This window comes from Somniosus microcephalus, chromosome 3 (assembly GCF_052327205.1).
Source record: "Somniosus microcephalus isolate GS21.2 chromosome 3, FLI_Smic_1.0, whole genome shotgun sequence".
In the NCBI taxonomy this organism is placed as follows: Eukaryota; Metazoa; Chordata; class Chondrichthyes; order Squaliformes; family Somniosidae; genus Somniosus; species Somniosus microcephalus.
In genome coordinates this window covers 123,050,147-123,121,614 of record NC_140989.1, presented here as the reverse complement: position 1 = coordinate 123,121,614, position 71,468 = coordinate 123,050,147, and the positions used below count along the sequence as shown (strand labels likewise).

Sequence of the window (71,468 nt, the reverse complement as noted above, 5' to 3'; positions counted from 1 at the left end):
TGTGCCTGTGTGGATCACAAGCCATTTGGGGCTTCCAAGGGATTCTTTGTTCAGGATCTTCATTGCATGTTCTGTGTTGCTGCACCATTTTTTCAGGACTTGATGACCTGGGAACAGCCTCTGGGGGTCCAGAAACTTTCCGTTGGAGTCGGTCAGCAGGACCGCCTGAGGGGCTGGTTTTTCAGACTGGGTAGCAGTAGTCTGGGCAGGACTCGACTGATGGCTGGTTGTTGGCTGGGTTTCTGGGATATGTTGTGTGGCAGGAGCGGGGTTTGAGGCTTTCGGTGTGTCCTCGTGTGGGGGGGCATCTGACGGGTTCTGCGTCCCTGTGTGTGAGGACTGGGTAGCGGTAGTCTGGGCAGGACTCGACTGAGGGCTGGTTGTTGGCTGGGTTTCTGTGGTGAGCTGTGTGGCAGGAGCGGGGTTTGTGGCTTTCGGTGTGTCCTCGTGTGGGGTGGCATCCGACGGGTTCTGTGTCCTTGTGTGTGTTGTTTTTTGGACCTTAAGAGGTTTGTGTTGCCTGCTGAGCCTTTCTACGGCCTCCGTCATTTTGTTTAGTTGGGTATGGAGTTCTTTGATCTTATTTATTTGTTCCTCTACGGTCTTTCTCAGATTGTGGATGGTGGACTCGTTTTCCATTTTCAGCTGTTTGAGTTCCTCCGTCCAGTTCTTGGTCTGTGTTTCTCTGTATTCGTTGAATTCGAGTTCTAGTTTGGACAGACTCTCTTTCAGCAGTTTGTTTGCGTTGAGAGGTGTGGGGGGGGTGGAGATGGTCAGGGAGGTGTGTGTCTCTGCTGGACTCTCTTCTTCTTCCTCCGCTTGGCTCTCATCATCCTCTGTTCGATTCTCTTTTGCCTCCTGTCCATTGGTCCTATTTGTGTCTGCCTTAGTTTTCAGCTGGGGGAATTCCTTTTCGAAGGAGTCCAGACTTTCTACATTCCCCTGTATCATGATCTTTCCTTTTTTGTTGTAGTAGCTTATGGTTAGCAGGGGGTCATCTTTATCTAGATTTCCATCTTTACATATTTTCAGTCTGCCTCCACTGCCAATACCTTCGCTGGAGACGTATGCGTAGTATTTTTGTAAAGTCTCCTTCCATGAGGGAATGGAGTCGGTGTAGAATATGAGGTTGTTCTTCGTCTTAATCCCTTTGTGTGTGGTATAGTCAACGTAGAGGACCTCTGGGTTACTTTTTAGTGTTATGTCCTTGTGTTTTTCCTTTGCTTTATTTTTTGTGCATTGCTCAGGATATTTCATTTCCCTGCTCATTGTAGTCGTTTGTTTTGTCTCAGGTAGATAACTTTTTTTCTCTTTTTTGTGTCGTGTTCCACCTTATCCCACTTTTAGGTCCAAAATTGAGAGTTTTTCAGGGGTTCATCTTTGATATAGCTGCTCTTAAAAGTTTCTCTCTCTCTCTCTCACAGGTTCCTGGTTCGGGTTGTTTATCGTTTCTCTCTGGTTTCTATTCCTTTTTTTTTCTTTTTTTTTTTTTTTTTCTTTTTTTCTTTTTTTTCTTCGGGTTTGTTGTTCTTTTTCTAGGTTAACTAAATTTAGGTAGATCTAGGTATAGCTTTTTTCCTCCGGACCCGGAGTTTTCCTCTCTCTCCTCGCGTCGGTCTCAGGCTGTTTCTGCTCTGGTCCCAGCCCCTCGGCTCGGCTGTGCAGTCCCGTCCCGGCCCGGTGTTTGTCCGAGTTTCTCCGACCCCGGAGTTTCTCGGGTTTCGGGCCCCGGGCTTGCTCTCTCTCCGGGCTTCTGCCCTGGTCCCAGCCCCTCGGCTCGGCTGTGCAGTCCCCGCCCGGCCCGGTGTTTGTTCGAGTTTCTCCGATCCCGGAGTTTCTCGGTTTTCAGGCCCCGGGCTTGCTCGCTCTCCGGGCCTCTGCCCTGGTCCCAGCCCCTCGGCTCGGCTGTGCAGTCCCGGCCCGGCCGAGTCTCTCCGACCCCGGAGTTTCTCGGATTTCAGGCCCCGGGCTTGCTCGCTGTCCAGGCCCGACCCGATCCGGCACCCCTACCTCTCCACTCGCCTCCCTGACTGGCTCGGGCCGCTCCTCCCGGTCTGGGTCGACCCCTGCTGCCGCTCGCTCTCCCTCTCTCCGGTGCCTCGCTCGGCCCGGTTCCTCGGGCCTTTCTCCGGCTTCAGGCCCCGTGCTCCGGTTGACAGAGTCACACACCGTTCTCTCTGGTTCTCGCGGTCGCTCTCTCTCTCTCTGTCCCCGGGCCTCACTGTGTCTCTGGGCCGGTCTCTCGGTCTCGGTCTCGGTGAGCCGGGCTGTGTCCCGGGTGTCTCCGGGCTCTCGGTGTCCTGGTGACGGGTCGCTCGCTCTCTCTCTCTCTCTCCCCGCTTCTCTCTCTCTCTCCCCGCTTCTCTCTCTCTCCCCGCTTCTCTCTCTCTCTCCCCGCTTCTCTCTCTCTCTCCCCCCGCTTCTCTCTCTCTCTCTCTCTCTCCCCGCTTCTCTCTCTCCCCGCTTCTCTCTCTCTCTCTCCCCGCTTCTCTCTCTCTCTCTCTCCCCGCTTCTCTCTCTCTCTCTCCCCGCTTCTCTCTCTCTCTCTCTCCCCGCTCTCTCTCTCTCTCTCTCCTTCCCTCTCTCTCTCTCTCTCTCCTTCCCCCTCTCTCTCTCTCTCTCTCCTTCCCTCTCTCTCTCTCTCCTTCCCTCTCTCTCTCTCTCCTTCCCTCTCTCTCTCTCTCTCTCCTTCCCTCTCTCTCTCTCTCCTTCCCTCTCTCTCTCTCCTTCCCCCTCTCTCTCTCCTTCCCTCTCTCTCTCTCCTTCCCTCTCTCTCTCTCCTTCCCTCTCTCGCTCTCCTTCCCTCTCTCGCTCTCCTTCCCTCTCTCGCTCTCCTTCCCTCTCTCGCTCTCCTTCCCTCTCTTGCTCTCCTTCCCTCTCTCCTTCCCCCTCTCTCTCTCTCCTTCCCCCTTTCTCTCTCTCTCCTTCCCCCTCTCTCTTTCCCACACAGACAGACAAACTCATTTATATATATAAAAATTATTTGTACTTTTTTCATAACAACATGCCCTCAAAAAAACCCTCAGCACCGCCGGGCACTCCAGCTAGTAAGTTCATATAGCAGTAAGCACACCAATAACTTAATGGAGCAGGTGGCACCAAAAAAATCAATAAATGAATGGAGAGGCATATGCAGCAAATTAATAAATTTTTGGAGTGCTGTGCACAATTGAATTAATAAATTAGTGGTGGAACAGCAGGCGCCAGTGAATTATTGATTTTTTTTGTATTTGTTGTCAGCATATGGGCAATACTGGTAACACCACAATTATTACTAATCCAATTTAGGCTGACACTTTACTGTTATAGAATCATAGAAGGGTTACAGTACGGAAGAAGGCCAATTGGCCCGTCAAGCCTGTGCCGAATCTCAGCTAGTCCCACTCCCCTGCCCTTTCACCGTAGCCCTGAATTTTTTTTCCTTCAGATACTTATCCACCTCCCTTTTGAAAGATAAGCTTGAGTCTGCCTCCACCATCCTTTCAGGCAGTGCATTCCAGATCTTAACCACTGGCTGCGTAAAAACGTTTTTTCTTACGTCGCCTTTGGTTCTTTTGCCAATTACCTTAAATCTCTGTCCTCTGGTTGATATAGATGGACAAGACCAACATGGAAAAGAACACAAAATAACAACAGAAAACGCTGGGAAAACTCAGCAGGCCAGGCAGCATCCGTGGAGAGAGAAACAGAGTTAACATAGAAGATAGGAGCAGGAGTAGGCCATTCAGCCCCTCGAGCCCGCTCCGCCATTTGATGAGATCATGGCTGATCATCCAAATTCAGTACCCTGTCCCTGCTATCTCCGCATATCCCTTGATCCCTTTAGCTGATGATTGCACACTGTTCAGCACCATTCGAGACTCGTCAGATACTGACGCAGTCTGTGTCCATATGCAGCAAGACCTGGACAACATTCAGACTTGGGCTGACAAGTGGCAAGTAACATTCACACCACACAAGTGCCAGGCAATGACCATCTCCAACAAGCGAGACTCTAACCATCTCCCCTTGACATCCAATGGCATTACCATCGCTGAATCCCCCACTATCAACATCCTGGGGGTTACCATTGATCAGAAACTGAACTGGACCAGCCATATAAATACTGTGGCTACAAGAGCAGGCCAGAGGCTGGGAATTCTGCGGCGAGTGTCTCACCTCCTGACTCCCCAAAGCCTTTCCACCATCTACAAGGCACAAGTCAGGAGTGTGATGGAATACTCTCCACTTGCCTGGATGAGTGCAGCTCCAACAACACTCAAGAAGCTCGACACCATTCAGGATAAAGCAGCCCGCTTGATTGGCACTCCATCCACCACCTTCAACATTCACTCCCTCCACCACCGGCGCACTGTGGCTGCAGTGTGTACCATCTACAAGATGCACTGCAGCAACTCGCCAAAGCTCCTTCAACAGCACCTTCCAAACCCGCGACCTCTACCACTTAGAAGGACAAGGGCAGCAGACGCATGGGAACATCACCACCTACAAGTTTCCCTCCAAGCCACACACCACCCTGACTTGGACCTGTATCGCCGTTCCTTCACTGTCGCTGGGCCAAAATCCTGGAACTCCCTTCCTAATAGTATTGTGGGTGTACCTACACCATATGGACTGCAGCGGTTCAAGAAGGCGGCTCAAGGGCAATTAGGGATGGGCACTAAATGCAGACCTAGCTAGCGACGCCCACATCTCATCAATGAATAAAAAAATATATATATATCCAACTCCTTTTTGAATATATTTAATGAATTGGCTTCAACTATCCTGTGTGGTAGAGAATTCCACAGGTTCACCACTCTCTGGGTGAAGAAATTCCTCCTCATCTCAGTCTTAAATGGCTTACCCCTTATCCTTAGACTGTGACCCCTGGTTCTGGACTCTCCCGCCATCAGGAACATCCTTCCTGCATCTAGTCTGTCTAGTCCTGTTAGAATTTTATAAGTTTGAATGAGATCCCCTCTCATTCTTCTAAACTCTAGCGAATACAAGCCGAATCGACCCAATCTCTCCTCATACGTCATTCCTGCCATTCCAGGTATCAGTCTGGTGAATCTTCGCTGCACTCTTTTGATGGCAAGAACATCCTTCCTCAGATAAGGCGACCAAAACTGCACACAATACTCAAGGTGTGGTCTCACCAAGGCCCTGTACAACTGCAGCAAGACATCCTTGCTCCTGTACTCGAATTCTCTCGCTATGAAGGCCAACATACCATTTGCCTTCTTAACCACCTGCTGCACCTGCATGCTTATATTCAGCGAATGGTGCACAAGGACACCCAGGTCTCGTTGCACTTCCCTTTTTCCCAATCTATTGCCGTTCAGATAATTATCTGTCTTCCTGTTTTTGCCACCGATGCGGATAACCACGCATTTATCCACATTATACTGCATTTGCCATGCATCTGCCCAATCACCCAACCTGTCCAAATCAGACTGGAGTTTCTCTGCATCCTCCTCACAGCACACACGCCCACCCAGCTGTGTGTCGTCTGCAAACTTGGAGATATTACATCTAGTTCCCTCGTCTAGATCATTTATATATATTGTGAATAGCTGGGGTCCTAGCACCGATTCCTGCGGTACTCCACTAGTCACTGCCTGCCACTCGGAAAAAGACCCGTTTATTCCAACTCTTTGCTTCCTGTCTGCCAACCAGTTCTCTATCCAAGACAGTACCTTACCACCAATCCCATGTACTTTAACATTGCATGCTAATCTCTTATGCGGGACCTTATCGAAAGCCTTCTGGAAGTCCAAATACACCACATCCACTGGTTCTCCCTTATCTATTCTACCAGTTACATCCTCAAAAAATTCCAGTAGATTAGTCAAGCATGATTTACCTTTTCCAAATCCATGTTGACTTTGTCCGATCCGGTCACTGTTTTCCAAGTGCTCTGCTATTACATCTTTTATAATGGACTCTAGCATTTTCCCCCACTACCGATGTCAGGCTTACCGGTCTATAATTCCCCGTTTTCTCTCTACCACCGTTTTTAAATAGCGGGGTTACATTAGCTATCCTCCAATCCTTGGGAACTGTTCCAGAGTCTATAGAATTTTGGAAGATGACCAGCAATGCATCTACTATTTCTAGGGCCACTTCCTTAAGTACCCTAGGATGTAGATGATCAGGCCCTGGGGATTTATTGGCCTTCAATCCCGTCAATTTCCTTAACACCATTTCCCTACAAATACTGATTTCATTCAATTCCTCCCTCTCATTAGACCCTATGTTCCCTGATAACGTATGTATTTAATTGGTCGGCCATTTCTTTGTTCCCCATTATAAATTCCCCTGATTCTGACTGCAAGGGACCTACGCTTGACTTCACCAATCTTTTTCTCTTCGCATATCTATAGAAGCTTTTACAGTCAGTTTTTATGTTCCCTGCAAGCTTACTCTCATAATCTATTTTCCCCCTCTTAATTAATCCCTTTGTCCTTTGCTGAATCCTAAACTGCCCCCAATGCTCAGGTTTGCTGCTTTTTCTGGCCAAATTATATGTCCTCTCCTTGCACCTTATGTTATCCCTAATTTCCCTTGTTAGCCACGGTTGAGTCATCTTTTTTGTTTTATTTTTATGCCAAACAGGGATGAACAAAGTATGTAGTTCATCCATGCGATCTTTAAATGTTTGCCATTGTCTATCCACCGTCAACCCTTTAAGTAACGTTCCCCAATCCATCCTAGCCAACTCGTACCTCATACCATCATAAGTTTCCTTTATTTAAATTCAGGACCCTAGTCTCTGAGTCAACTACTTCACTCTCCATCTTAATGAAGAATTCTATCATATTATGATCGCTCCGACCCAAGGGGCCTCACACAACAAGATTGCTAATTATTCCTTTCTCATTACATAATACCCAGTCTAAGATGACCTAATCTCTAGTTGGTTCCTCGACATATTGGTCCAGGAAACCATCCCATATACACGCCAGGAATTCCTCCTCCACAGTATTGTTACTAATTTGGTTAGCTATATCTATATGTAGATTAAAGTCACCCATGATAACTGCTGTGCCCTTATTGCACGCATCTCTAATTTCCCATTTAATGCCATCCCCAACCTCAGCATTACTGTTCGGGGGTCTGTATACAACTCCCACTAACGTTTTCTGCCCCATGGTATTTCTCAGCTCTGCCCATACAGATTCCACATCATCAGAGCTAATAGCCTTCCTTACTATTGTGTTAATCTCCTCTTTAACCGGCAATGCTACCCCACCTCCTTTTCCTTTTTTCCTGTCCTTCCTGAATATTGAATACCCCTGGATGTTGAATTCCCAGTCTTGGTCACTCTGGAGCCATTTCTCCGTAATCCCAATTATATCATATCCGTTTACATCTATTTGCGCAGCTAATTCATCCACCTTATTATGAATGCTCCTCGCATTAAGACACAAAGCCTTCAGGCTTGATTTTTTAACACTCCTTCTCCTTTTAGAATTATTATATGTACTGTGGCCCTGTTTGATTTACACCCTTGATTGCTCTGCCTTCCACTTTTGCCTTTCTCCTTCCTGTCTTTTGTTTCTATCCTTGCTTCCCTTTCCTCTGTCTCCCTGCACAGGTAACCAGCCCCCTGCCATTTTAGTTTAAACCCTCCCCAACAGCACTGGCAAACACTCCCCCTAGGACATCAGTTCCTGTCCCGCCCAGGTGCAAACCGTCCAATTTGTACCGGTCCCACCTCCCCCAGAACCGGTTCCAATGTCCCAGGAATTTGAATCCCTCCCCCTTGCACCATTCCTCTAGCCACATATTCATCTGAAATATCCTTCAATTTCTACTCTGACTAGCACGTGGCACTGGTAGCAATCCTGAGATTACTACCTTTGAAGTCCTATTTTTTAATTTACCTCCAAACTCCCTATATTCAGCTTTTAGGACCTCATCCCGTTTTTTACCTATATCGTTGGTACCTATATGCTCTTTAACTCCTCGGTCTCTGCGCTCAGAGTCCACCCAGGGCCGCTCTCTCTGCTGCCGGTGTTAACATTTCAGGTTGATGACCCTTCGTCAGAACTGGAAAAAAGCAGGAAATGGAAAGCAAGTTTAGGGGCTGGGAAATGGGGGAGGGGATGAAAGAACAAAAGGGAAGGTCAGTGTTAGGATAGAAAGCAGGAGAGATTAAGAGACATTGAGAGACATTAAGAGATATTCAAGGCAAGAAGAGGTGGTAATGGGACAGGATAAGGAATAAAGGATGGCTATAGATGAGGTGTGAATTGCGCTGGCAGAATGAAGGGACAGCTGCCATGTGGGATGGAAGAAAAAAGGGCCAAACAAAAAGTTGAACTCTATGTTGAGTCCAGAGGGCTGTAGAGTGCCTAATCGAAAGATGAGGTGCTGTTTCTCGAGCTTACGCTGAGCTTCCGTAGAACAACGCAAGAGGCCGAGGATGGTGAGGTCTGAGTGGGAATGGAGCGGTGAATTAAAGTAACAGCCCACCGGGAGCTCGGGGTCCCCCTTACGGACTGAATGGTGGTGTTCCACAAAGCAGTCACCCAATCAGCATTTAGTCTCCCCAATGCAGAGGAGACCACATCGTGAGCAGTATACTAAATTGCAAGAAGTACAAGTCACCTGGAAGGGGTGTTTGGGGGCCCTGGACAGTGGGAAAGTGTGGTAAACCACTGTTACCGTTCACAACCGTTCACTATTGTTACACTGTTGTTATCACTGTTTACACTGTTGTTATCACTACACAAGGTTACCTCTTGCCACGCACGCTGTTATACCTAGGCATACCTCAGCTGACTCCGCCCATGGCTCCGCCTGCCTGCCCAGGTATAAAAGTGACGCTTGGCTAGTATTCTTCCTTGTTGGAACCGATCACCCACGAGGGTGGGCTCTGTTATTTAGCCAATAAAAACCTATAGTTACTATCTTAACTCGTCGCTTTTCATGGAATGAATTGATAGGTATATCAGAAAGGGGGATGTATAAGGGCATGTGTTGCATCTCCTGCATTTGCACGGGAAGGTGCCGGGCGAAGGGGAAGGGGTGCTGGGGGTGGTAGAGGAGTGGATTAGGGTGTCGCGGAGGGAGCGGTCCCTACGGAATTCTGAAAGGGGAGGTGAGGGGAAGATGCGTTTGGTGGTGGGATCGCGCTGGAGGTGGCGGAAATGGTGGAGGATGATCCGTTGAATGTGGAGGCTGGTGGGGTGAAAGGTGAGGACAAGGGGAACCCTATCGTGGTTCCGGGAGGGAGGGGCAGGGGTGAGGGCAGAAGTACGGGAGATAGAACGGACACGGTCGAGGGCAGTGTCAACCACAGTAGAGGGGAATCCTTGGTTGAGGAAAAAGGAAGACATGTCGGAAGCACTGGTATGGAAGGTGGCATCGTCGGAGCAGATGCGGCGGAGACGGAGAAACTGGGAGAATGGAATAGAGTCCTTACAGGAAGCGGGGTGGGAGGAAGTGTAGTCCAGGTAGCTGTGGGAGTCAGTGGGCTTGTAGTGAATGTTGGTCAATAACCTATCCCCAGAGATGGAGACGGAGAAGTCGAGGAATGGAAGGGAAGAGTCGGAGATGGACCATGTGAAGGTGAAGGGTGGAAATTGGAAGCAAAGTGAATGAAATTTTCTAGTTCCGGGCGAGAGCAGGAGATGGCACCGATAGTCATCAATGTACTGGAAAAAGAGGTGAGGGAGGGGACCCGAGTAGGACTGGAACAAAGGGTGTTCCACATATCCTACGAAAAGGCAGGCATAGCTAGGACCCATGCGGGTACCCATAGCAACACCTTTGATTTGGAGGAAATGAGAGGAGTCAAAGGAGAAGTTGTTCAATGTGAGAACAAGTTCAGCCAGGTGGAGGAGGGTGGTGGTGGATGGGGACTGGTTGGGCCTCTGTTCAAGGAAGAAGCGGAGCGTCCTCAGGCCATCCGGGTGGGGGATGGAGGTGTAGAGGGATTGTACGTCCATAGTGAAAAGGAGGTGGTTGGGGCCGGGAAACTGGAAACTGTTAAAGTGGCGGAGGGCATCGGAAGAGTCACGGATGTAGGTGGAAAGAGACTGGACAAGGCGAGAAAAAATAGAGTCGAGATAGGAAGAGATAAGTTCTGTGGGGCAAGAACAGGCTGAAATGATGGGTCTGCCAGGGCAGTCCTGTTTGTGGACCTTGGGAAGGAGGTAGAAGCGGGCTGTGCGGGGTTGGGGAACTATGAGGTTGGCGGCCGTGGGGGGAAGATCTCCAGAGGAGATGAGGTCAGTGACAGTCTTGGAAACGGTGGCTTGATGTTCGGTAGTGGGGTCATGGTCCAGGTGGAGGTAGGAGGAGGTGTCGGAGAGTTGGCGTTCAGCTTCCGCTAGGTAGAGGTTGGTTCGCCAAACAACAACAGCACCACCCTTGTCAGCAGGTTTAATGACAATGTCGGGGTTGGATCTGAGAGAATGGAGTGCTGCAAGTTCAGAGGGAGGTAGGTTGGAGTGAGTGAGGGGAGCAGAGAAATGGAGACGGCTGATGTCACGGCGGCAGTTTGCAATGAAAAGATCTAGAGAGGGTAAGAGGCCAGAGGGAGGGGTCCAGGTAGAACGGGAATTCAGAAAGTGGGAGAAAGGGTCAGCCTTGCGGGGGGAAGACTCCTGGCTAAAGAAGTGGGCACGGAGGTGAAGGCGGCGGAAAAAGAGCTCTGCATCGTGCCGAGCTCAAAATTCATTGAGGTGGAGGCGTAAGGGGATGAAGCTCAGGCCTTTGCTGAGGACTGATCGTTTGGGGTCAGAGAGGGGAAGGTCGGAAGGGATAGTGAAAACGCGGCAGGGGGTGAGATTGGGAGAAGGGGGTTCAGAGGAAAGTGAAGGGGAAGAAGGTTCCGGAGGGGCGTTGGTGTTCAAGAGTTGTTGAAGCTTGTGATCCTTGACATCAGAAAGGAAGAAAAAAAGTTTTTTGTTGAAGCGTCGGATGGAAAAGAACACACTAGATTGAACACAAAAGCCAATTTTCCAGTAACTATCCCCAAAATATAATTTCAAGAGGAATTTTAACATAATATATTTTCCCATTGAAAATATAACTTAATGTAGAATGTTTAGACTATATTTTAAATTGACAAGTGAACAGCTGAACAAATAGTACAGTAACTTTAGAGAAAAAAGGAAAAAACAGCTGCAATTTTCATCACTAGATTTATGATCAGCTGTCATCTTAGAATTTCACATGCAACATAAATTTTACAAAAATGGAAAGAACTGGTAAAAATGCTGCACTGACCTGCAGCTGAGTTTCTTTTTCTCATCATCATCTTCTTCGCTGAGCTGAGGCTTAACATCTTCGTTTTTATCTTTCTTCAATTTCTTGACAATCTGTTCTTTCATTTTTTCTCACTCTTCAGTGTCAGATTCATCATTTTCCTCCTTGTCAGATCCCCTTTTTGTCTTCAGGGGATTTGAGGAGAAAGTTTTGCACCCAGGGGGTGGTTGAGGGTCTGGAACTCACTGCCTGAAAGGGTGGTTGAGGCAGAAACCCTCATCACATTAAAAAAATACTTGAATATGCACTTGATGTGCCGTAACCCACAAGGCTACGGATCAAGTGCTGGAAAGTGGGATTAGGGTGGATAGCTCTTTTGTCGGCTGGCACGGACAAGATGAGCCGAATGGCCTCCTTCTGTGCTGTAAATTTCTATGATTTCATTGTTGCCAGTTCACTTTCAACAACTGAAACAGAGCTTAGCTGGGAGTCATCCTTCAACAAATCATAACTGTTTTTGCTTTTTCCTTTCATACTCTGGCTAACTCTGTTGTAGTGAAAGAACCAATGTTGGAGGTACTGTCTTTAAATGAGATATTAAACTGAGGCCCTTCTCTTTCTGAGGGAAAGAGAAAGCCTCCGTGTCTGCCAACACGCTGACCAGACTCACTCATGAAGAATGGCCACTGGGGTATTAAAGGACACAGCTGGGAGAGAATGCCTTGCGGAGAGGAGGAAGAAGAAAATAATCACACCAAAAAGGTGAAGATTTATAAATTTGTAATCTAAACTAGGGTTGCCAACTCTGGTTGGATGTAGTCCTGGAGGTTTCATCATATGAAGTACCACCTCCCACTACCCCACCCCATCACTGGCAGTCATGCCAAACCCAACCATCTCAGAAATCATGAGTAAAACTCTTAAAAATCATGAGATTTGGTAAGGAATCATGAGTTACTATTTTTTGGTTTATAAACCTCATTAGTGGCTTTACTTAATCTTTAATAGGTCACAGCTCTTTACAAAAACTATACTATTGCACCTGAAAACGCTTCACAAAAAACTTGCTAAAAATCCTACCCGATATCTCCACCCTTCACCTGGTGCCTAACACAACCACCATGCAATGCAGACCCTGCAGCTGCCAACCAAAGGTAAGTTGGGGAAAAAAATCCAAAGCAGCTTCCCATGAAGACAGCAGTTGCGATCAACCCCAGTAAACATTGATGTGATTGGTGATGTGAAAACTTTTATCTTCCCTTCAGCTGAAAGGTAACCCTACAGGTTTAATTTAATTTAATAGGACAAAGTCAGCATGGTTTTATGAAGGGGAAGTCATGTTTGACAAATTTGCTGGAGTTCTTTGAGGAAGTAACATATAGGGTGGATAAAGGGGAACCAGTGGATGTAGTGTATTTAGGCTTCCAAAAGTCATTTGACAAGGTGCCACACAAAAGATTATTGCTTAAGATAAAAAATCACGGGATTGGGGGTAATATTCTGGCATGGATAGAGGATTGGCTATCTAACAGAAGGCAGAGAGTTGGGATAAATGGTTCATTCTCAGACTGGCAATCAGTAACTAGCGGTGTTCCGCAGGGGTCAGTGCTGGGTCCCCAACTCTTTACAATCTATGTTTACGATTTGGAGGAGGGGACCGAGTGTAACATATCAAAGTTTGCAGATGATACTAAGATGGGAGGGAAAGTAGTGAGTGAGGAGGACATAAAAAACCTGCAAGGGGACATAGACAGGCTAAGTAAGTGGGCAGAGATTTGGCAGATGGAATACAATACTGGAAAGTGTGAGGTTATGCACTTTGGCAGGAAAAATCGTAGAGCAAGTTATTATCTTAATGGCAAGAAACTGGAAAGTACTGAAGTACAAAGGGATCTGGGGGTCCTGATGCACGAAACTCAAAAGGTTAGTATGCAGGTGCAGCAAGTGATTAAGAAGGCCAATGGAATGTTGGCTTTCATTGCTAGGGGGATAGAATATAAAAATAGGAAGGTATTGCTTCAGTTGTACAAGGTATTGGTGAGACCGCACCTGGAATACTGCATACAGTTTTGGTGTCCATACTTAAGAAAAGACATACTTGCTCTCGAGTCAGTACAAAGAAGGTTCACTCGGTTAATCCCGGGGATGAGGGGATGGACATATGAGGAGAGGTTGAGTAGATTGCGACTCTACTCATTGGAGTTCAGAAGAATGAGAGGCGATCTTATTGAAACATATAAGATTGTGAAGGGGTTGGATTGGGTGGATGCGGGGAGGATGTTCCTGATAATGGGTGAAACTAGAACTAGGGGGCATAGTCTTAGAATAAGGGGCTGCTCTTTCAAAACTGAGATGAGGAGGAACTACTTCACTCAGAGGGTGGTAGGTCCATGGAATATGCTGCCCCAAAAAGCTGTAGAAGCTACATCATTACATAAATTTAAAACAGAAATAGACAGTTTCCTAGAAGTAAAGGGAATTAAGGGTTACGGGGAGCGGGCAGGAATTTGGACATGAGTCTAGGTTCGGATCGGACATGGCCCTGTGGGTAGCGGAGCGGGCCCAGGGGCCGTGTAGCCTGATCCTGCTCCTATTTCGTGTGTCTAATTCTGTTAGATTCAGGAGATGGTTCTGTGATAGTAGATTGGCGGTTAGGATCAGATCAGCCATGATCTTATTAAATGGCGGAGCAGGCTCGAGGGGCTGATTGGCCTACTCCTGCTCCTATTTCTTATGTTCTTAGGTTCAGCAACATGCCTGTTGAATACTTTACTATATGACGCCTCCCTGCTTTTCCTGGAGTGGGATTAGGCTCATTGGCTCCTGTTGGAAACACTGACACCGTTTCAGGTGTACTCTTTTGGTTAAGTGATTAAACAAAAAATGTGTAACTTAATAAAACTTTAAAAGAACCGTAACAAATTAAATTAACATTTCGTTGGCCGGGGTGATGATGCACTCCAGTCCCCGCGGCGCCCACCGGTTGCGGAAGGCCTCAAGCGTGCTGGCGGACACCGCGTGCCCGTTTCAGGTGTAACCCTCCACTGCCAGCCTACTCAATGCACAGCTGCTGAGTGTTTCATGTTTCCCCCCCCCCCCCGCCCCCACTCTGCTGTCTGTGTGGACCCCAGTTTGAGAACCACTGGATTATTCTTCCATTATTATCCAAACACATGGGAGGGCTGTTGTCATATCCAATTAGTAAATTACAACAAGTGTTCTGATTGACCTTGGGCAATGCTACATTACCGGATATTGGCATATAAAATCACTTCAGTTAACTGGGCTTGTGGGCTTACCTACAGGAATGATTTTTGTCACTGGGCTCAAGAAAACCATCTGGTGCAGCCTAAAAATTTGAACACCCTCCTCTTTCCTGTGCCCCCCCCCATGCATCTATCATGTTCCTCCCTTCTCCTTTTCTTCTCTTCCCCTCCCCCCTTTGTCTATCTCACTTTTCTTTCTCCCCCTGGCCTCTAGACTTGCTCCCCAACCCTTCTTCCCCCTCCTTGCATTCTCTCTCCCTCACATCTCTCCGTCAATCACTCTCCCTTGTCTGTCTCAGTCTTTTTCCCACTACCTCTCAGTTTCTTTCTCTCATCTCTGTCTCCCCTGATCCTCTTTTCCCTGTATCTCACTATCTCTTGCCCTCAGTGTCTACTCCTCTGTCTACCTGCCAGGTCTCTCTCTTCCTCCCCCAATCTCTGCCACACTCCTCTCCCCCCAGCCATGTCAATCTCTTCCCTTCATGTCTCCATCCCTCTCTCTGCCACCTCCACTAGTCTCGATTTCTTTGCCCCTCCCCTGCCTCTCATCCTCTCTCTATCTCTCACTCCGTATGCTCATCTCTCCCTATCTCTCACATTCCTCTCTCTGTACAAAAGGACATAAGAATTAGGAACACGAGTAGGCCATACAGTAAGCCTTGAGCCTGCTCTGCCATTCAGTAAGATCATGGCTGATCTTCTACCTCAACTTCACTTTCCTGCCTGATCCCCATATCCCTTGATTCCCCTAGAGTCCAAAAATCTATCTATCTCAGTTTTGAATATACCCAATGACTCAGCATCCACAGTCCTTTGGGGCAGAGTATTCCAAAGATTCACAACCCTCTGAGTGAAGAAATTCCTCCTCACCTCAGTCTTAAATGGCCGACCCCTTATCCTAAAACTATGCTCCCTAGTTCTAGAAAAACTCCAGCAAGGGGAAACAATCTCTCAGCATCTATCCTGTCAATCCCCCTCAGAATCTTCTATGTTTCAATGAGATCACCTCTCATTCTTCTAAACTCCAGAGTATAGGCCCATTCTTTGATTTTTGCAGCATTTATCACCTTGTACCTTCAGTAGGTCACTGCTCTCGCCGCATCCTGAGGTCCACGCTCAACACCATGCGGCGCCACATGAACACTCTCGACTTCTATCTTCAGCAGCACCGACGCACTCTATCTCAAAGCTGTCCGGGTCCACAGTTTCACTTCATCCTTCGACTCATCCGACGCTTCAACAAAAAACTTTTTTTCTTCCTTTCCGATGTCAAGGATCGCAAGCTTCATCAACTCTTGGACACCAACACCCCTCCGGAACCTTCTTCCCCTTCACTTTCCTCTGACCCCCCTTCTCCCAATCTCACCCCCTGCCGCGTTTTCACTATCCCCTCTGACCTTCCCCTCTCTGACCCCGAACGATCAGTCCTCAGCAAAGGCCTGAGCTTCATCCCCTTACGCCCCCACCTCAATGAATTTTGAGCTCGGCACGATGTTGAGCTCTTTTTCCGCCGCCTTTGTCTCCGTGCCCACTTCTCTGGCCAGGAGTCTTCCCCCCGCACAACTGACCCTTTCTCCCGCTTGCAGAATTCCCGTTCTACTTGGACCCCTCCCCCTGGCCTCTTACCCTCTCTAGATCTTTTCATCGCTAACTGCCGCCGTGACATCGGCCGTCTCCATTTCTCTGCTCCCCTCACTCACTCCAACCTACCTCCCTCTGAACTTGCAGCACTCCATTCTCTTAGATCCAACCCTGACATTGTCATTAAACCCGCTGACAAGGGTGATGCTGTTGTTGTTTGGTGTACTGACCTCCACCTAGCGGAAGCTGAACGCCAACTCTCCGACACCTCCTCCTACCTCCACCTGGACCATGACCCCACTAGCGAACATCAAACCACCGTTTCCAAGACTGTCAATGACCTCATCTCCTCTGGAGATCTTCCCCCCGCTGCCACCAACCTCATAGTTCCCCAACCCCGCACAGCCCGCTTCTACCTCCTTCCCAAGGTCCACAAACAGGACTGCCCTGGTAGACCCATCGTTTCAGCCTGTTCTTGCCCCACGGAACTTATATCTTCCTATCTTGACTCTATCTTTTCTCCCCTTGTCCAGTCTCTTCCCACCTACATCCGTGACTCTTCGGACGCCCTCCGCCACTTCAACAGTTTCCAGTTTCCTGGCCCCAACCGCTTCCTTTTCACCATGGACGTACAATCCCTCTACACCTCCATCCCCCACCCGGATGGCCTGAGGGCGCTCCGCTTCTTCCTTGAACAGAGGCCCGACCAGTCCCCATCCACCACCACCCTCCTCCGCCTGGCTGAACTTGTTCTCACATTGAACAACTTCTCCTTTAACTCCACTCATTTCCTCCAAATCAAAGGTGTTGCCATGGGTACCCGCATGGGTCCTAGCTATGCCTGCCTTTTCGTGGGCTATGTGGAACAATCTTTGTTCCAGTCCTACTCGGGTCCCCTCCCTCACCTCTTTTTCCGATACATTGATGACTGTATCGGTGCCGTTTCCTGCTCTCGCCCCGAACTTGACAATTTCATTCACTTTGCCTCCAATTTCCACCCTTCCCTCACCTTCACATGGTCCATCTCTGACTCTTCCCTTCCCTTCCTCGACTTCTCCGTCTCCATCTCTGGGGATAGGTTATCGACCAATATTCACTACAAGCCCACTGACTCCCACAGCTACCTGGACTACACTTCCGCCCACCCCGCTTCCTGTAAGGACTCTATTCCATTCTCCCAGTTTCTCCATCTCCGCCGTATCTGCTCCGACGATGCCACCTTCCACACCAGTGCTTCAGGCATGTCTTCCTTTTTCCGCAACCGAGGATTCCCCTCTACCGTGGTTGACACTGCCCTCGACCGTGTCAGTTCCATCTCCCGCACTTCTGCCCTCACCCCTGCCCCTCCCTCCCGGAACCACGATAGGGTTCCCCTTGTCCTCACCTTTCACCCCACCAGCCTCCACATTCAACGGATCATCCTCTGGCATTTCCGCTACCTCCTAAGTGATCCCACCACCAAACGTATCTTCCCCTCCCCTCCCCTTTCAGCATTCCGTAGGGACCGCTCCCTCCGAGACACCCTAGTCCACTTCTCTATCACCCCAAACAGCCCTTCCCCTTCGCCTGGCACCTTCCCGTGCAAGCGGAGGAGATGTAACACCTGCCCCTATTCCTCCCCTCTTCCCACTGTCCAGGGCCCCAAACACCCCTTCCAGGTGAAACAGCGATTTACTTGTACTTCTCGCAATCTAGTATACTGTATTCGCTGCTCACGATGCGGTCTCCTCTACATTGGGGAGACCAAACGCAGATTGGGCGACCGCTTTGCGGAACACCTCCGTTCAGTCCGTAAGGGTGACCCCGAGCTTCCGGTCGCCTGTCATTTTAATTCACCGCTCCATTCCCACTCGGACCTCACCATCCTTGGCCTCTTGTATTGTTCCACGGAAGTGTGGCGTATGTAACCTGTTCCACCTTAAGAGAACTACCTTAAGAGATGTACTACTTTCTCTTGGCTGCGGTATACTGTAATACCAGTGGTGACCACACCGGTATATAAACGTTGTGTAGTGATTTGCTGGGCAGTTCAGCCCTGACCTCCGAATAGTAAAGACCTGTTAAAGTTATTCTTGTTGTCTGTGTCCAGTGATTTATAATAAGCATAACTGGGACACACAGACTCAACAGTGGCGACGAGTCCGATCTTACCCTGCGGCAGTTTTACATCCAAGGCAGCTTCGTCCTCAGAACGGGCGTCGAGAAGAGGCATCCGCCCTCATCATCCTGCTGAGCACCACATCGCACGGGAGGCATCGAGAACCCGGGTTAAAAAGAAAAATTCTGACCACGAAGCCCTCCATCAGCGACAGGCGGTGATCATCCCTTCTACCACGGTAGTGGGTAAGCCGATCAGCGACACGAGCAGAAAGTCGGCCGCGTTGGCTGTGGAGTAGGGATAGGAAAACGGAGGAAAAAGGGCGGAGAACTCGACCGCGGCCGGTGAAAAGGGCCGGGCTGCAATCGGGGCCGAGAGGCGCAGCGACTGGGGCAGCGTTAAGGCCACGAGAACCGCGGAGAACTCAACCGCAGCCGGTGTAAAGGACCGGCCTGCAAGCGGGGCTGAGAGGCGCAACAGCAGGGGAAGCGTGAATGCCCACGGGACCCGCGGGGGAGCAAAAAGCAGCGTCGGAGAATTGAGAACCGCTGGGGAGGCGAGAACGGCAGCAGCACGGCAATCGCCACTGCAGCCAGCGGGGGAAGAAGGCAAACGCGGGAAGCCGCCATTGTAGTCGGCGGGGGAAAAAACCGCCAAGCGCGGGAAGCCGCCATTTTAGTAGGCGGGGGAAGAAGACAAGCGCGGGAAGCCGCCATTTTGGGAAAAAGAAAATTTAAAGAAACTTGCAAGGATGCCTAAACATGGTAACATCAATGCTTTTGATAGCGATGTCGAAGATTGGGCCACGTATGTAGAATGCATGGAAGTTTATTGTAAAGCAAATGAGGTACCAGATGATAAGAAAGCACTAACCTTATTAAACTCAATGGGTGCGAAGACGTACGGGCTATTGAAGCACCTTGTATCACCAGATAAACCGGTGGATCAGACTTTCGCGAATATTGTTACTGTCCTGAAAAATCATTTAAACCCCACGCCGCTGCTGATCGCGGAACGATTTAAATTTTACAGAAGAACGCAGCTGAAAGAAGAAAGCAACGCTGAATTCTTAATTGAACTGCGTAAGCTATCAAAGTACTGTCAGTTTGGAACAGGACTAGCAGATGCGCTGAGAGATAAATTTGTGTGTGGATTGTTAAAAGAAGGAACACAAAAGCGACTGCTAGAGGAGAATGATCTTACGCTTGATAAAGCTGTCACTATTGCAGCATCGCACGAAGCCGCAGCGAGAGGCACTGCGGAAATGCAGCTAAGGTCATCGGAACTCAGCACCAATCAAATGGCCTTGGGTGCAGTAAAGTGTTATCGTTGTGGAAAGACAACGCACGGTCAGAACCAGTGCTGGTTCAAAAATCAGGAATGCAGAAAATGTGGCAGGCTTGGTCACATAGCTAAAGTATGCCGGTCAGGAAAGAAGACCAGCAACAAAAAGTCACCGCAGGAAAAGTGCAGAAAGGTACACAAGGTGACAGAGAACAGTTCGGATGAACAGAAGTCAGATTCAGACTCCAGCAGTAAGGAACTGGGTTGTCTAAGAGTACACAATGTGGGTAATGAAGCAGACCTCCAAACTATCTGGGTCACACTTCAGATAGCAGGAGTCCAAGTGAAGATGGAATTGGACACTGGATCGGCATTGACGGTCATGAATAAGCAAGATTACAAAAGGTTATTCCCACATATTCCCCTACGGGATACGGAGATTGTATTGAAAACATACACGGGGCAAAGAGTATACCCCATCGGAAAGATAAAGGTAAAGGTGGTCCACAAGGGCAAAGAAAGCCGAGGAATGGACTTATATGTGCTACCTGAGGGAGGTCCACCACTACTGGGACGGGAGTGGATCAGGAGAATAAATATGGACTGGCATTCCTTAAAAGCACGAACGGTAGATTCCGGTAAAAAAGATGTCAAACCTAAACGATTGTCCAGAATATTGGACGATGCTAAAGAGGTGTTCCAACAGGGACTGGGAACACTGAGAGGAATTACGCCAACCATCAAGGTTGAACATGCAAACCCGAAATTTTTCAAAGCCAGACCGGTACCTTGTGCGATACGACCTGCTGTGGAAGCTGAGCTGGAAGGGCTAGAACGTTCAGGAGTACTGTCTAAGGTGGACTGGAGTGAGTGGGCCATGCCCATTGTTCCCGTCATGAAGCGTTCATCGAGCAACAAGCCGGGGGAACCGGGGAAGGTTTGCATCTGTGGAGATTTCAAGATCACTGTTAATCCGGTGCTTCACACGGTGCAATATCCGCTTCCGCGGATTGAGGATATCTTCGCTTCGTTGTCTGGCAGGAAACACTTCACCAAGATAGACCTGGCGCAGGCGTACTTACAGATGGAAGTTGAGGAAGAGTCACGCCAGTATCTCACGATCAACACGCATAGAGGCTTGTATCGGTATAATAGACTGTTTTTTGGAGTGGCATCGGCTCCAGCAATTTGGCAGAGGGCCATGGAGCAGGTATTACAGGGAATTCCAGGCACACAATGTTACCTGGACGATATTCTGATTACAGGAGATGATGATGAGGAACATCTTGCAAATTTGGAACTGGTGCTCACCAGATTGAAAGAATATGGACTTCGAGTTAATCGCCAGAAATGTGAGTTCTTTCAGAAGCGGATCTCGTACTGTGGTCATGTCATTGACCAGGAGGGGCTTCATAAGTCTCCTGACAAGATCGAAGCTGTTGTGAAGGCTCCTGCTCCGGATAATTTATCCCAGTTGAGGTCATTCCTAGGGTTGATTAACTATTACCATAAGTTTCTGCCAAATTTATCCACGGTGCTGTACCCGCTGAACGCTCTTTTGCAGAAGGGAGTACCATGGAAGTGGAGCGAGGACTGTAAGAGGGCCTTTCGCAAAAGCAAGGCATTGATCACCTCAGAGGCAGTGTTGGCTCACTTCAACCCAACGCTGCCTATTCGTTTGGCTTGTGATGCTTCTCCATATGGTATTGGGGCAGTGCTCTCACACAAGTTGCCAAATGGCTTGGAGAGGCCAGTCGCGTTTGCATCCAGATCATTGACCTCCGCTGAGCGCAACTATGCTCAGATAGATAGGGAGGCTCTCAGCCTTGTGTGGGGAGTAAAGAAGTTTAATCATTACCTGCAGGGCCAAAAGTTTACGCTACTGACAGACCACCAGCCGTTGGTATCCATTTTTAACCCTAAGAAGGGTGTTTCGGTGATGACAGCACAGAGGCTCCAGAGATGGTCCCTTTTCCTAGGGGCACATCAATATCAGATTGAATTCAAAGGTACAAAGCAGCATGGTAATGCTGATGGGCTGTCGCGCCTGCCACTACCTACAGCGGAGGAGGCACCGACGGTTGACCCTGTTGAGTTATTTCACTCGACCATCATCGAATGTTTACCAGTCACCAATGCAAGTATTGAAAGAGAAACCAGGAACGACCCGACACTGTCCCGGGTCTACGAATTGACAGTGAAGGGATGGCCAGCACATGGTGATCCACTGTTACCGGCATTCTCAGCAAGACGAGAACAGCTGTCCGTCTGTCAAGGAACATTGATGTATGGAACAAGGGTGATTATTCCTCCTAAGTTAAGAGAGAGAGTTCTAAAGGAACTGCATGAAGGTCATCTGGGGGGAGTCAAGATGAAAAGCCTTGCTAGGGCTTATGTGTGGTGGCCGGGTATCGACCAACAGATAGAGGATCTGACGAAAAGCTGCTCAGGGTGCCAAAAAGTTCAAAATGCACCTCCGATTGCACCGCTGCATCAATGGGAATGGCCTTCAACCCCATGGCAACGTGTACATATTGACTTTGCTGGTCCATTCATGGACTCCATGTTTTTAATTGCGGTGGACGCACATTCTAAATGGCCAGAAGTGATTAAGATGACTACCACTACCTCAGAAAAGACGATCGCGGTGCTAAGAACGATATTTGCAAGAAATGGATTGCCAGAACAAATATGTTCAGACAACGGACCGCAGTTCGTGTCAGAAGAATTCCAGAAATTCATGAAGAAGAATGGGGTGAAACATTATACCTCTGCCCCATATCATCTGGCTACAAACGGGTTGGCCGAGAGATTTGTACAAACGTTCAAAAAAGCAATAAAGGCCATGAGCGAAGATCAGATTCCACTACAACACAAGGTGGACAATTTCCTACTGGCATATCGAAACGCCACTCATGCAGTGACAAACCAAAGTCCTGCCATGATGTTCTATAACAGGAGGTTGCGGTCCAGGTTGGACTTGTTAAAACCAAATGTGCGGAGGGAAGTCGAAAACAAACAGTTCCAGCATATAAATAACAAGACCACTCGGAGTTTCGAAATAGGACAACCAGTGTTAGCCCGGGACTATAAAAATGAGAAATGGCAATCTGGAACAATTCGGGCCAGACAAGGACCCCTGATGTACACGGTAGATATTGGTGAAAATGTAATACGACGTCATGCTGACCAACTGGTAGAATCGAGAACAAGGGTCGAACCCATGGTTACGGCAGAGACAACCGTGGAAGAAGTTAGTGAACCTGAAGCATCTACCTCAGAAGTGAATGTACCTGATGATGATGTCCAATCCATAAGAGGTCAACTAGATGAGTCACCCCAGCAACGAGAATCAGAGACCCCTGAAAGGCGTTATCCAACTCGGATCAGGAGGCCTCCTCAGAGACTGAATCTTTGAACTGTTTTGCATGAAGTTGTATATATATATATATATATGTTATTATGTTATGTTAAATGGGGATATACACTGTTAAGCTAAAAAGGGAGGATTGTGGTGTATGTAACCTGTTCCACCTTAAGAGAACTACCTTAAGAGATGTACTACTTTCTCTTGGCTGCGGTATACTGTAATACCGGTGATGACCACACCGGTATATAAACGTTGTGTAGTGATTTGCTGGGCAGTTCAGCCCTGACCTCCGAATAGTAAAGACCTGTGTGTTTTTCTGGCTGTCTCAAGCAGCAAGAGGAGAAGGAGCTGCCAAAGCAAGAGAGTGGAGAGTGGTGGTCTCCTGACCAGGAAGAGGAGTAGCAGAACGATAGATCACCACCTCCACCTCCTCCAACATCTTCAAACAACTGAGGTGCCTGGAGAGATTGGACAGAGGAGGAGAAGGAGAAAGGAGGCCTACATCAACATCAACCGGGGAGAGGCCTTTTCTATCACTGCCTCCCCAAATTGGCCTCCACTTCAGGAGAGAGGGGAGAGAAACATCTGCAAAAAACCACCAACTGCTGGAAGGAGGGAAGAAACATCACTTCTGAACATCTACAGGTGGGTGTTACTTGGGGCACTCTCCCAAGACTTTGTATTTTAGGTGGGGGGAGAAAAGAAGAAACAAGGCCGGATCATCAAGGGGTGTGGTGTGTGTGTGTCTCCTGTTAAAAGCTAGGCCACACACACCACTAAATTAACACCCCTCTCTATTGCCTGGCCTGGGAGAGCTGGAGCTGCCCAGGTGAAGTCGTTAATTCAATCCTTTTAAATTGCATCGTTAAGACCTGTTGCAGGACTGAGCCTGGGCTTCTCTAGCTTTCCCAGGTGAAGACATCTTCTCCCCCTGCCAGAAGACCATCACCACCAAAGACTGTTAAACTACATTAGGGAGTGCTCCCCTGCCAACACCCACCCACCATCCTGAGTGGCAACACTGCCCTTGTGGTCTCCCTCCTTCCCACCCCCCTCGCTCTCTCTCTCTGTCTCTCTCTGCCTGTTTCTCCAAGGCACCTCAGTTTCATCTCTTTTTTAATTGCCTATTGAGCAGAGGGGAGAAGGCCCCTCTCCCAATTTAAATCAATAAGGGGAGAGGTGTGTCCTCATTTTAACCAGCTCCCTCTGCTCAATAGAGGACAAAAAATATATATCCCGAGGCCATTAACACCTTCAGGCCTGTGACTTGGGGTGGGTGTAGCCCTTAAAAATCCACCCCATAATGGCGACTACATCTTCGCCGGTGGCGGGGCAAGCCAAGACTTATGTGGGAGCGGCAGCCACAGCTGCCCCCCGCTGCTTCTGCTGCCCCGTCACCATTTAGATTGATTACAAAAAAGCTGGGGGTGAAGAGCTACACTCACCCCACTATGACCATCGAGGCCTGCGTCAAAGCCATGGCTGGGGTTGTCAGCCCCTCAGCCATCGTTGCGGCCTCGAAAATGTATGGGAAGGCTGTGTTCTTCCTGGGGTCGGAGCGGGCGGTGTCCCTGGCTGTTGCCAAGGGGCTCACCGTGGGCGGGACCTTCCTGCCGGTGGATCCTCTCGAGGCCACCGCACAGCGGATCATCATTTCCAACGTCCCGCCCTATATTCCCGGTGAGCTCCTCCTTCCCTATTTGAGTCAACTTGGGGAGGTGAGGTCAGGGATCACGCCTATCCCGCTCGGCTTCCGGGAGGCCAGCCTTCGCCACGTCTTCTCCTTCCGGCGCCAGCTGTTTATCCAGCTGGCGCGGGAGGAGGACACTGACGGGGCGTTCGTCGTCCTCCACGAAGGGACCGCCTACCGCGCCTTTTGGACGTCGGACGGTGTGCGGTGCCACGCCTGCAAGGAGGTGGGGCACATTAGAAAGAACTGCCCCGCCTCCAAGGCCGCCAGATCGTCTGGCGTGGCCGAGGCTGGCGCCACCGCCGCTCCTCTCCCCGGGTCTGGCCGCGCCCCCCAAACAACTGATGCGCGGTCGTCGTCGGAGGCCGATGCCATCAAGGCCTCCGGCGGGGGGGAGGGAGTGCGTCCGGCCGGAAAGAAGGCGCGGGGAAAAAAGAAACACCTTGGGGTGGGTCCCCCCGCGGAGGGCGAGCCCCTGGACCTGGTGCCCCTGACACCCGCGCTCATTGTGGAGTTGGTCGGGGCAGACGCGAGCGGGAGGGGCCTCGTGCCCGAGCCTGTGGCCGCGACCGCCGCAGCGGTAACGCCAATACCTGCGGCCGGACTCGGGCCCGAGGAACCCGACAAACCTGCTCCGCCGGAGGGAGCAGAGGAGGAGGCCCCTGTGGGCATGGAGGTCTCCCTCGCTCCCTCCGCGCTAAAAAGAAGGCGCGACACCCTGGAAGAGGAGGAGGACCAGGAGGAGGAGGGTCCCTCCGAACAGGGGGAGTCGTCGCCCGCCGCGGGTGCTGCGCCCCCCCCCCCCACCGCTGTCACCATCACCGGCGATCGGCAGGGGTCGCCTGTCCCTCGGGAGGCTGAGGCAGATGTGTCTGTCCAGCACGTGCCTCCCGGGGATGGGGACGAGACCCTGCCCGTGGGGGGGGGTCGCGGAACAACCCGCGGCTGAAATAGACTATCTATCGGTGCCGTTACCCCTTGACGGGTCGGGCGGCCTGGGGGCTGGGTCGGGCGAGTTTGAAGAAAGTGAGCTGGCCCAAAGCGGCCCGGACATTTCCCAGGGGCTGCTCGACCTGGTCGAGGATTTAGCCAAAGACGCCCCATCTGCCGGGTCAGAGGCCGGTGGCGCGGAAGAGGAAGGCCCTCTGACTGTGTCTCGGGCGCCGGACGTCCTGGGGGAGTTCGGATTTGTGTTCTCCCCGATTTCTCCGGTCGATCTGGCGTCTGAGGCGGAGGGGGGTTCCGAACCGCCGCCGCCGTCTTCTGGCCCGGCGCCCCCGGAGGAGCCCAGGGAGGATTCCTCCGCCACCGATCCTGGGGGTGGGATCCGGGCGGAGGCGGGGCCGGTTGTTGCGGCCGAGCCGTTCGCTGCGCACTGCGCGGTGGACGGGTCGGCCGCTGGTGACGACCCCCTGGAGGAGGATGGGGACTCGGTGATGGTCACGGAGGACGAGTCGGACTCCGGCGCCGACGAGGCGGTGGACGGCCTCGTGACCCTTGCCGAGTCTCCCCTCATTCCCGTAAAGGAACTCTGGGATTTTATGGCCACGTGCCTGGGTCGGCGCGGGAAGGTCCAGCTGGCCCTCGACAGGTGGTCGGAGCTGGCGCTGCTCATTGTATCTGTCCGCGCTGCCGTTAAGATCATGGGCGTGGACGAGGGTGTGAACCCACTTGAGCTGCATCGGCTCAGAACATTTCTCACTGGGCTGCTGAGGAGGTGGCGGCTGACTAGCGGCTGCGCTTCCTCCCCCCGTTAGTTGTAGGTAGAGGTTGCACTATGCTTCTGACATGAAGATAACCATAGCCAGCCTCAACATCAACGGCAGCGGGGAGGCGCGCCGCAGATTCAATAACTTCTCGGTCCTTCGGGACGGGAAGTATGCAGTGTGCTTCCTGCAAGAAACCCACACCGTTCCGGGAGACGAAGCCACGTGGCTCCTGGAGTGGCAAGGAGGGGTCAGCATGAGTCACCGCTCCAATAATTCCAGCGGGGTGGCTATCTTGCTGGCCCCGCATTTTCAGCCGGAGATCTTGGGGGTCAAGGAGCACGTGCCGGGCCGCTTGCTCCAGGTCACTGTTCGCCTGGGGGGTGTGCTGCTCCATCTAGTGAATGTGTATGCCCCTCAGGCCGGTGCGCAGCAAGTGCGCTTCTTTGAAGAAGTGTCCGCTCTTCTGGGCTCCATCGACGTGGGCGAGTGCGTCATCCTCGGGGGGGATTTTAACTGTACCCTCGAGGCGAGGGACCGTACGGGTCCCCCGCGATGCCCGCCGGCGATGGAGAAGTTGAGGGACCTGGTCGGGTCCTTCGACTTGGTGGACGTCTGGCGAAATCTTCATCCCGACTCCAGCGCCTTCACTTACATGAGGTCTGGAGGAGGAGGGTCCAGAATCGACCGCCTCTACATTACATTTCCCGGGTGTACGTATCCTGCGTTCCGGCGGCTTCCATGCGGCCGGTGCCGTGCACGGAACACCACCTGGTGTGGGCGGAGCTCGTTCCGCTGCGCGCTCGGGGGGGGTCCGCGTACTGGTACTTTAACAACCTGCTGCTGGAGGACGCGTGGTTCCGGGATTCGTTTTGTCGTTTCTGGGCCGACTGGAGAAGGAAGCAGGGGGGCTTCCCCTCCTTGAGGCTGTGGTGGGACGTGGACAAGGCTCACGTGCGTCTCTTCTGTCAGGAGTATGCGAAGGGGTCGACCAAGAGGCGGGAGGCCCGGGTCGGGCGGTTGGAGAAGGAGGTGCTCGACCTGGAGTCCCGTCTCGGTCAAGTCGTCGGGGACTCGGCCCTGCGGAAGGTGTATGAAGAGAAGAAGGGCGCGCTGAAGGACCTGCAGCTCGTCGGGTCCCGAGGCGCGTACGTGAGGTCGCGGATCCAGCTCCTGTGGGACCTGGACCGCGGCTCCCCCTTCTTCTACTCGCTGGAAAAAAGGCGAGGGGTCCGTAAGCAGCTCTTGGGGCTGCTGGCCGACGATGGATCTCTGGTCTCGGATCTGGAGGGAATCAGTGCGGAGACCCACGCCTACTACGGGGCTCTGTTCTCTCCGGATCCGTCCAGCGAGGATGTGCGCAGAGTTTTGTGGGAGGACCTGCCGAAGGTCAGTCCGGAGGGCGCCGAAAAATTGGACGCTCCGCTAAGCCTGGCGGAGCTGACCGGCACCCTCCGCCAGCTCTCTAGGGGAAAGTCCCCGGGGCTGGACGGGCTGACCGTGGAGTTCCACAGGGCATTCTGGGACGTCTTGGGGGTGATGCGCTATCAATTACTCATAAAAGACTGAGAGTTAGAAGAGTAACTAAAGGCTTTTATTAACAACAGAATGGAGGTCTGCCTCGCGTGGTCGACCGGTCCAGGATACAAAGGGCTGGGGAGCAGTCACCTTTATACTAGGACCTGTGGGAGGAGTCAGCCGAGGCATGTCCAGGCATGTACACAGTGGAATACAAACAGGACAAACAGGAATACAAACAGTGGTTTACCACATTCACCCCTTGTTTAAAATTGAGTCCGGCGGGGTGAAGTGTATTAAAAGTTAGTGTATTGGAGTCTCTCCGGAGGTCTTGTCTGCCGCTGTGATCAGCGTGGCGACGGCAGGGGTAGTGAAGCTTCCGGCGTCGAGTCCAGCGTAGGCTGTGGCACAGGCGTATCGTCCTCGTAGATGTCGAGCGGGTCGCGGGGCCCAGGCCTGCCGTCTGCTGGGGCTGGATATCGGATCGTGGGGGGAGGTGGTAGTGGGTAGTGGGTTACTGCGGCCCCCGAGGGTGCAAGGTCTCTTATGGAGACTGTGTCCTCCCGCCCGTCCGGGTATGCGATGTAAGCATACTGGGGGTTGGCGTGGAGGAGGTCGACCCTCTCGACCAGGGGGTCCGTTTTATGGGTCCTCACGTGTCTTCTCAGTAGGACCGGCCCTGGGGACGTCAGCCTTGGCGGTAGCGATGTCCCCGATGTGGACTTCCTTGGGAAGACAAACATTTTCTCATGAGGGGTGGCGTTAGTGGCAGTGCAGAGCAGTGACCGAATAGAGTGGAGCGCATCGGGGAGCACATCCTGCCAGCGGGAGGTTGGAAGGCCCCTAGACTTTAAGGCTAGCAGGACGGCCTTCCAAACTGTCGCATTTTCTCTTTCCACCTGTCCGTTCCCCCGGGGGTTGTAACTGGTGGTCCTGCTTGTGGCAATACCCCTAGTTAGCAGGTACTGACGGAGTTCGTCGCTCATAAACGATGAGCCCCGGTCGCTATGGATATAGCTGGGGAAGCCGAACAGGGTGAAGAGGTTGTTCAGACATTTAATGACCGTGGCACTGGTCATGTCCGGGCAGGGGAAGGCGAACGGGAAACGGGAGTACTCACCAATAATATTGAGGAAGTACACATTGCGGTCGGAGGAGGGGAGAGGCCCTTTAAAATCAACGCTCAGGCGCTCGAAGGGGCGAGTGGCTTTTATCAGGTGGGCCCTGTCTGGTCTATAAAAGTGCGGTTTGCACTCAGCGCAGACTTGGCAGTTCCTGGTCATGGTCCTGACCTCCTCAATAGAGTAAGGCAGGTTGCGGGCCTTGATGAGGTGGAAGAACCTGGTGACCCCCGGGTGGCAGAGGTCATTGTGGAGGGCCCGCAGTCTATCGATCTGCGCGCTGGCGCAGGTGCCACGCGATAGCGCATCCGGGGGTTCATTTAGCTTCCCGGGCCGGTACAAGATCTCGTAGTTGTAGGTGGAAAGTTCGATTCTCCACCTCAAGATCTTGTCATTTTTGATTTTGCCCCTCTGCTTGTTGTTAAACATAAAAGCAACTGAACGCTGGTCAGTGAGCAGGGTAAATCGTTTTCCGGCCAGGTAGTGCCTCCAATGACGCACAGCCTCCACAATCGCCTGGGCCTCCTTCTCAACAGCGGAGTGTCTGGTCTCCAGGCCTTGGAGGGTTCGTGAAAAGAAGGCCACGGGTCTCCCCGCCTGATTGAGGGTAGCGGCCAGGGCAAAGTCGGACGCGTCGCTTTCCACCTGGAAGGGGATGGATTCGTCCACTGCGTGCATGGTGGCTTTGGCAATGTCCTCCTTGATACGGTGGAAGGCTAAGCGGGCCTCTGCCGTCAAGGGAAAAGAGGTGGACTTGATCAGCGGACGGGCCTTGTCCGCATAGTAGGGGACCCACTGGGCGTAATAGGAGAAAAACCCTAGGCACCTCTTCAGGGCCTTGAGGCAGTGGGGCAGTGGAAGTTCCATAAGGGGACGCATCCGGTCGGGGTCGGGGCCGATGACTCCGTGTTCCACAACACAGCCAAGGATGGCGAGGCGGTTTGTGCGGAATATGCACTTCTCCTTGTTATATGTCAGGTTTAGGAGTTGGGCGGTGCGGAGGAATTTTTCAAGGTTTGCGTCATGGTCCTGCAAGTCACGGCCGCAGATGGTCACATTGTCCAGATATGGGAAAGTGGCCTGCAACGCATTTTGATCTACCATCCGGTCCATCTCCCTTTGGAAGACGGAGACCCCGTTGGTGACGCCAAAGGGAACCCTAAGGAAGTGATAGAGGCGGCCGTTTGCCTCAAAGGCAGTGTACTGGCGGTCCTCAGGGCGGATGGGGAGCTGGTGGTACGCTGATTTCAGGTCAATGGTCGAGAAGACGCGGTACTGCGCGATCTGGTTGACCATATCAGCTATACGGGGGAGTGGGTAGGCGTCCAGCAGGGTGTAGCGATTTATTGTCTGGCTGTAGTCGATGACCAGGCGCTGCTTCTCGCCGGTCTTAACGGCCACAACCTGGGCTCGCCAGGGGCTGGTGCTGCCCTCAATAATCCCTTCTTTCAGGAGCCGCTCCACTTCGGTTTTAATGAAAACCCTGTCCCCGGCACTGTATCGCCTGCTCTTTGTGGCGATGGGCTTACAGTCAGGGGTGAGGTTAGCAAACAGTGGTGGGGGGGTGACTCTGAGTGTGGAGAGGTTGCACCTGGTGCGCGGCAGGCAATTTGGAAGCTGCTGGCTGCGGACTGTGAGTGGGGGTAGGGGTCCACCGTACGCCATCGTAACACTTTTAAGGTGGCACTGAAAATCTAACCCCAGCAGGACGGCAGCGCAGAGGTCAGGCAGGACCAGAAGTTTAAAATGATCGTACACGGTCCCGTCTACTACGAGTGTCACCACGCAGTAGCCGCCGATGTCCGCCGACTGGGACTCGGAGGCCATAGAAATCCGCTGTTGCGCAGGCAGGACTGGGAGAGAGCAACGCCGCACCGTGTCGGGGTGGATGAAGCTCTCCGTGCTCCCAGAGTCAAAAAGGCAGATTGTATCGTGACCATTTACCTTAATGTCCATTGTGGAACTGGCCAGTTGGTGCGGTCTCGCTTGGTCCAGTGTAACGGATGCCAGCGTAGGGGTCGGTGTGTCGCTGCGGGTATCAGATGAGGTGGTGTCGGGGGCCTGCTGCGTCCCGGCTGTCGTCCAAGATGGCGGCGTCCATGATCCCCATGTGGCTGGAGGCGTCCAAAATGGCTGCTGTACCGGTGATTCGCACATGGCCGGGGAGGTCCAAGATGGCGGCCCGCATGGCCCACACGCGGCGCTGCTGGGGTTCGGAGTGGCATTGGCCCTGCAGACGCTAGCGTAGTGTCCCTTCTTCCCGCAGCCCGAGCAGATCGCGTTTTTCGCCGGGCAGCGCGCTCTGGGGTGTTTTGCCTGGCCACAGAAGTAGCATTTCTGGCCTTGGGGCACTGCTGTCTGGCCTTGGGACACTGCTGCGGTAGTTGGGCCGTTGTTGGGGTGTGGCTGGGGTGGCACGACGCTATGAGGCGGTCCTACCGTGTCCCAGGCTGTCATTCCCCGCGGCGTCCACGGTGCAGAGGAGTAGGCATCCATGCCCTGGTAGGCTGCATCCAACAATAGTGCGAGTTCAGAGGCCTTGTTGAGGTCGAGGTTACTCTGCTCCAACAGTCTCTGTCGGGTGTAATTGGATCTGTGGCCCGCTACAAAAGCGTCCCGGATAAGTTCCTCTGTGTACACGGCGGCCTTTACATCCTTACAACCACAGGCCCGGCCAAGCACAGACAGTGCCTGAAGGTATTCCACGGTCGATTCCCCAGGTTGTTGTTTACGACTCCCCAGGAGGTGCCTGGCGTACACTTCGTTCACTGGGCGCGTGTACTGGTCCTTGAGGAGCTTGATAGCGTCCGCGTACGAGGTCGCATCTTGGATGACCGAGTACACTCGGTGGTTCACTTTGGAGGTCAGGACATCCAGTTTGTCCTCGTCCGATTTGATTGCTTCGGAGGCGGTCAGGAATTTTTCGAAACACTTAAGCCAGTGAGTAAACTTGGTGGATGAGTCCGCCTCCCGATGATCTAAGTCCAGGCATGCTGGTGTGAGGATCTTCTCCATTATAAAAATGTTGTTAATAAAATTGATGCGCTATCAATTACTCATAAAAGACTGAGAGTTAGAAGAGTAACTAAAGGCTTTTATTAACAACAGAATGGAGGTCTGCCTCGCGTGGTCGACCGGTCCAGGATACAAAGGGCTGGGGAGCAGTCACCTTTATACTAGGACCTGTGGGAGGAGTCAGCCGAGGCATGTCCAGGCATGTACACAGTGGAATACAAACAGGACAAACAGGAATACAAACAGTGGTTTACCACAGGGGGGCGACTACGCGCGGGTCCTGGGGGAAAGTTTGGCGACCGGGGAGATGCCCCTCTCTTGGCGCAGGGCGGTCATTGTCCTGCTGCCTAAGAAGGGCGATCTCCGCCTCCTTAAGAACTGGCGCCCGGTCTCCCTCCTCAGCACGGACTATAAAATCTTTGCCAGGGCTATGTCTGCTCGCCTTGGCACTGTGCTGGCCCACATGATCCATCCCGACCAGTCCTACACGGTCCCGGGCCGGACCATCCACGACAACATCCATCTGGTCCGGGACCTGGTCCACCACTCCCAGAGGGCTGGTCTGTCGATCGCCTTCCTCTCCTTGGATCAGGAGAAGGCGTTCGACAGGGTGGATCACGAGTATCTTTTCGGGACTCTGCGCGCATTCGGGTTCGGGACGCATTTCGTCGCCCGGATCCGACTTCTGTACGCCGCCGCAGAGTGTCTGATTAAAGTTAACGGGTCCTTGACGGCGCCCCTTCGCTTCGGGAGGGGGGTGCGTCAGGGATGCCCCATGTCCGGTCAGTTATACACCATTTGCGTGGAGCCATTCCTGCGCCTCTTGCGGAAGAGGTTGACGGGACAGGCTCTGCAAGGGCCGGGCGTGGAGGTGGTCCTCTCGGCTTACGCCGATGACGTGCTCCTCACGGTCACGGATCCCGCTGACTTGCGGAGGATGCGGGAATGCCAGCAGATTTACTCAGACGCATCCTCCGCCAAGATCAACTGGGAGAAATGTTCCGGACTCCTGGTGGGTCAGTGGCGGGTGGACTCCCTGCCGGAGGAGTTCAGGCCTTTCGCCTGGAGCACCACGCACCTCCTCTATTTGGGAGTCTACCTTAGCCCTGCCGAGGACGCCTGGCCGGCGAACTGGCAAGAGCTGGAGGCCAAAGTCACCGCTCGCCTAGGACGCTGGACAGGACTGCTCCGAGTGTTGTCCTACAGGGGTCGAGCGCTGGTCATAAACCAGCTGGTGGCTGCCATGTTGTGGTACCGGTTGGTCACTTTGATCCCTCCCCCTGCCTTTGTCGCCAAGGTACAGAAGAAGCTCATCGACTTCTTCTGGGACAAAAGGAAGCACTGGGTCTCTGCTGCGGTTCTGTGTCTCCCGCTTAGGGAGGGCGGTCAGGCGCTGGTGTGCCTTCGCACCCAGGCTGCGACTTTCCGTCTTCAGACGCTGCAGAGATACCTGTACGTAGAGAATCCTCCGAGATGGTGTGCGCTGGCGACGTTTTTCTTCCGTCAGCTGCACGGCCTCAATTACGACACGCAGCTCCTGTTTGTGAAAGTGGGCTGCAGGCGTGCCGGCCTGCAGGAGCTGCCTGTCTTCTACCAGGAACTACTATGGGTTTGGAACTATGTCGCTTCCAGGCAGAGCTCTCCCCCGTCAGGAGCGGCGGCTCTCCTTCGGGAGCCGCTGCTCAGGAATCCGCACCTCCGTGAATGTGGGTTCGGGCGGCTGGTGGAGGGCGGGGCTGTGGCTGGCGGTGTGACCAGAGTCGGGGACCTGCTCGATGTCGGAGGAGCGGGCTGGATGGCGCCGGAGGAGCTGGCGTGGCGCCTGTCCTGGGCCAACGTCCGGCTCGCGGCCGAAGCCATCGAGTCGGTGAAAGCGGCACTGGGCCCCAATTCCACTAGGTGTATCGAGGCGGCTCAAGCACGTGGGGCGATCCCGTCCGAGCTTACCCCCGTCCGGACGGAGTTCCTTATTGGTGCCCGGCCCCGAAACTCCCCTCGGGAGCCGGCGCCTCACAACTTGAGCTGTCTCGAGGAAATACCCTCCATGCCTTTTCATTCCGCGCGGAGGGGTTTCCTGTACGGGCTGCTCCTGCACACTCTCCACTTTGCCATCTTCGTCTGCCGTCCAGACACGCCTTGGCGTGGCATCTTGCCGACTGGCGGAGGCGGAGGTCCCCAATGGAGGGCTCTCTACGCAGGAGTCCTCCCTTGTTCCTTCGGGGACTTGGCCTGGAGGGTGTTGCACGGAGCGGTCCTGTGCAATAAGGTTTTAAGTAGGTTCACGGACTCCCAGGCCGCCTGTGTTTTTTGCGGCCTGGAGGAGTCCGTGTTCCACGTTTATATGGAGTGTGAGAGGTTGCAGCCCCTCTTTCACTACTTGAAGGGGCTGCTCCTCGATTTTTGGTTGCACTTCAGTCCCACGCTCTTGATCTATGGTCACCCGGTGCGGAGGGGAGCGGATAGGCTGGAGGACCTCCTTGTGGGCCTGCTCCTGGGCCTGGCTAAAAGAGCAATCAATTGGTCCAGGCAGCGGGCGATCGAGGGGGTCGTCCAGCCGGATTGCCTGCCTCTCTTCCGCGGCCATGTTCGCGCCCGGGTGGCCCTGGAGATGGAGCACGCGGTGTCCGCCGGTACGCTTGAGTATTTCCGCGACCGTTGGGCGCCGCGGGGACTGGAGTGCATCATCAATTTGGAACACCAAATTTTAATTTGATTTATTAAGGATTAGTTGAACTTTTGTTTATTTACAGTTGATTTGGTTCAAATTTTGGTTCAAATAAAAAGAGGACCTCCGAATAGTAAAGACCTGTTAAAGTTATGTGATGAAATATTCCATTCACCACTGCCTGTGACTGAGATCGGTTTCAGTGTCATTTCCCTTCCCCCAGACCTCATTGTATTGTGTACTGGAATGTGCTGTATTGTATACTGGAATGTGCTGTGTGTAGGGCTCCGCCCATACCTGGCCCCGTTTGTAAGCTAGCTTCAGTCTGGCCTCAGTCTCCAGAAGGAAGACATCTCTCTCTCTTACGTGTTACTTTCTAAGTTAATAAAAGCCTTGTTTTTGTTCTGCTAACTTCGAGTCTCGGAATTATTGAGGCACATCAATTTTATTAACTTATTTTTCAACACTATGGATCAACTCCTGAAACCCGAACGTTTGGATTTGGATCAACATGCTCCGGACGCATCAGCACGCTTCGGACACTGGTTTGAGTGTATGGAATTCTTCCTGGACAATTCCGCAGCCGTCAAAGACGCTACGGACGCTGCGAGGATGAGACTCGGAATTCTGCGGAATTGGGTAAGCCACCGGGTTTACCCCCTCATCCAAGACGCCGAGACGTACCTGGCCGCCTGCGACATCTTAAAGGCGCATTACCAGCAGCCTACGAATGAGGTGTATGCTAGGCACCTGCTTGCTACCCGCGCACAGCGACCTGGGGAATCGGTGGAGGAGTTCCTAAGCACCCTGAAAATGCTTGGCAAAGACTGCAAGTGCCGAGATGTAAAAGCCGCAGTGTACACTGACGAGCTTGTTCGCGATGCCTTCATCACAGGCCTCAGCTCCACTTACATCCGGCAAAGACTGCTGGAAAAAACGGGGTTGGACCTGAAACAGGCTGCGGACACCGCGCGATCCCTGGATGTGGCCCAGAGAAACTCGGACGCCTACTCTTCAGCCCGCGCCGTCCACGCCGCCACGTGTGCACCGAGGGCGCCGCCATCTTGGAAGGCATCTTCCCCGCCCGACAGCCCGACACCGGCTGGGCCCCGCTCTCCCCCCAGAAGCCCTACGACGGCCGCGACGCGTCAGGGACCCAACTGCTACTTCTGCGGGCAGCCAAAGCACACCAGAAACCTGTGCCCGGCGAAAGGCACCACCTGCTTTAAGTGCGGTAAGAAGGGGCACTTCGGGAAGGTGTGCAGAGGGAACCCCGCCGGAAAACCAACCACCGGAAAACCCGCCACCGCCGCGTGTACGCCGTGGGAGCGGCCATCTTGGACGCCATCTTGCCCGACCTCGTGGGGTCCGCCATCTTGTGAGCAGACAGCGTGGACGCCATCTTGTATCGATCAGGGCCCTACAGTGGCATCGGTCACAGTGGACCAGACCAGGCCGCACCCGCTATCCAGATCAATGGTGGACATCGAGGTAAACGGGTGCCGGGTTAAATGCTTAATTGACAGTGGAAGCACGGAGAGCTTTATCCACCCAGAACTGGCACAACAACTCTCCCTAAAGGTGGTCCCTACTCAGGGTACCATCTCTATGGCTGATAAAACCCAGACATCGACCATTCTGGGTTACTGCACGGTACAATTGTGCGTTAACGGAACTGTATACGATAATTTTAAAGTATTAATCATGAAGAACCTATGTGCGAGCGTGATCTTGGGCCTGGATTTCCAGTGCAACCACCAAAGCATCACGCTCAAGTACGGCGGGTCCCAGCCGCCCCTCACAGTGTGCGGTCTGGCTACCCTGAAGGTAAAGCCGCCTTCGCTATTCGCGAACCTTACCCCTAACTGCCGGCCAATAGCGACCAAAAGCAGGAGGTACAGCTGGGAGGACAGGCGGTTTATCGCGACCGAGGTAGACAGGCTCCTGAAAGAGCGCATTATTGAACGCAGCAACAGCCCGTGGCACGCCCAAGTGGTAGTGGTAAGGGGTAGCGAGAAGAAACGGATGGTGATCGACTATAGTCAAACAATCAACAGGTACACCCTACTAGACGCCTACCCGCTACCCTGCATATCAGAAATGGTGAACCAAATCGCCCAATACCGGGTGTTCTCCACCATCGACCTCAAGTCAGCGTACCACCAGCTCCCTATCAGACCAGAGGACCGCCCGTACACCACCTTCGAGGCGAACGGACGCCTCTACCAATTCCTCAGAGTCCCCTTTGGGGTGACGAATGGGGTCTCGGTCTTCCAGAGGGAGATGGACCGCATGGTCGATGACCACCACTTGCAGGCAACCTTCCCCTACCTCGACAACGTCACCATCTGCGGTCACAACCAGCAGGATCACGACTCGAACCTCGAGAGGTTCCTGAAAACCGCACAAAAACTCAACCTCACCTACAACGAGGACAAGTGCGTTTACAACACCACGCGCCTCTGCATACTAGGCAGCGTGGTGGAGAATGGGGAAATCGGGCCAGACCCCGACCGATTGCGCCCCCTACGGGAGCTGCCCCTGCCCAACACTCCCAAAGCCCTGAAAAGGTGCCTGGGGTTATTTTCTTATTATTCCCAATGGGTCCCCAACTACTCCGACAAAGCCCGCCCCCTCTTGAAAGCATCCCCTTTCCCGCTCTCTGCTGAGGCCCACGCCGCCTTCAAAAGCATTAAGCAGGATATTGAGCGGGCCACGCTACAGGCAGTGGACGAGAACACTCCATTTCAAGTGGAAAGTGATGCGTCTGACTTCGCCTTGGCGGCCACCCTCAACCAGGCGGGGCGGCCCGTAGCTTTCTTCTCGAGGACCCTCCAAGGGCCCGAGATCAGACACTCCTCCGTGGAAAAGGAGGCCCAAGCCATCGTGGAGGCAGTGCGCCACTGGCGCCACTACCTAGCCGGCAAACGCTTCACCCTACTTACCGACCAGCGGTCGGTAGCGTTTATGTTCAATAATAAACAGAGGGGGAAGATTAAAAATGATAAGATTCTTAGGTGGCGGATCGAGCTCTCCACCTTCGAGTACGACATCATTTACCGGCCAGGGGCCCTTAACGAATCCCCTGACGCCCTCTCACGAGGGATGTGTGCCAGCGCCACCGGGGATCGGCTACAGACCCTCCACAACGACCTCTGCCACCCAGGGGTCACGCAGCTGTTCCACTTCATAAAGTCCCGTAACTTACCCTACTCGATTGAGGAAGTTCGGTCCCTGACCAGGAACTGCCGCACTTGCGCTGAGTGCAAGCCTCGGTTCTACCGCCCAGATAGAGCCCACTTAATCAAAGCTACACGGCCCTTTGAGCGGCTCAGCTTAGATTTCAAGGGCCCCCTCCCGTCCGTCGACCGCAATGTTTACTTCCTGAACATTGTGGACGAATACTCCCGGTTCCCATTCGCCTTCCCCTGCCCAGACATGACCAGCGCCACGGTCATTAAATGCCTCAACAGCCTGTTCTGCCTGTTCGGTATGCCGAGCTACATCCATACGGATAGGGGGGCGTCCTTCATGAGTGAAGAGCTACGCCAGTACATGCTGTCCAAGGGGATCGCCACGAGCCGTACCACCAGCTACAACCCCCGGGGTAACGGCCAAGTGGAGCGAGAGAACGGGACAGTATGGAAAGCAGTCACTCTAGCTCTAAGGACCAAGGGCCTCCCTATCTCCCGCTGGCAGGAAGTCCTCTCGGATGTGCTCCATTCGATACGGTCGCTATTGTGTACGGCCACTAATACCACGCCTCATGAACGAATGTTTGTCTTTCCCCGGAAATCCACCTCAGGCGTATCCATGCCGTCATGGCTCTCCACCCCAGGTCCGGTACTCGTGCGAAGGCATGTGAGGGGCCACAAGACGGACCCTCTCGTGGAGCCAGTACACCTACTCCACGCCAACCCCCAATACGCATATGTCCGGCACGCCGACGGAAGGGAGGACACCGTGTCCATAAAAGACATCGCCCCAGCCGGCATCGACAACAACCACGGCAATAGCGGCAACGACGATCACAGCAACTCTTACCCACCCACTACTCTTTCATCACCCCCGGAAGAACACCGACCAACGGCACCCCCACCAACTACCCCTCCAACAACCCTGGCGGCACCCCCGGCAGAGACCCAGGAGGCTACCGGGTACACCCAGCCGACACCCACGGCACCGCAACAGCCACGTCGGTCGCAGAGGACTATCAAACCCCCGAACAGACTAAATCTATAGAAGAGGTGAATGTGATGAAATATTCCATTCACCACTGCCTGTGACTGAGATCGGTTTCAGTGTCATTTCCCTTCCCCCAGACCTCATTGTATTGTGTACTGGAATGTGCTGTATTGTATACTGGAATGTGCTGTGTGTAGGGCTCCGCCCATACCTGGCCCCGTTTGTAAGCTAGCTTCAGTCTGGCCTCAGTCTCCAGAAGGAAGACATCTCTCTCTCTTACGTGTTACTTTCTAAGTTAATAAAAGCCTTGTTTTTGTTCTGCTAACTTCGAGTCTCGGAATTATTGAGGCACATCAAGTTATTCTTGTTGTCTGTGTCCAGTGATTTATAATAAGCATAACTGGGACACACAGACTCAACAGGAAGCTCAACGTAAACTCGAGAAACAGCACCTCATCTTCCGATTAGGCACTCTGCAGCCTTTCGGACTCAACATTGAGTTCAACAATTTCAGATAATTATCCCTGCCCCCATTTTTCATGCAGTATGATTTTTGCCATTCCCATTTGCAACATTTTATCTTTCCTGCCTCTTACAGGATGTTCTTTCTATTTCTTCCTCCCCTCCTAACCGCCCCCGCCCCCGGCACCTGCTTAATATCTGTTACATCTCCAGCTTTTTCCAGTTCTGATGAAGGGACCCAGACCTGAAACGTTAACTCTGTTACTCTCTCCACGGATGCTGCCTGGCCTGCTGAGTATTTCCAGCATTTTCTGTTGTTGCTGCAGCCCCAATGTCGTTTTCCCTTTTTGGGCAGAGAAGTCAAATAACTCCCAGCAACAAACTACTACGGCAACATCCCCGCCTTGAGTTTATTGAAATGCTTCATCGAACGTCAAATATTTTTGTTTTTATCAGTATCTGAATATTTTGAAACCAAATTCATGAGCTTTTCCGCCCGGCTTCTGCTGGGACAGCTGCTGACGTCACCGGCGGCGCTAGGCTGGGGTCCTGCTGGTTTCTGGAAGTTTCTTCGCTGTCATCCGCGCTCCGGCACCGCACTAATCGGCCGCAATCCTTCCACCCGGTGTCGACCTCCCTCAATCCACCGCCATCCTCCCGCAGTCCGGCCTTCAAACCCCGGCGAAATGCCCGAAAAAAGCGTTAGCAAAGCCTCCAACTCCTGGGTGAAGGGCGTTTACCAGGACCGCGACAAACCGGCTCAGATCCGTTTCAGCAACATCGCCGCCGCCAAAGGTGAGGGGCCCGGATAAAGCGCGGGGGTAGGGGGAATGGCATCGTTTGCACTGCTACTGGCCATTGCTCGGTAAGGTGATAATGTCTCGGGACCTGCCGTCTGGGCCCCCAAAGCGAGGGATGATTTTCTCTTCCCCCCCCCCATATTCCTTTCCCTTTCAGTTACATTGCCCAGTAAATAAATTTGGGCATTGACCTTTTAACTTGCCCCTGGATTTTTAGTCCGAGTTTAGGAAGCAGATCCCATTTTATTAAAATAGGGTTTAATGATGCAAACAGGATTAAGTTTTAAGACATTTGTGTTTTTTTTCAGCTGTTGCAGATTCCATAAGGACAAGTCTTGGGCCAAAGGGCATGGATAAAATGGTATGGGTTTGTTACATTTGTAATTGAAATTTGTGCTTTTGTTTTTTTGCCCAGCCTAAACAGGCAACATAGTTTGTCTTTGCCTCTCTGCTTTTGCCTGTTGCCCTCCTTCTCCAAGCAAAAATTAGATTAATGCTTAATCTGTGTCAGTGTCAGCGGTAGCTCAGTGGGTAGCATTCTCGCCAGAAGGTTGTGGGTTCAAGTCCCATTCCAGAGACCTGAGCACTAAAATCTAGGTTGACACTCCAGTGCAGTGCTGAGGGAGTGCTGCACTGTCAGAGGTGCTGTCTTTTGGATGAGATGTTAAACCGAGGCCATGTCTGTGCTCTCCGGTGGACATAAAAATCCCATGAAGAAGAGCAGGGGAGTTATTCCTGCTATCCTGGCCAATATTTATCCCTCTATCAACATAAAAAAAAAACATTATCTGGTCATTATCACATTGCTGTTTGTGGGAGCTTGCTGTGTGCAAATTGGCTGCCGTGTTTCCTCCATTACAACAGTGACTGCACTTCAAAAAAGTTCTTCATTGGTGGTAAAGCGCTTTGAGACGTCGGCCGTCTTTTTCTTGGCAAAACAAAACTGCTTCATAATTGAACATTTGCTTACATAAGTCATTGTACTTCAAAGTATTCATTGTATGAGGTGTTTAAAAGATGGAATATAAATGCAAAGTTTTTTCATACTCTTAACTTAATGTCAGTGTGTGTAGCATGTTGGCCTTTAGTCAGCTAATTAAGTTTTGTAATTCCCAGAAGTATTGGGGGGAGTTTTCCCATCAATATTCAAAACATAATATGTTGGCCTCCAACTTCTGTCTTAATTTTAGTAGTTTCAGGATGCTGGGGTGCTGTCCTGCAGGGCACTGATGAACTAGCATGCTGAAGGCTAAAACACCAGTTTGAGATCAATTTTGTGTAGTGAATTCCTGAGTGTAGTTTAATTGGAGGAGTTGCTGAGCACTGACCATCATTCCTTCCTCAATCAGTGCCACCAAGAATGGGTTATCTGGTCATTCAGTGACTACTGTTTACTTGCATAATAATAACTGCACTTCAAAATTGATTGTGAAGTGCTTGTTAAGACATCCTGTGGAAATTATCAGGCAATATATAAATGCAAATTCTCTCTTTCCCCTTCCTGCCCCTGCCCCACCATGGTCTGAAAGGTTTTTAAGATTATGTGCAAACTTGTGACTGTAATATATTGTACAGTGTCATGTACTATGCCCTTTAGTTTGTGTTTTGTGTAAGTTCACTTTATTTTTCCCATAGATCCAAGATGGAAAAGGTGATGTGACCATTACCAATGATGGAGCAACTATTTTGAAGCAAATGCAGGTTTTGCACCCAGCAGCAAAAATGGTAAATGTTGTGAAGCTACTCTTTCATGATTGTTATAGGTGCTACTAATTTTTAAAATTGCTATATGGCTCTCTGGAGCGATTAACTAGAATGTATTTTTAATCCAACAACAGTTAGTATGTCTTCTCTCTCTTTGCATTGTGATTATGATGTTTCCTCTCGTTTATATATTTTTGATCGTAAACATTAATTCGTCTCACTTTTAATAAACAGTTGCCATTACAAACTTGGATCCCACTTCTTTGCTTGTAATCTAAAAGCAGTGTCTTTTCTTTACATAATTAAGCTGGTAGAGTTGTCAAAGGCCCAGGATGTCGAAGCTGGCGATGGGACCACTACTGTTGTGGTAATTGCAGGAGCTTTGCTCGACTACTGCGCTAAACTGCTTCAAAAAGGTATGTGTTCGGATTAATGTATCCGAGCTGACTCTTAATGTGAATATATACTTAAATGTTGGGGGTGAAGTAATTTCATCAGATTTAATGCATTGATCCTTTTTATAGAAAACAAATTTGAAACTTGATTTCTCTAAGATACAGTCAATGTTATCCCTTTCCTTTCTTTGTTTATGACTGTTTGTTTGTTGAGACCTGGTTATACAGCCATATATTTTCTCAGCACTTGCCTCTAGCTCAGCTTTACTTTACATGGATTTCAGCTAAAGTTTCACTTCCTCTTTTGGATCCACTTGTGCTTTGACTACTGCCTGTGTCATTTTATGCAGTCTGCCCATTACCATCTGTTGCTGTTTGCATGCTCTCAACCTCTCTCCAACAGTATCAGCTCAGTCTTTACCCTGGTTTCACTGGCCCACTGTTTATATTTTTCTAAATCTTATCTAATGCATTAACAAGAAAAGAATATTGCAAATACCAGAAGCTCAAGCAACTCTTGAATGCTATCCAGTCACCTGATGCCTCTTCCACTTTGCTTTCTTATAAGAACATAAGAAGTAGGAGCAGGAGTAGGCCATACGGCCTCTCGGGCCTGCTCCGCCATTCAATAGGATCATGGCTGATCCGAACCTAGACTTATGTCCACTTCCCTGCCCGCTCCCCGTAACCCCTAATTCCCTTATCAGCTAGGAAACTCTATCTCCGTTTTAAATTTATTTAATGTCGCAGCTTCCACAGCTCTGAGGTAGCAAATTCCATAGATTCACTACCCTCTGAGTGAAGAAGTTCCTCCTCATCTCAGTTTTGAAAGGGCAGCCCCTTATTCTAAGCTTATGCCCCCTAGTTCTAGTCTCACCCATCAGTGGAAACATCCTCCCCGCATCCACCCAATCAAGCCCCCTCACAATCTTATATGTTTCGATAAGATCGCCTCTCATTCTTCTGAATTCCAATGAGTAGAGGCTCAACCTTTCCTCATAAGTCAACCCCCTCATCTCCGGAATCAACCGAGTGAACCTTCTCTGAACTGCCTCGAGAGCAAGTATATCTTTTCTTAAATATGGAAACCAAAACTGTACGCAGTATTCCAGGTGTGGCCTCACCAGTACCCTGTATAACTGAAGCAAGATTTCCCTGCTTTTATACTCCATCCCCCTTGCAATAAAAGCCAAGATTCCATTGGCCTTCCTGATCACCTGCTGTACCTGCATACTAACCTGTGTTTCATGCACCAGGACCCCCAGATCCCTTTGTACTGTAGCACTTTGCAGTTTCTCTCCATTTAGATAATAACTTGCTCTTTGATTTTTTTCTGCCAAAATGCATAACCTCACACTTTCCAACATTATATTCCATCTGCCAAATTTCTGCCCACTCACTTAGCCTGTCTATGTCCTTTTGCAGGTTTTTTATGTCCTCCTCACTCGCTGCTTTCCCTCCCATCTTTGTATCGTCGGCAAACTTGGATACGTTGCACTCGGTCCCTTCCTCCAAATTGTTAATATAGATTGTAAAGAGTTGGGGTCCCAGCACTGACCCCTGCGGACCCCACCACTGATTGCCAACCCAAGAATGAACCATTTATCCCAACTCTTTGTTTTCTGTTAGATAGCTAATCTTCCACCCATGCCAGTATATTACCGCCAATCCTGTGATTTTTTATCTTGTGCAGTAAGCTTTTGTGTGGCACCTTGTCAAATGCCTTTTGGAAGTCCAAATACACCACATCCACTGGTTCCCCTTTATCTACCCTGTTAGTTACGTCCTCAAAGAATTCGAGCAAATTTGTCAAACATGACTTCCCCTTCATAAAACCATGCTGACTCTGTCCGATTAAATTATGCTTATCCAAATGTCCTGTTACTGCTTCCTTAATAATGGACATCAACATTTTACCAACCACAGATGTTAGGCTAACTGGTCTATAGTTTCCAGCCTTTTGTCTACCTCCCTTTTTAAATAAGGGCGTTAAATTAGCAGTTTCCAATCTGCCGGGACCTTTCCTGAATCCAGGGAGTTTTGGAAAATTACCACCAATGCATCCGCAATCCCTACCGCTACTTCTCCCAAGACCCTAGGATGTAAGCCATCAGGTCCAGGGGATTTATCCGCCTTAAGTCCCATTATCTTACCGAGTACCATCTCCTTAGTAATTTTAATCGTGTTTAGCTCCTCCCCCCTCTCTAGCCCCCTGTTTGTCCAGTGTTGGGATATTTTTAGTGTCCTCTACTGTAAAGACTGATACAAAATATTTGTTCAGCGTTTTTGCCATCTCCATGTTCCCCACTACTAATTTCCCGGTCTCGTCCTCTAAGGGACCAACATTCACTTTAGCCACCCTTTTTCTTTTTATATAACTGTAGAAACTCTTGCTATCTGTTTTTATATTTTTTGCTAGTTTACTTTCATAATCTATCTTCCCTTTCTTAATTAATCTTTTAGTTCTTTGCTGGCTTTTAAATGCTTCCCAATCATCCTCCCGCTAGATTTGGCTACTTTATATGCCCTTGTTTTGAGTCGGATACTATCCTTTATTACTGTACTTAGCCACGGATAGCTGTCTTTTCTTTTATGCCCCTATTTCCTCAGTGGAATATATTTTTCTTGAAAGTTGTGAAATAGCTCCTTGAATGTACACCACTGCTCATGTACCGTCTTACACCTTAATCTGTTTTCCCAGTCTACTTTAGTCAGCTCTGCTCTCATACCTTCATAGTCTCCTTTATTTAAGCTTAGTATGCTGGTTTGAGATCCAACTCTCTCACCCTCCAACTGAATTTGGAATTCAACCATGTTATGGTCACTCATTCCAAGGGGATCCTTTACTAGGACATTTTTTATTAATCCTGTCTCATTACACAGGACCAGATCTAAGATTGCCTGCCCCCTGGTTGGTTCAGTTACATACTGCTCAAGGAACCCGTCCCTAATACACTCTATGAACTCTTCCTCAAGGCTGCCATGCCCAATTTGATTAGTCCAGTCAATATGAAAGTTAAAATCCCCCATGATTATAGCTGTTCCCTTATTACAAGCCCCAACTATTTCCTGATTTATACTCCGACCAATAGAGTTGCAACTGTTAGGAGGCCTATAGACTACGCCCACTAGTGACTTTTTCCCCTTATTATTCCTTATCTCCACCCAAACTTTCACTATCCTGATCCTTTGACCCAATATCATTTCTCACTATTGCAGTCATTCCATCCTTTTTCTGACTCTATCACTCCTAACCTTACTACTTCCCAGATTTTCAACATCCCCTCTTACCTTTCCCTTTCTGTCCCCAGCAAAGGCCTTGGTTTCATCTCCCCTTAGCCCCACCTCAGTGTGTTCCAAACTCAACATGATACAAACTCTTATTCCACTGCCTCCATGCCTTCCTTTTTGGTCATCCCCTGCCCCCTTGTGAATCTGACCTTTTCTGTCTCCAGTTCCCATTTTCCTAGCTCTCTGCCTTCTCATCAAAAACTCCCATCCGTGACATTGGCTGTCTTAGTTTCTCCACTTCCCTTACCCACTCTAATCTATCTCCCTCGGAACTTTCAGGCTCTCCATTCTCTCTGTTCCAACCCTGACATTAGAATCGTCAAACTTTCTCACAAAGGGAGTGTTGTCGTAAGGTGGAAGGACCTCTACATGGCTGAGGCTGAACTATCTGATGATGACTCCAATTACATTCCGGGCCACTACTGAGCAACAAGCCAGCACTTCCCAAACTGTTAGATCTCCACAACAAAGGGGATCACTATCTCCATTCCCCCCTCCCCAAACAACACCACTGCCCTAGCCTTGTTCCCTAATCTAATTTAGGCTATTTCTACTTCCTCTCTGAGATGCTCAAAGAAGACTCTTGCTCCAATTTCCCCCATTTTCTGGCCTCTTTGTTTGTGTGAGCCTCTTTGCATGTTCTTTTAGTGTCTTTCCACCACATCACTGATCCTTTATGTCAACTAATCTAATAAGCAGCCTGTGGGTAATTCAACCAGATAATTCCCTCTCTGTGATTGGAGTATCTGCTATTTCTCCACCCTGCCTTCCCCCCTCTATTTTTCTTCACCGTACAAAATGCTTGCCTGTCTTTTAGTTTACAGGTCTGATCAAGGGTCCACACTTGAAACATTAACTTGTCTTTTCTCTTTCTAAATGCTGACTGACCTGTTTATTTACAGCATTGCCTCCCTGTATAACCTTGTTGATTTTGATTATTTTCATACTGCAACTTCGACGTGTAAGTCACTTTGAGATGTCTTGATGAACATATGTTCAAATGTTGACATGCAAGTAGTTTTAATCAATTTTCATTTTTACAAATTAATTGATCTGTGTTTAAAGGAATCCATCCTACAATCATCTCCGAGTCTTTTCAAAATGCCCTAGAAAAGGGAGTTGAGGTTTTGAATGGCATTGCACAACCTGTGGAACTAAGTGACCGAGAATCCCTCCTGAACAGTGCAACCACTGCTCTCAGCTCCAAAGTAAGGGCGCTTTTAATTGTGTGGGACATGCTGTTTATTTCTACATTATTAACTGGCTTTGTTACACATCTATCTATCTATATATATATAAAGCGGCTCTTTTGTCCCGATGTCTGTCTGTCTGTCTGTCCGCCTGGTCTCTATACGCTTGGAAGTTACAGAGCGTACCGACGCGCGTGTCGCCTCAAAAGAAAGCTTGCGATTCCAGACCGGTCGTAGGCGTATTTATGTTTCGGCCGGACAAAAATCCCGCCCGCGGTATCCCCAAAACGTTCAGCGTTCCGCTCATTAGCATCTCATTGGCGACCGTGTGACGTCGAGGTCTTCCTACAGTTGAGTGTCGAGTGACTCGACCGGTCGACCAATCGGTGTGTGTGTGGGCGGGCCTTATCCTTCTGAACCGAGGTGAGTGGCCGCCATCTTGATTTTCCACGATTTTTCCCCCCACACTTTCTGTGTGTTAGGGAACTAAGGTAAATATTTCAATTATGTGTTAGGCAATTAATTAACAATTTATTTGAGTTTTATGTTGTGTTTAGCAACCCCCCCCTCCTCACCCTCGCGCAGGGGGGACTCGGGGCCTGAAGCTGAAAAAATTTCTCTCTCTCTCTCTCTCCTTCTCCTCTTCCCTCTCTCTCCTTCTCCTCTTCCCTCTCTCTCCTTCTCCTCTTCCCTCTCTCTCCTTCTCCTCTTCCCTCTCTCTCCTTCTCCTCTTCCCTCTCTCTCCTTCTCCTCTTCCCTCTCTCTCCTTCTCCTCTTCCCTCTCTCTCCTTCTCCTCTTCCCTCTCTCCTCTTCCCTCTCTCTCCTTCTCCTCTTCCCTCTCTGTCTCTCTCTACTTCCCCCTCTCAGGTGTCGCGGACGGAGCGCGGGCGCGCCGCCCGAAGTTTCCCGCTCGCTAACGGCCTTGCCGGCTCCCGCGGGCCGCTCGCACTCACCGCGCATGCGCCGCCCGCACTCACCGCGCATGCGCCGCCTGCCCGCACGCAGCGGCCGTCCATCAGCCGCGCGATACGCGGGGGACCTCAGCAACGGCACCGGACCTCAGGCACTAGGTAGGGGGAGGGAGGGAGAGAGGGGAGGGAGGGATAGGACAGGGAGAGGACGTGACAGGGAGAGGGGGGACACACAGGGGCAGGGAGACCAAACGCCCCAAAATTGCCCTCGCAACGCGGGGCTCGCTAGGCAGGGGGAGGGGCCGGAGAGAGGGACAGAGGGGAGTGGGGGAGGGGTAGGGGAGGGAGAGAGGGGAGGGAGGGATGGGACAGGGAGAGGACATGACAGGGAGAGGGGGGACACACAGGGGCAGGGAGACCAAACGCCCCAAAATTGCCCTCGCGCCCCAAAATTGCCCTCGCAACGCGGGGCTCCCCAGCTAGTTTAATATATTATTAAGGTATTGTATATAGCAGGCCATCACACAATTTCTGTAACATCCTTTGTCGCACTTAAATCAGTCAGATATGTTCAATTATAAATGTATATTCATATTTTAATGTATTTAATGCAAATATTTTACAAATTTATATCTGAACATCTTGGAGTCAGTTGGATGCTGTACAGATTTATTGCACATTAAGCAAATTTCTCTCGGTAACGTGCAAATTTATTCATTGGAATTCACTCATTAATTTGTAACAACACAAAATCAGTGGTGTCGGGGGCCGATAGCCTTTTCTGTGTCCAGTGTACTCAGTCGCTTCTTATGGAGTGAACTGAACTGAATTGGCTGAAGATTTGCTTCAGGAGGACGGGGTGTAGGATTGCTCACTTGACACTTTCGGTTTAAGATGCTTGCAAACACTTGAACTTGTCTCTTGCACTCAGGTACTGGGTTCCACCATGGTTGAGGATGGGTATTTTCCTGTTAGTTACCTGGTTGTTCGTAACCATTCTCAACTGGATTTAGTAGGGCTTTGCTCTGATCCATTGGCTTTGCCTACAGTCTGTTTTTGGCATACTGTGTAGCAGTTTCACTAGATTGGTGTTCCTGGTGCTGCTTATGGCTTGATGGAGGAATGAGGAATGTGCTAGCTCGTGAGCTTACAGATTGTGGTGGTATACCATTCTGCTGCTGCTGATGGCCGACAGCACCTCGTGGATGCCCACCTTTTCGGCTGCTTGATCGTGCCATTCGTCCATCCTACTTAGCACTGTGGTTATGCCACACCACATGATGGAAGATTTCCTCAATGGAGATGAAATTTTGTCTTCACGGGGACTATGTTGTGGGCAGATGTGCCTGTGCCACATAGATTGGTGAGCACGAGGTCAAGTAGGTTTACTTCCTTGTGTTGGTTCCCTCATATCCTGGCACAGGCTAAGATGCATCCTTTGTGGTACTACTGAGCTACTCTTGGAACCTGAAGTCCTCCATCCAGAGTGCATTCTGTGCCCCTGCTTCCCTCCAAGTGATCCTCAACGTGGAGGATTGCTGACGTGTCAGTTGTGGTAGGAGGGGAGGGGGGTGCAGTGGGGTTGGTAGCTGGTGATCAGGCAGTTTCCTTGGGATTGTTTGACCTGATGCTATACAACTTAATGGGATCTGGAGTTGATGTTGAGGACTCCCAGAGAAGGTCCCACCTGATTTGTAGATCAATGTGCCCCACCTCTAGTGGGTCTATCCTACTGGGGGGCATGAGAGAGAGGAGAGCCAGATAATGCTATGGAGATGGACAGACTGAGGGAAGACAAAAATGATCATGTAACATGCCTATTAGTAAAATGGCAGCTATATAGCTGGGATTCCCAGATGTGTGAAAGTATTGAGGGAAGAGGTTGAAGTTGATAAAGTGCTAACACCAGATTTTAGCACTCTGATTTGTATTTTCTACTCAAAAGATGAGCACTGTTATGACAATACCCTCAACTAAAGTAAAAGTGAAGTTTTTTTATTTTGTAGGTTGTTTCTCAGTATGCCAGCCTTCTTGCTCCAATGAGTGTTGATGCAGTAATGAATGTAATTGATCCTGCAACTGCCACTAGTGTGAATCTCCGAGATATCAAAATTGTCAGGAAACTGGGGTAAGAACAAGCGTCAATGAATGTATTAGTAATTCAGATCTTGAATTTCAAAACTTAAAAATGGTCTTGCAAACTTAAAATAAAAGCAAAATTCTGTGGATGCTGGAAATCTGAAATAAAAACAGAAAATGCTGGAAATAGTCAGCTGGTCCAGCAGCATCTGTGGAGAGAGAAACAGAGTTAACGTTTCAGGTCGATGACCTTTTGTCAGAACTGACGATGCTCGAGAGGAAGATGGACCAGAGAAAAGGAGAGATGGACAGACAAAACTGACAACAGGTCATTGGACTGAAATGTTAACTCTGTTTCTCTCTCCACAGATGCTGCCTGACCTGAGTATTTCCAGCATTTTCTGCTTTTACTTGCAGAACTGAAGTTGCATTTTAAACTGATTGACCCAGAATTTGCTGTCAAAATAACCGAGTTTAATGGCGCTCGCCACTGTTAATGTGTAAATCATCCAGCAACTTGTGGCGAGGAAGAGCTACCCCATGAATTGTGAATCGGCAGAAGTTGCTGGACGATTTGCATCCCTCCACCGTTGGCCTCATGATAACGGCAGCTCGCCTGAGATTTATGTTTCTGCAATGCCGCTCAACCTCTCTAGCCCAGAAAGAGAAGAATTTAAACGGTGGAGTCTCATGCCTACAGGGATCATTAAAAAAAATTCTTACTTTTGCTTTTTATCTTTTTTCTCTCAGTCCAATCTTTCCTTTTCTTTATTTCTCTTTCTGTACCTGATTTGACTTTAATTCACCCTTCTTCTCCGTCATTCCTGTTTCTTTCACAATCCTTCAATCCCATTGGTTAAGGAGGTAGACTATTGGTCCTGTCGTTCACTAAGGTCCCAGATGCCCCCTTGCAGCTCACACTTCCAGCAACATACAGGGAAAAACATTTTCAAGCTGAAGAGTGCAGGACAAAGTGTAACTAATGGGGCATGCCGCAAAATGTGGGCCGTAGACTTGATTCCAGCGCAGTCAAAGCTGCTGTTGACATCAAATTAACGAGGAACCTTTGCCTGAATTTCTTTTGACTCTACAGAAATTTTCTCATATGTTCAATATTTGAATTGCAGGGATGTTTTTGCACTCTGACATGCAGTTGGAGAACATGATGAGGGAATCTGTTCTAGATCATTATTTCATTAACAGCTTCATTGGTTGGTGCGCTTTTGGTTGATTTTTGTCCAGTTTGTTTTGAGAGTTGATCATTTCAGTGCTGGAGCTACCAGGCTGCTGTTTGCACATTCTCCCCGTGTTTGCGTGGGTTTCCTCCGGGTGCTCCGGTTTCCTCCCACAGTCCAAAGATGTGCGGGTTAGGTTGATTGGCCATGATTTATAAAAAAAATTAAAAAAAAATTGACCCTTAGTGTTAGGGGGGATTAAATACGTGGGGTTACGGGGATAGGGCTTGGGTGGGATGGCTGTCGGTGTAGGGACCGGGTGTTAGGGTTTGGATGATCAGCCATGACCTCGTTGAATGGCGGAGCAGGCTCGAAGGGCCGAATGGCCTACTCCTATCTTCTATGTTTCTATGTTAAAATGTGCTTTTTTAAAACAAGAGACTTAACAGCTCTCCCCATGGTAACTGAGTCAGTAGCAGGGGTATACAGACCAGGTCCCGGGCCTAATTCTCAGTCTGTGCTGAATTTGCTGATGGCGATGTTTCGATTGTCTTTGGGATCCCTGTGTTACAAATGTTCTTGCTGCTCCCCATCCAGTGACCTTTAAGTCTATGCAGAGGCACTACAGGAGACTAACCAGCTAAAACTGTACAGCCTACTAGCACAGCTTCTCTTGTCAGGCTAGGTGGTCAATCAACAACAGTGCTCTGGAGTACTACAGACCAGCCTGACTCAGTTAATGGATTACTGAGTCTGCCACAGCAGGTTTACTCACTTCAGAGCTTTCATCGTCAGATGTGTCACATGCGACTCACCTTGAACCCAAAGAGAGTCTCCTTCCTTTGAGCTATAGTCAGTAGTTGGACATTAAAGCTCTGGCAAGCATGTGTTTAAGCCTTCACATGGCAGACAGCAGGTATCAGGAAGTCTTTGCAAGTGGCATTTGTGCTTTTTAAAATCTTTGTCTTTTTGTAATGAAATAAATGTTTACAATAAAATCTGCGTTGCAGAGGAACTATTGATGACTGTGAACTTGTGAATGGACTGGTTCTGACTCAGAGAGTGGTCAACACAGGTGTAAGCCGAGTGGAAAAAGCTAAGATTGGGCTCATCCAGTTCTGCTTGTCTGCTCCAAAGACTGATGTAAGTACATTTTTTGTAGTTAGGATGAAGGATTAAACCATGATCAGCCTTTAGTTTCTTAACACGTGATTACTTAGAAAATTTGATATTGCTTTGGATATTAAAGTTTGAAAAGCAGAACGCAGTTGTGAAAATGCCATGTCTCTAACCACATGTTGCCTTTTTATAAAACTGTCCTCAGCAGCTCAGTTTTTTTTGCTTGTATAAGTGTGAAGGTCTATTGTGAATGTCTATCTCTGAGAATGTGTAAACTGAAAGGGCCAGAAGTGGTTTTATAAAAGGTGGTATTGGAATGGATTTTTATTCGGGATGGTATATACCAAAAAATGGCACACGTGAACCTGTAGTTTCTGGCATAGAATTGTTATCTCATTAAAGTAATCTGTTTTGAAGCTTGTTTTTTTCCATCAGTTCTGTGTTGCAGTCACATTATAGCTTAAACCTGTTCCTATCTTTTCTGATGCATAGTTTTAAGATGCATCAAAATACTGGAGTATGATTGTTCATTCATGTAAATGGATGTATTCTCATTGGCAAATGCTAGGGGGAAAGCAGCATTGACCTTCCCCCTCTCCTTAAAAAGGGAGTCCTTGTGGCGAAACTGATTTAACAATATCGTCATTTAAAAAAATCAATTTGGGCATGTGAGTGCAGTGATCCTGCCACTTCATGTCAATGGAAAGTGGCTTCCACAATGCATTGGCACATTCCCAACCCCCATTCTTGCCTCTCCCAAAGGAAAGTCTTGTGATTCAGGCCACTTCTCATTGCATTTTACTCGAGCTCAATACAGAAGTCTGCTTCCATAGTCAAGATGTCAATTCTTATTAACAAAAATATGACGCTATGCTTGAAGGAACTGGGATTGCTGATCAGCGGGTGAACAATGAACCCTTCTGCTAATATGTGCAATGGAAATGGCACAGGCTGCACATCAAGTACTTCTGATCTGATAACACAAGAATTAGGAGCAGGAGTAGGCCATACGGCCCCTCGAGCCTGCCCCGCCATTCAATAAGGTCACTGCTGATCTTTGACTTCAACTCCACTTTCCTGCCCTATCCCTTCATTTCTCTGGAGTCCAGAAATCTAATCTTATCTCAGCCTTGAATATACTCAATGACTGAGCATCCACAGCACTTTGGGGTGGAGAATTCCGAAGATTCACAGCTCTGAGTGAAGAAATTCCTCCTCAGCTCAGTCTTAAAAGACCGGCCCCTTATCCTGAGACTGCCTCCTAGTTCCAGACTCTCCAGCCAGGGGAAACAATCTCTTGGCATCTATCCTGTCAGTCTCCCTCAGAATCTTATATTTTTCAATGAGATCACCTCTCATTCTTCTAAATTCAAGAGAGTACAGGCTCAATCTCACCTCATAGGACAACCCTCTCATCCCAGGGATCAATCTAGTGAACCTTTGTTGCACTGCCTCTAAGGCATCCTTCCTTAAATAAGGAGACCAAAATTGCACGGTACTCCAGGTGTGGTCTCACCAGAGCCCTGTACAATTGTAGCAAGACTTGCTTAGTCTTGTACTCCAACCCTCTAGCAGGGCCAACATGCCATTTGCCTTCCTAATTGCTTGTTCACTGCATGCTCACTCTCTGTGTTTCTTGTATTCGGACACCTAAATCTCTGAACACCAACATCTGAACAGCACCTCCTCTTCCGATTAGGCACTCTGCAGCCTTCCGGACTCGATATCGAGTTCAACAATTTCAGATCATAACCTCGGCCCCTATTTCATTTTTTCTTGTAATTTTTCCACTCCTTTCTCCCCCCCCCCCCCCCTTTCCTTTTGTTTCGCTCTCACACCTGGCAGCTATCCCTTGCCCTGCCAGTACACTTTACACCTAATCTCAGCCTATTACCATCTCGTCTAGCTTCTAACACCTTTTATTGTCTCTTTTTTACTTCTTTTGTTTCTTTTATTCTTTTGTCCGATCGCAGCCCTGCCTCCGATCTATCTTTTCTTTCCAGTTTTGAAGAAGGGTTCGACCCAAAACGTCAACTCAAATTTCTGTCCACGGATGTTGCCTGACCTGCTGAGTTTTTCCAGCATTTTCTGTTGTTATTTCAGATTTCCAACATCTGCAGTATTTTGCTATCGTACCAACATTTAATAGTTTCTCACCATTTAAAAAAGATCTGTTTTTCTATTCTTCCCACCAAGTGAATAACCTCACATTTCCCCACATTATACTCCATCTGCCACCTTATTGCCCACTCACTTAACCTGTCTATATCCTATTGCAGGCTCTTTGTGTCCTCCTCACATCTTACTTTTCCATCTAACTTTGTATCATCAGCAATAGACCCGATTGTTAGCTTGGTGATTAATTCCAATTATTGAATTTTATGTCTTCTAAACATATTAAGCAATCAATGTAAACAGAGTTGGCGCCCTTTGAAGTGGACATCTACATACTAGCTAAAAATGTAGATTTGCTCTCAAAAAGCAATCATAAGACAATTTAATAACTTGTTAACAATGCTGCATTGACTACCCATTCCTATTAAGAGATATAATTGAGATTCTTGTGATTTGACCAAGGCAGACCATTAGGTCCGTCATATCTTTCCTCTCGGAGCCGATGCTTGTAAGTACTGCTCCATTGTGGGTTTACATAGAAACATAGAAGATAGGAGCAGGAGTAGGCCATTCGGCCCCTCGAGCCTACTCCGCCATTCAATGAGATCATGGCTGATCATCCAAACTCAGTACCCTGTCCCTGCCTTCTCCCCATAGCCCTTGATCCCTTTAGCCTTAAGAAATATATCTAACTCCTTCTTGAATATATTTAATTAATTGGCCTCAACTGCCTTCTGTGGTAGAGAATTCCACATGTTGTTCACTCTCTGGGTAAAGAAATTCCCCCTCATCTCTGTCCTAAATGGCTTACCCCTTATCCTTAGACTGTGACCCCTGGTTCTGGACTCCCCGCCATCGGGAACATCCTGCATCTAGTCTGTCCAGTCCTGTTAGAATTTTATAAGTTTCAATGAGATCCCCTCTCATTCTTCTAAACTCCAGCGAGTATAAGCCCAATCGACCCAATCTCTCCTCGTACGTCATTCCTGCCATCCCAGGTATCAGCCTGGTGAATCTTCACTGCACTCCTTCCATGGCAAGAGCACCCTTCCTCAGATAAGGCGACCAAAACTACACACAATACTCAAGGTGTGGTGTGACCAAGGCCCTGTACAACTGCAGCAAGACATCCTTGTTCCTGTACTCGAACCCCCTCGCTACGAAGGCCAACATACCATTTGCCTTCTTAACCGCCTGCTGCACCTGCATGCTTCCCTTCAGCGACTGGTGCACAAGGACACCCAGGTCTCGTTGCACTTCCCCTTCTCCCAATCTATTGCCGTTCAGATAATCTGCCTTCCTGTTTTTGCCACCAAAGTGGATAACCTCACATTTGTCCACATTATACTGCATCTGCCCAATCACCCAACCTGTCCAAATCATACCGGAGTTTCTCGGCATCCTCCTCACAGCACACACGCCCACCCAGCTTTGTGTCGTCTGCAAACTTGGAGATATTACATCTAGTTCCCTCGTCTAGATCATTAATATATATTGTGAATAGCTGGGGTCCAAGGACCGATCCCTGCGGTACCCCACTAGTCACTGCCTGCCACTTGGAAAAAGACCCATTTATTCCAACTCTTTGCTTCCTGTCTGCCAACCAGTTCTCTATCCAAGTCAGTACCTCTTATGCGGGACCTTATCGAAAGCCTTCTGGAAAGTCCAAATACACCACATCCACTGGTTCTCCCTTATCTATTCTACCAGTTACATCCTCAAAAAATTCCAGTAGATTAGTCAAGCACAATTTACCTTTGGTAAATCCATGTTGACTTTGGCAAGAACCATACTTGTGGCATCTTGCTCAGATGAACTGCCCAAAACAATGCCAACCAGTCTCTCCAGGCACATGAGAAGTGAAATCCACTGCGGCAACTTGGCCATTGTGCCTATTGAATCAGGAAACACGATAGGCGAGCTGTTTGAGTTCTGTGAAGGTGACATTAGCTAGCTGACCTTGCATTGCCTGTGTTTGCATTACAATGGTGGCAGTGCAGGCAAACCGCCTTGTACTGCCACAACTGTCCTGCAGCAATGCCTGGACGGATTGCTGGCATTTGCTGCTGATGACTGCTGTGCAGCCAATGCAACCATGGCCTGCAGAAAGTTCACTCTACTGAGTTACGGTCACAATTATGTGACCTGTCACTTTGAGCAAATAAAATGCATACAGCTACCTTGGTATGGATGAGGTGTGGTATTGTACAATTATTTTATTGCAGCAAGTGCTCCTGCTTGACCAATGACATTCTCTGCCAGAAAAAAAATGGAGAGAATTTTGTCTGCCTCTACCTCGTTCTCCGTGTAGGGTCACTGTGCTGAATCTCTTCCCAATTGTGCTTTGCTCGCACTACCCAGGTACTCCTGGATAGATGTATATCGAGTGGCAATCTGGGGAAGTTGGGCACTCCAAACGCCTCTGCTGAATTAAAGCAGCAGGCCCCCTGCTTGTGTGCAGTCTGGCTTTTTAAGGTGCGTGAAGCCTCTGTTCCTGCACCTGCCTCAGCTGACTGCAAATTTTCCAATAGAATGGCTTTATTTTCAGCCTTGGCTTTCTCCTTATTAAATATACTGACTATAACTTATGCCAATTAAATCATTGCCTAATGAAGATGATAACTCAAATGGCACAGATGCTGAAAGCGTTCTTTTCACATTCATCCATGTGGAACGTTCGAGCCACACTCTGGCCTGGGGCGAGTCTACCACCCCCTACAAAGCCATGAATGTGAGTTAGTCTTGGCCTTTACATACTGATCGTCACCTGCAGCCTTAAATCCTACTCCAGCACTTGTGCAAAACTCTTCATGTGTCCTGTTCTAGTTGCCCTTCACCCCAGTCCTCACTGACCTACATTGGCTCCCCATTCCCCAGCACATTAGATTTAATTTGGGACGGTACTTATGTTAAACTGCTATATAAATGCATGTTGCTGATTACTCTGCATGAGATGCAGTTGTACTAGTATTGGACTACATCCCTTAGTTTTACAATTGTTTATCATGATGGAGCATGAGAAATGCATCAAATTCCAAGCATTTGGGATCAGAGCTTGTGCCTCATAGTCTTCCCATCTGCGCTGTGGACCTTTTTTCAGACCGGCAGTTGGTTGTTTTGTCCCCCACCTTTTTATTCCATGTAAAACATAAAATTTCTCTTGCATCTGGCTTCTGGCACAGTGAGTTGCTTGTTGGTGGGTTGACATCGGGTAATTGTCCTTGCAAAGGTTCGGACTACGTAACGGTTGGTATTTTCAGCTGTGGTTTTGTCCAGTAACCATCTGTTAAATATTAAATTTGGTATGTACATTTCATTGAACACTTTCCCTCAGTACTGCAGTGGAGTATCAGCGTAGATTTTGTGCTCAATCCCTGGAGTAGGACTTGAATGCACAACCTTCTGACTCGAGGCAAGAGTCACCGTGCACAAGATCAGGAACTTCTCATGTAATTGTAGATGCAGATCCGCATCTATTAAGACATGTTTAAATGGTTGTGGTGGTTGTCTATTTTTATTTTCTGTAAATTCTTTTCCTTCTTTCCTTTCCTGAAGATGTTGATCTTGCTGGGATGAGGTTCCTCAAGTGCTGGCAATCCTCCATACTTTTCCCAAGTGGCTATTCCTCATGTGAGCCTAGATAGTGAATTGTTTTTTTTAATTCGTTTTTATGGGATGTGGGCGTCACTGGCAAGGCCAGCATTTATTGCCCATCCCTAATTGCCCTCTAAGGTGGTGGTGAGCCACCTTCTTGAACCGCTGCAGTCCGTGTGGTGATGGTACTCCCACAGTGCTGTTAGGGAGGGAGTTCCAGGATTTTGACCCAGCGACAATGAAGGATCGGCGATATACTTCTAAGTCAGGATGACTTGGAGGTGGTGCTGTTCCCATGCGCCTGCTGCCCTTGTCCTTGTAGGTGGAAGAGGTCGCGGGTTTGGGAGGTGCTGCCGAAGAAGCCTTGACGAGTTGCTGCACTGCATCTTGTAGATGGTACACACTGCAGCCACAGTATGCCGGTAGTGGAGGGTGTGAATGTTTAAGGTGGTGGATGGGGTGCCAATCAAGAGGGCTGCTTTGTCGTGGATGGTGTCGAGCTTCTTGAGTGTTGTTGGAGCTGCACTCATCCAGGCAAGTGGAGAGTATTCCATCACATTCCTGACTTGTGCCTTGTAGATGGTGGAAAGGCTTTGGGGAGACACTCGCCGCAGAATACCTAGCCTCTGACCTGCCCTTGTTGCCACAGTATTTATGTGGCTGGTCCAGTTAGGTTTCTGGTCAATGGTGATCCCCAGGATGTTGATGGTGGGGAATTTGGTGATGGTAAAGCCATTGAATGCCAAGGGGCAGTGTTTAGACTCTCGCTTGTTGGAGATAGTCGTTGCCCGGCACTTGTGTGGCGCGAATGTTACCTGCCACTTATCAGCCCAAGCCTGAACGTTGTCCAGGTCTTGTTGCATGCACGCATGGACTGCTTCATTACTTGAGGAGTTGTGAATGGCACTGAACACTGCAATCATCAGCGAACATCCCCATTTCTGACCACCTGTTGGAGGGAAGGTCATTGATGATGCAACTGAAGATGATCGGGCCTACGACACTGCCCTGAGGAACTCCTGCAGCGATGTCCTGTGGCTGTAATGATTGACCTTCAATCACCACAACCATCTTTGTGCTAGGTATGACTCCAGCCAGTGGAGAGTTCATCCCCCCGCGCCCCCCCCCCCCACCCCCCCCCCCCCCGATTCCAATTGACTTCAGTTTTACTAGGGCTCCTTGATGCCACACTCGGTCAAATGCTGCCTTGATGTCAAGGGCAGTCACTCGCCTCACCTCTGGAATTCAGCTCCTTTGTCTGGGATTGGACCAAGGCTGTAATGAGGTCGGCAGCTGAGTTGTCTTGGCGGAACCCAAACTGAGCATCAGTGAGCAGGTTATTAGTGAGTAAGTGCCGCTCGATCGCACTGTCGATGACCCCTTCCATTACTTTGCTGCTGATTGAGAGGAGACTGATGGGGAGGTAATTGGCCGGATTGGATTTGTCCTGCTTTTTGTGGACAGGACACACCTGGGCAGTTTTCCACATTGTCTAATAGGCGCCAGTGTTGTAGCTGTACTGGAACAGCTTGGCTAGAGGCGCGGCTAGTTCTGGAGCACAAGTCTTCAGCACGATAGCCGGGATGTCGTCAGGGCCCATAGCCTTTGCTGTATCCAGTGCGCTGAGCCGTTTCTTGCTATCACATGGAGTGAATCGAATTGGTTGAAGACTGGCTTCTGTGATGGTGGGGACCTCAGGAGGAGGATGATATGGATCATCCACTCTGCACTTCTGGCTGAAGATGGTTGCAAACGCTTCAGCCTTGTCTTTTGCACTCGCGCTGGGTTCTACCATCATTGAGAATGGGGATATTCATGGAGCCTCCTTCTCCTGTTAGTTATTTAATGGTCCACCACCATTCATGATTGGATGTGGCAGGACTGCAGAGCTTTGATCTGATCCGTTGATTGTGGGATCGCTTAGCCCTGTCTATAGCATGCTGCTTCCGCTTTTTAGCATGCATATAGTCCTGTGTTGCAGCTTCCCCAGGTAGGCACCTGGTGCTGCTCCTGGCATGCTCTTCTACACTCAGTGAACCAGGGTTGGTCCCCTGGCTTGATGGTAATGGTAGAGTGAGGGATATGCCAGGTCATGCGGTTACAGATTGTGGTGGAATAGAATTCTGCTGCTGCTGATGGCCCACAGCCCCTCATGGATGCCCAGTTTTGAGCTGCTATATCTGTTCTGAATCTATCCCATTTAGCACGCTGGTAGTGCAACAGGATGGAGGGTGTCCTCAGTGTGAAGACGGGACTTTGTCTCCACAATGACTGTGCGCTGGTCACTGCTACCAATACTGTCATGGACAGATGCATCTGCGACAGGTAGATTGGTGAGGACGAGGTGAAGTAGGTTTTTCCCTCGTGTTGTTTCGCTCATCACCTGTCACAGGCCCAGACTGGCAGCTATGTCCTTCAGGACTCTGACAGTTTGGTCAGTAGTCTTGCTACTGAGCCATTCTTGGTGATGGACATTGAAGTCCCCCACACAGAGGACATTCTGCGCCCTTGCTACTCTCAGTGCTTCTTCCAAGTGGTGTTCAACGTGGCAGAGTACTGATTCATCAGCTGAGGTAGGGCGGTAGGTGGTAATCAGCAGGAGGTTTTCTTGCCCATGCTTGACGTGAAGCCATGAGACTTCACAAAGTCCGAAGTCAATGTTGAGGGCTCCCAGGGCCACTCCTTCCCGACTGTATACCACTGTGTCGCCACCCCTGGTGGGTCTGTCCTGCCGGTGGGACAGGACATACCCAGGGATGGTTTGTTGGCTATGGAATTGAGAGGAGACAATTTAGATGAACCCAGTTTTGTCTTCAACTGATGTCTACGTTATGCACTCATCAGGAGTCACTGGATATTTTTTCCTGTGCCTTTTCGCCTGGTTGAGACCAAATGCACCACTCAACTGCTGCCATGTCTTTGAGCCACCTCCGCAAAGATCAGGGATTAAAGCTCGGACCATGACACTCACTCAGTCAGGATGGTTCTACAGAACAGAATACATTTACCCACTAAGCCATCGGACAACTGGTGATATTGTTTCCAAAATGTCATCCTATCTACTGCATTTCTAGTGATTGTAGCTAAAAGATTCCTCTTTTTATTTCATTCTGTAGATGGAAAGTCAGATTGTAGTTTCTGACTATGCTCAGATGGACCGTGTATTGCGTGAAGAGAGAGCCTACATTTTGAACTTGGTGAAACAGATTAAAAAAGCTGGGTGCAACGTTCTGCTGATACAGAAATCAATTCTGAGGTAATTTTTTTAGTAAGATGTGACTGCTGCTTTTTAAAAAAAAAGGGTCGTCTGGTTATGTGGTGTGCTGGTGCAGCGAGGTACTTTGCTTTGGACTGGTATAGCATGTACTTGTGCTGTTCCTATCTATGTGGGTAACTGTTTATGGCAACATTGTTGCAGGTGTCTTGCAGAGGATGGGGCCGACAGAGGGGAAAAACACTGATTTAAAAACATGAGGATTACTCTAATCTTCGGCAGCTTTGATTTCATAGATTGTGAACATAAACATGAACATCAAAACATAACTTCCTTTTTAATTTAACTGGGAAAGTATAGGATATTGTGATGTGTTACAGATTTACGCAGCTGGCCATACTTTCATTTCATATAAACTAAAATAGAATGGTAGATTATTCTGATCACGCAGACAACAACTGTATTTATATAGTGCATTTAACGTGGTAAAAAGTCCCAAGGCGTTGCACAGGACTAGACACCGTGCCACATAAGGAGAAATTGGGGCAGATGTCAAAGATAGGTTTTAAGGAGTGTATTAAAAGAGAACGGTGAAGTAGGGAGGTTTAGGGAGGGAATTCCAGAGCTTGGGGCCCAAGCAGCTGAAGCACGGCCACCAATGGTTGAGCGATTAAAAATCGGGGGTGCTTAAGAGGGCCAGAATTAGAGGAGCGCAGATTTCTCGGGTTGTGGGGGTTGGTTGGTTGTGGGGCTGGAGATGATTACAGAGATGGGGAGGGGCGAGGCCATGGAGGGATTTGAAAACAAGGATGAGAATTTTAAAATTGAGGCATTGCGTAACCGGGAACCAGTGTAGGTTGGCAAGCACAGGGGTGATGGGTGAACGGGACTTGGTGCGAGTTGGGACACGGGCAGCCGAGCTTTGGATGAGCTCAAGTTTACGTAGGGTAGAATGTGGGAGGCCAGCCGGGAGTGCGTTGGAATAATCAAGTCTAGAGGTAACAAAGGCATGGAATGAGAGTTTTGTAGCAGATGAGCTGAGGCGGGGCGAAGATGGGCATCGTTAGAGGTGGAAATAGATGGTTTTAGTTATGGCGCGGATGTGTGGTCAGAAGCTCATTTCAGGGTCATATGACACCAAGGTTGCAAACAGTCTGGATCAGCCTCGGACAGATGCTAGGGTGGGCTGGAATCGGTGGCTAGGGAACGGAGTTTGTGGCGGGGACCAAAGACAATGGCTTTGGTGTTCCCAATATTTAGTTGGAGGAAATTTTTACTCATCAGACAAGCAGTCTGACAATTTAGAGACAGTGGAGGGGTCTGAGAAGTGGTGAGGTAGAGCTGGGTGTCATCAGCGTACATGTGGAAACTGACGCTGTGTTTTCGGATGATGTTGCCATGGGGCAGCATGTAGGTGATAAATAGGAGGGGGCCAAGGATAGATCCTTGGAGGACCCCAGAGGTAACTATATAGGAGCAGGAAGAGAAGATGTTGCAGTTGATTCTCTGGCTACAATTAGATAGGTAAGAATGGATCCAGCTGGACGACAGTGGAGAGGCGATGGAGTGGTCAACCATGTCAAAGGCTACAGACAGGTCGAGAAGGACGAGGAAGTTTACCTTTGTCACAGTCACATAGGATGTCATTTTTGACTTTGATGAGAGCTGTTTCACTACTGTGGCAGGGGCAGAAACCTGATTGGAGGGATTCAAACATGGAGTTCTGGGAAGGATTGGCACGGATTTGGGAGGCGACAACACGTTCAAGGACTTTGGAGAGGAAAGGGAGGTTGGAGATGGGACGGTAGTTTGCAAGGATGGAGGGGTCAAGGGTTTTTTTTGAGGAGAGGGGTGATGACGGCAGATTTGAAGGAAGGGGGCAGTACCTGAAGAGAGCGAACCGTTAACAATGTCGGCTAACATGGGAGCCAGAAAAGGAAGTTGGGTGGTCAGCAGTTTAGTGGGCATAGAGTCGAAGAAGCAGGAAGTGAGTCTCGGGGACAAGATGAGCGTGGAGAGGATATAAAGGGAGATCGGAGAGAAACTGGAGAAAGATGCATGTTCAGGCCTAGGGCCGGGGGGAACCCGAGAGGAAGCTTGGCCCGCCCGGTAGGCTAGGTGAAGGAAGGGAAGTGGCAGATCGAATGGTCTCAATCTTGGTGACAAAGAAGTCCATGCGCTCCTCGCACTTGTTGGTGAGGGTGAAGGAAACTGGAAAGAGGTTTAAGACAACCCTTTGCAGTAGAGAAAAGAAACTCGGGGTTATCTTTGCATTCCAGAATGATCCTGGAATAGTGAGCAGTTTTGGCAGACGAGTGCAGGACCTGATGATGCTTTGTGGTCCAGCCAGATCTGGCGTTGAATGGCTAAATCGGTTGTCTGCCATATCCATTCAAGTCTGAGCGAAAATGAGGGCTGTTCCAGGGTGAGAGAATAATGGTTTTAATAGGGACTCGGGCATCAAAAGTGTGGGTGTGGTTGAGCAGATCGGTAGCTGCAGAAATGTCATGGTGAATGGAGGACCAAAGGCTGGACAGTTGGGATTTCGTAAGTGCAGTTGTAAGTGAGTTGGGAGGGAGTATTTTCCAGGGACGGACACAGAATTATGTAGGGTTGTGGGTGCTGGGAGAAGTGGGTGGAGAGTAATACAGGGAAGTGGTCCGAGGTGGCCTTATCTGTGATTGACACGATGGGTGTAGCAAGGCCACGTGAGATGGCAAGGTCAAGGGGGTGGCCGTGAATATGGGTTGGTGAGTTTACATGGAGGGAGAGATTAAGGGAGGATAGGAGGGCAGTGAACTCTGAGGAGAGAGTCTGATGAATTGAGATGGAGGTTAAAATCACCGAAGATGAGAAGTCGCTCTGTGCAGAGGCTGAGGAAGTAAAGCAGTGAATATACCTTGGTGAGAAAAATTTTATGGTACTTGGGTGGGTGGTAGACAATGAGAATTTTAAATGAGGTGAGAAGGGTGGAACAAGGTGAGATGCTCAAAGGAGGAGGCGGGGGACAGACCAGGGTGTGATTTGGTGATGAGAGCCACACCGCCATTGCGATGGTCTGGGTGGGGCAAGTGGTGTAAGATAGCCAGACGGGGAGGCTTCCTTTTAGGGGTAAGGTGTTATCGCCCCTCAGCCAGGTTTCCGTCAAGGCCATGATGTCGATGCAATCATCCACGGTAAGCTCATGGATGGCAAGGGCCTTGTTCACAAGCGACTGGACATTCTGGATGGTGATGCGAAGAGGGGCGATGATGACTGATCCACTGGCAGAGTCCACAGGGTCAGCACTGGAAGCGGTGAGTTGGATTGGAAGGAGATTGTCAAGATTAGCCCCCAGCTGGTGTGCTGGGCTGGAAGGTTGGCGAGCGAGTAAAATGGGACAGTTGGGGTTGCTGCTTGTGAGGAGGCCTTGATGGGCCCTTCGGAGGATGCCAAGAAAGGCACAGAAGGAAGCTGTAGGCTTATCTAAAAAGGAGTCAAGCCTGAGATGGCGACAGCAGAGTAGAAAGGTCGAAGAGCAATGAAAAAGGGTTGGGGTAGGGATTTGGGAGGGCAGAGTACCAGGGCGGAGAAATGAAAGGAGGCATGACTGCAGGAGAGAGCGGTCAAGGAGGGGTAGAGAGAAAAGAAAAAGGGGGTGAAAAAAGTGCAAATAGAAGTGATCAGTTCCGATCCGGAGCGGCAGCCAAAATGCGCACGTGAATGGACATGGAAAATTCAAGTTACATAAGCCTGGTTATGTAGCAATTATTAGGATACATATTTCCTGGTAGTAACGGAATAGATAGAAGACAATAGAAGGGAGTCCAGAAAGTTAGAGGTCCTGTGGAGGGATAAAGTTGACTTGGGTAGGGTGGAGTTGGCATGAAGCATTGACGAGCTGTTGTCCAAGTTCAGAGAAAGATGTAGCAGGTGAGTGAAATCCAGAAGCTATTTGAAGGGTAGAGAATTGGAGGATATCGGTTATTTCTATAGGAATGAGGATCCAGGAGGTGTGCAAAATTGGAAAGATGATGAAGTTTGAGGTCGCCATAGATCAGAAGCGGCAGAGAAATGTAAACCACTAACCAGAAACTAACAGCTGAAAAACCAGTAGAACGAGTCGCCTTGCTCAGCAGAGAACAGCAGCGATGGAGGAAGGGCTGTCGATGACCAAAGTTACTTTAAAACTTTAGCAGCAGAACAGCAAATCAGAGACATAGCAGAAGTGTCTTGCAGTGTAGTCCAGTGCAGAAGCTTAGTCTTGATGTCCAGAGAAGTCTAGGAATTCGGAAGCCAAATTTGAGAAGAGATCCGGCAGCTCATTGAGAGAAGCAGAGAGTAGGTGTTGGGGTATGGGTGGGTAATGGTGGTTTAAAATAGCAGTTAACTTGCAGTTGGGGTTAAAATGCACCAACTAATAGAGCCAGGGGAACTTGAACAGTGGAAGCAAGGACATTTGGGAGAGAAAGGGTGAAGGATGGTAGCAGATTCTCATGGATTGAGGTGAAGCAATGAGGAGCTCCCTATAGAACTGCCAGCCTAAGAGCAGCCATCTTGTCGTACCCCCCCCTCCCCATTTATGGGGGACTTGGGGAATGTGCGAATAGAGTAAAATACAACTTGGCATATTTGAAATTGGACTTTGGGGAGTTATTTTTCAAACTGAAGATTTAATTGGAGCATGAATGGGGCAGTTAGTTAGCACCATGACTTCTCAATCTGTTGCCTGAGACTTGTAGCATAGACCAGCATGGAAGATCCATATGTAAATGCCCTGTGCAGAATGTTTGGTCAGTTTCAACCTGGCTTCTAGTTGGTGCAAGTCCAAAGTGCAAACTATTCACAAATTAACAGTATTACTGAAAGACCATAAGGGTTGCTGATGTAGGAAATGCATGCTGGAAGTGGCCTGTGCTGTATTTTACCTGGGAGTACTCGTTACTGATGCTGGGCGTCAAAAACATCTGCATTCTATCCCTGAGCAATTACCTCTTTCGAGACCTTTGAGTGCAAAAAAAAGTTGGACTAATTGTCAGGTGACTTTTTTTGCATCATTCCTGTAACCATGTATTAAAGCCATTTCTAAATGTTTTGTTCCTTCATTCTTGGTCATTCCAGTCAACATTAACACTATTAATGCTTGTTGCAGGGATGCACTTAGTGACCTGGCCCTCCACTTCCTCAATAAGATGAAGATTATGGTGATCAAAGATATTGAGAGAGAAGATATTGAATTCATCTGTAAGGTAAAAGAGGCTTATGAGATAGTTGTGCGACTAAAGCCGTTTAGATTTAATTGCAAAATTAACATACTGTCAATTTTTAATTTCTGTTCTCTTTTTGGTCATTACTTAAAATCTATTAAATATTCTTTTTCTTTGTAGACTCTTGGCATAAAACCAGTTGCCCATGTTGACCAGTTCACACCAGACATGTTGGGCACTGCAGAGCTGGCAGAAGAAATCCGTTTGAATGGTTCTGGCAAACTGATTAAGGTAATAATAAACAACACATTTGGAAGCTAGCAGCAGATTTGTTTTAAGTGCTTCCATTTTATATAAGCTGCACTGAAGCTTCAATATTGGATGTAATTGTAGTTGCCTTAATTACACTAAAATGATGAGCACTTTGTTGTAGATTACTGGCTGTGCAAACCCAGGGAAAACGGTATCCATAGTGGTCCGTGGGTCCAATAAATTGGTAATGGAAGAGGCCGAGCGTTCCATTCATGATGCTCTCTGTGTCATTCGCTGCTTGGTAAAGAAAAGGTAATTTTCCTGTATTGCTCTTTTATTCTAATGAACATAAATTGGGATTTAAAAAAAAAAATATTTACTGTTAATCAGTTTATACATTTAAGTCATTCAAACAGAGGGAGTAATTCCATTATATAGTCAGTACTAGGGCAAGTGTTTGAGTTTAAATATCTGAGGCTGGAATTCAAAAGCATGCCTTCTGAATGGGAGTTAACCATTTGACCAATAATGGGAGTTATTTGGTCACCTTGTTGCACTTGTGTTTGATTTTTTGTTTAAATTCTTTAATCACATCTGGACTTTTCTGGATTGTTGCGAGTGCTGCTTTTTAAAATTGTATTTCAGAAATGTATGGCTTCTCCCGGTGTTGCAGAAAATCGATGCTCTAGCTATTTGATTTTCTTTTGTCTGAACAATGCCTATCAACACGAGCCTGATGATCGACAATACAGAGTGCATTCACTTTGACTTTTCTGCAATTTACATGTTCATGGGAGATCACACCATGAAAAGCTCAGGAGAATTCTGAATTGATACTTGACCATGTTTTAAAAACATAGTATGAATTGAGAAAAAAGCTGTCTGGCCCATTGAATCCCATTATTTCAGGCACTTCATGTTTAAAATTTACACCACCATGAACTGCCCAGCATAATTAAAGGAGGATAATGTGCAGGACCATACCCAGAATAAAGCATTCCACTTGTCCTGGTGAATACACTGATGGAATCAGCACTGTATAAAACAAATTATTGCACAATCCAGTAAGTGAATCTCTTTTTAACAGGGCTTTGATTGCTGGAGGTGGAGCTCCTGAGATTGAGCTGGCGCTACGTTTGACTGATTACTCCCGTACTCTTAGTGGCATGGAGGCATACTGTGTACGTGCATTTGCTGATGCCTTAGAAATTATCCCATCTACTTTGGCTGAAAATGCAGGTCTTAATCCCATTTCCACTGTGACAGAGCTGAGAAATAGACATGCACAGGGAGAAAAGACTGCAGGAATTAATGTCAGAAAGGTGAGATTTTCATTCCTGTTACTTGTACATATTGAAGAAAAATGGTTGCAACCAGAATCTGTGAATTGTTTCTCATTCGTTAATTTGTTTTTCAGGGTGGTATTTCTAATATTCTGGAGGAGCTGGTTGTGCAGCCTCTGCTGGTCTCCCTCAGTGCCCTGACACTAGCTACAGAAACCGTTCGTAGTATCCTGAAGATTGATGATGTGGTAATTATTTTTTATTCTTACTGTATGGGGGGGGGGGGGGGGTCAGTTATAGTGCTCCAAAAGCTTAATCTTGAGATAAAATAAGCAGTAAAATGGTCTGATACCAATGATGTGGAAGTAAATGAAGAATTGTTTTTGTTGCCATTCTCAGTCAACTCACTTATATCAGTAATTAATGCAGTTCAAGATTTGATGTTTGTGTTGAGTTTTAAGATCAAAAATAGTTTTAGAAAAATGTTTTTCACATGTAAATTCTATTCATGGCTTTGAATGCAACAAATATTTCATAATTTGGGTTCTTTTTCTTCTTCCAGGTTAATGCACGATAAGTTCAGTAATGTGTTCAACAGAAGTGAGAGATGTCTGATTCCACATGCACTCGTTTGCTATGCCAACTCATGATAGAACACAGCCTTTCTGATGTTCCATAAATCAGTCACTGTGCAGAGTCACCACATCTGTGTTTTCACTGTAGTAATGTTATAACTTAATAAAACGTTGGAAGTTTGAAATTCATTTTGGTTTGATTCACATTTTCCTTTGAGCATTTATGTTCTTGTATAGATACCAGTATATCTCTCTTTTTAAGACCATATTAACCATGTAGCCTTTATGTTGTACTATCTTTTTTTAACTGCTGATTGGATTTCAAAAACAAAATTTGAAGGGACCAGTAGCAGTGCTGCAGCTGAAGTCCTGACAGTCTCTACTAAATATTGCTGTTTGCTTGACATTGAAATGTGTGCACACTGACGGGTTATTTTCTTTGTGAATACATTAAGAATAATGAATTGCTTACTCATACATATAATTTGCAGTTAAAGCTAACTTGAGTAAATGACTATCAGCATTTGGACAACTAACTAGAAGGAGACCTGCATCATCAATTCTCGGTGTTTGCTTTAGACGTGGCTTTTCATAAAGTTCGTGAATTCTTAAATTGTGTAAATTCAAGATAATGTTTAAAACATTTCACCTTGTTAGAAGTCTTGCTTAACTCTGTTCATATACATTCTGGATGATATTTGTACAAAATTAACTTCAGTTACCTTCCGAGCAGTATGTTTTCAGGAAGAGTTTACTGTAGAATTAAGTTTTCAGACAGAAAACAGACCCCCAAAAACCCAGAAGTTAACCAACAGCCTCAAATGTCAAACCAGAAATTAACCTGCATGTAGTATGTTAACCCTTTAAACAGCATTGCTGACCAGTCCTTTCTGCCTCTTAGCACCACAAGTTGCTGGGAGAGTTGATTTATGCAGAAAGTCAAGCACTGGGACAGCCCAATATCAGAAAGGGGTCTTGCAACAAGCGTACGACATTTACCTAAACATTTTAATTATCGAACCAGGGACGCTGAAGGAACAGTGAAGTATGGCCAAGTTAGAATACAAGGATCAGTGCTGGGACCACTGCTGGTCACAATTTACATTAATGATTTAGACTTGGGAATCAAACAATTTCTAAATTTGCAGATGACACCAAATTGGGGGGATACTGAGGACTGCAACAAGTTACAGGAGGACATTAATAAACTTGCAGAATGGGCATATAATTGGCAAATTAAGTTCAACGCAGATAAATGTGAGGTAGTACATTTTGGTAGGAAGAATAGGGAGGTCACTTATCACTTGGAGAGTGAGAGTCTAGGTGGGGTAGAGGAACAAAGGGATCTTGAGTACAAATACAGTGCTGGTTGCCATATAAAAAGGATATAGAGGCACTGGAGAGGGTGCAGAGAAGATTCACCAGAATGATACCAGAAATGCAAGGGTATACATATCCAGAAAGGATGAACAGGCTGGATATCTTTTTTCTTGAAAAAAGTTTGAGGGGTGACCTAATAGAGGTCTTTAAAATTATGAAAAATGTTGATAGAGTGGATACAGAGAGAATGTTTCCACTTGTGGGGAAGAGAATAACTAGAGGACATCAACTTAAGATAGTCACCAAGAAATCCAGTAGGGAATTCAGAAGAAACTTTGTCCAAAGAGTGGTGAGAATGTGGAACTCGCTACCACAGGGAGTGGTTGAAGCGAATAGTATAGATGCATTTAAGGGGAAGCTAGACAAGCATATGAGGGAAAAGGGTTATGCTGATAGATTTAGATGAGGAAAGACGGGAGGAGGCTCATGTGGAGCATAAATGCCGGCATAAACTGGTTGGACCGTATATCCTATGTAAATGCTGTTTTGTTTTCATAAGCAAATACAATTTTAATCTGCAGTGTTAACGTGCACTTGTAGCTCTTGCCGATCAAAAACAACTTACATTTATAGAACGCCTGTGATATAGTAAATGTCCAATGGCATTTTAGAGAGGTGGGTGGGGGGGGGAATGAAAAGGTAAATGATACCAAGCCACCAATGGAGTTATAGGTAGGTGGCCAAAAACTTGTTTATGAAGGTGGGCAGTAAATTGTGGAAAGTGGAGTTTAGGGTAGGAGTGAGAATAGGACCAAGGTGGGGCAAAGGTAGGTGGAATACATAAAAGGCCAGAGTCAGGACTAAAAGGTGCAGGAAGGGATATAAATCTAGTTAAAAGATTGTAAATTCAATATGTTGCAAGGCAAAGAGCCAGCTGTGACCTGATGGCTGAGTGGTACAGGATATGGGCTGCTGAAGTGTGAACAATTGGAGTTTATGGCAAACTAACAGGGCAATGGACAGAATGAATAAGGGTTTCAGCGATGGTGGCCTGAGGTGTTGAAAGGTTAGTGGTCTTGGTGATGCAAATGATGCAGGGTTTGAAGCTCTGCTTCAGGTTAAAAATGACACCAAGTTTATTGCATGGTCTGGTTCAGTCTGAGCAAGTGTCCTCAGAAGGAAATCAAGTCAGTGGCAAGGGAGTGAAGATTATGGCAGGAACCAAAAATGGTGGAGGAAAATCAGGAATTCCCTCCCTAAACCTCTCCGCCTCTCATTTGCCCAAGTATCTCTATGTGGCTCCGTGTCAAATTTTGTTTTATAACATGCCTTGTGATGCGTTACTATGTTAAAGGCACTATATAAATACTTGTTGATTGTAATTGGGCCCGGTGCTTCGGGAATGAAAATTGTGAAGACCAGGGATTTGTGTTCTCCTAAATCTCCCAGGGCCAATTATTAGGCATGTTTGGGAGAAGCCTGAGAATGGGTGTGCAACCAGGCTTGGCTGCGGGTAGTGTAGGAGTACATACAAAAACTTGCACAAAGTTGCATATCCTAATTTTTCTACAGATCTATATATTTTTATGTAGTTTGAAAATATAAATACTAAAACTTGAAACCTGAAATATTTAACATGGCGAGACCACTGTTTGTATACCGTGAATGGCTGTTACCCTGGAGCAAGTCACTTGCCTCATGAGTAAGGGATAATACGTGGCATACAACTCGTGGCATTGCGTGTTGGTACCTGTGTCTCCGTCATTAAACTTACTTTATCAGTTCTTTCTGCAGGTTTTGTCAATTTTACCAAATTGCAAAGAAGGAAAACAGTAAGAGGCATATCTATCAGTTTGCAAGAGTTGATAATTACACTAAAACACAATTTAAGATTGTTTATAGGTTAAAGTTAACTCTCGGTGACTATTCCAACGCTCTCCGGGCTGGCCTCCCATGTTCTACCCTGCATAAACTTGAGGTCATTCAAAATTCGTCTGCCTGTGTCCTAACTTGCACCAAGTCCCATTCAGCCATCGCCCTGTGCTCGCTGAACTACATTGGCTCTTGGTTAAGCAACGCCTCGATTTAAAAATTATCA

The 71,468-nt window shown here is 48.9% G+C and overlaps 1 protein-coding gene across 1 annotated transcript; it reads left to right on the top strand.

Moving 5' to 3' along the window:
- Window positions 1-39,701: 39,701 nt before the first annotated feature.
- Window positions 39,702-68,239, top strand: cct4 (chaperonin containing TCP1, subunit 4 (delta)). The gene is made up of 14 exons (XM_085981565.1): window positions 39,702-39,961; window positions 40,275-40,327; window positions 41,602-41,691; window positions 41,978-42,086; window positions 46,422-46,564; window positions 49,465-49,586; window positions 51,723-51,855; window positions 60,657-60,796; window positions 65,886-65,982; window positions 66,121-66,231; window positions 66,374-66,504; window positions 67,280-67,514; window positions 67,610-67,723; window positions 68,038-68,239. The coding sequence occupies exons 1-14, from the start codon at window positions 39,853-39,855 to the stop codon at window positions 68,050-68,052; spliced, it is 1,602 nt and encodes a 533-aa protein (XP_085837691.1). The 5' UTR covers window positions 39,702-39,852; the 3' UTR covers window positions 68,053-68,239.
- Window positions 68,240-71,468: the final 3,229 nt, after the last annotated feature.

Bases quoted from the DNA above. Each gene is read 5' to 3' on its own strand.
- cct4 (XM_085981565.1), top strand. From the start codon at position 39,853: ATGCCCGAAAAAAGCGTTAGCAAAGCCTCCAACTCCTGGGTGAAGGGC. The intron at 39,962-40,274 runs GTGAGGGGCCCG...GTTTTTTTTCAG, and splicing joins CAACATCGCCGCCGCCAAAG to CTGTTGCAGATTCCATAAGG. The intron at 41,692-41,977 runs GTAAATGTTGTG...TACATAATTAAG, and splicing joins TGCACCCAGCAGCAAAAATG to CTGGTAGAGTTGTCAAAGGC.